Source organism: Equus caballus, chromosome 19, assembly GCF_041296265.1.
Source record: "Equus caballus isolate H_3958 breed thoroughbred chromosome 19, TB-T2T, whole genome shotgun sequence".
In the NCBI taxonomy this organism is placed as follows: Eukaryota; Metazoa; Chordata; class Mammalia; order Perissodactyla; family Equidae; genus Equus; species Equus caballus.
The window spans coordinates 3507406-3579494 of record NC_091702.1 but is presented as its reverse complement, the minus strand read 5'-3'; the positions used below and the strand labels follow the sequence as shown (position 1 = coordinate 3579494).

At 36.1% G+C, this 72089-nt stretch overlaps 1 protein-coding gene, 1 non-coding gene and 3 pseudogenes across 2 annotated transcripts; 3 read left to right on the top strand and 2 right to left on the bottom strand.

Annotated features, from left to right (window-relative positions):
• On the top strand, nucleotides 14649-15565 carry OR4C210P (olfactory receptor family 4 subfamily C member 210, pseudogene; annotated as a pseudogene).
• On the top strand, nucleotides 17749-17878 carry LOC138919298 (small nucleolar RNA SNORA18). The gene has a single exon (XR_011429359.1). It is a non-coding gene; the product is annotated as a small nucleolar RNA SNORA18 (small nucleolar RNA).
• Nucleotides 21571-22465, bottom strand: OR4C211P (olfactory receptor family 4 subfamily C member 211, pseudogene; annotated as a pseudogene).
• On the top strand, nucleotides 47522-48460 carry OR2L31P (olfactory receptor family 2 subfamily L member 31, pseudogene; annotated as a pseudogene).
• On the bottom strand, nucleotides 52317-53279 carry LOC138915040 (olfactory receptor 2T29-like). The gene has a single exon (XM_070242411.1). It carries the CDS (start codon nucleotides 53277-53279, stop codon nucleotides 52317-52319), a length of 963 nt encoding a protein of 320 aa, XP_070098512.1.
• Between the last annotated feature and the right edge of the window lie 18810 nt (nucleotides 53280-72089).

Here is a 72089-nt window from a genome sequence, read left to right as displayed (position 1 = left end):
TATCTCTCCCCAAGTTTGGAAAGTTCTCAGCCATTATTCATTTTATCAAGCCTTCTGCCCCCTTCTCCTTCTCTTCTCCATCTGGTAACCTATAATCCTTATGTTGCATCTCCTAATTGAGTCAGATAATTCTCGGAGAGTTTCTTCATTTCTTTTTAGTCTTAGTTCTCTCTCCTCCTTTGTCTGCAGCATTTCTATATTCTTATCCTCCAAACTGCTAATTCTGTCCTATATATTATCAATGCTACTATTCAGAAAGTCCAGATTTTTCTTAATCTCCTCCATTGTGTTCTTCATCTCCAGTATTTCTAGTAGCTTCTTCTTTATAGTATCAAGCTCTTTTGTGACACAGCTCCTAAACTCATTGAGTTCTCTATCTGAATTCTCTTTTAACTCATTGAGTTTTTAAATAATGACTGTTTTGAATTCATCATCATTTAGGTTATAGATTTCATTGTCTTTGGGATTGTTTTCTGGGTACTTGTCATTTTCCTTCTGTTCAGGAGACTTAATATAATTTTCATACTGCTTGATGTCGTGGATTTGTGCCTCTGCATAGGGATAGAGTTTAGTTACTCTTTCCACTTGTTTCAACTGGTGTGGGTGGGGAGCATCTGTTTAGACTGCACCAACCAGGAACCCTGTCAGCTGTTACTGACTGGACCTGGACCCCTCCTCATAGTCACAGTGGTCCTGTGGGGTCCCTCCTCATTTGTGGGGGAAATCACAAGGGGGCCTCATGCTGCTGGTGCCTACTGTTGCAGACCACCTAGACACACTCCCTCCTTTGGGTCTGCAGCAGTGTTAAGGGCTTTCCCAGCAGCTGTGAGCAAGGTCACCTATAATTGCAGCTCTGTCACTGTCAGAGCCTACAAGATCTCACCTGTCTACTCTATGTTCCAGCAGAGCTATAGGTATCTTCTGCAGTCTGTGGTTAGCTCACCTAGTGGTGCTACTTTTGCCCCAGGGCCTTGCAGCCTTGTGATTGCCAGTCGGGGCCTCTCCACTAGTGCTGTGCAGAGGCTTTTGCTGAGGCTGCTGTGGGAAACTGGACTTCCCCCCTGGGCCACAGAGCTGGGCCGCTGGAGCTCCACCTAGCACCAGACCACTCCCATGGAATCTCTGGGTGCCCCTTGCCCCATCTGGGACACAGACAGAGTCCATGAGTCCAGTGGTGGCTGGCAGGCTGCTACCCTGCCCAGGATCCTGCTCTTTGGGAGCCTCCCAGGGTTCTGATGATGGATGCTGCCAGTGCAGGACCGTGGATTTTCCCCCTGGGATGTGGAGCTGGGCCGTTGGAGCTCCACCCAGCCACTGACCATGCCCATGACATCTCTGGGAACCTCTTGCATCATCTGAGGCACAGCCAGAGTCCTGAGTCTGGTGGCAACTGGTGGGCTGCTGCATTGCTGTGAATTCTGCTCTTTGTGAGCTTCCTGGCATTCTGAATGCTGGGCGCAGCCTCTCTGCTAATGGCGAGCAGAGGCTTTCCCTGCCGGCAGTGTGGGACCCTGGAGTTTCCCCCTGGGCCACAGAGCCAGGCCCTGGAGCTCCACCCAGACCCCAAGCACACCCACAGGATCTCTGGATGCATCTTGCACTGTCTGGGGCACAGCTGGAGTCTGTGGGCCAGGCGGTGGCTGGCGGGCTGCTGCCTTGTCAGGAATTCTGCTCTTTGGGAGCTTCCCAGTGTTCTGAATTCTGGGTGGAGCCTCTCTGCTAATGGCGAGCAAATGCTTTCCCTGTTGGTGGTGCAGGATCCTGGAGTTTCCCCCTTGCCTTAGGTGTAATTTCAGGGGGCTTAGGTAGGTCTGTAGTCACCTTTTTCCACCATAGCTCCACCGGTGCATGCATACACCCACTCTTGGTGTGTGACGATGCTATGGGGGAGTCCACTGGAAGAGAGCCTCTTGCAGGTACCAGGCTATCTGTGGGTTGGGGGGGTCAGAGAGTGTTCACCTATCTCCACCTCCTCCCAGGGGGAAGTCTGTCCACCTTCCAATGTATAGCAGCAAGGGTCTCTCAGGCATCTTGAGATGCTATTTGGATATCCTTTGTTAACTGACTAATGTCCAATTAGTTGTAGATTTGAAGGGGGAGAGGCAAATAAGACTACTCACTCTGCCATCTTGGTCCTGCTCTCCATACTTGGTAATTTTGGATTGGATGATAAACATTATGAATTTTACCTTTGTTCCTGGATATTTTGCATTCATATAATTATACTTGAACTTTGTTAAGTGAGACTAGAGCAATATTTAGTTTATGGTAAGTTCACAGTTAACTTTCCTTCACTACTGAGGCAATGCATTTCTGAATAATCTAGTTGGTGTCCTGTGAATTATGAGATTTTTTATTCCAATGGGTGAGAGACCCAAACTATTCCAGGTCCTATGTGAGTCACAGCCTTGCTTCCTCTAATATCACTAATCCTACTTGATATATTAAAGATACTCAACATTTTAAAAATCGCAACTTCTCCACAAGTTGAGCTATACATTAAAGAATTCCCAAGTAAAATTACTAATAATACACTTTTTAATTAGAAAAGTTTGTTCACATTGAAAAATAAATATACAAAACATGGGAAGGTAAATTTTTACCAAAAAAAGGGGGGAAAGTGTTCCCAGATATTAAAATATAACACTCAGCTACAATAATTACAAAATTGTGGTATTAGCCATAGAATAGACGTATCAGTGAAACTGAACACAAACCTCGAAGTAGAACATAATGTGTACGACATTTTGGAATAAAGTTAAGGTGGTGTGTCAAGTTACTGGAAAAAATAAATCATTCAAAAACTTGGTGGGGAACTGTACAGCTATCTGGAAAAATATTCATTATATTATGGTAAATATATATAGACAAAAACTGAAATCGAAAATATCTGTCAATGTAGTTCAGGAAGCTATGGAAAAATTGTTTCACAACTTTGTATTTTCTAATAATGATGTAAGCACAGTTTGAATTGAGAGAGGGTTTTATAACAAAATTCAGCAGATGGAAAAATTAAGGACTGAGGATAAATGAGAGGGAAAAAAAGAAAGTAAAAGTGGTGATTTTCTTGAAATTATAGCAAGGAGGAGGACCTGTGCTTTATAATTTGGGACTCTCTTCTGGTCATATGAGTATTCGAGGAAAGACATGAATGATTGAGAAAGTCCAGCATCATGTTCTCAGAAGATCTCAGGTTCCTGTGATCCAGTATGTTTATGTTTGAAAATTTAACTGTTCACTGATTCCTTTTATGTCCAAGGGTTATCAAAACCCTAGGACATTTGCCCCATCTAGGATGGTGCAGGGTTTGTTTGGGGAAGCAGGCCTGTGTGGCAGCTGCTGCTCTGGGATGGGACTCCAATAAGTGTATTGGGCTCAGGAGGCAGAGAAAGATTTCAGTTGGGAAGTTCTGAGAATCTGAGCCTCTATATATGTTTTACATGTTGACATTCTATAATCAAGTAGAGGTATATATATTTATTTTTGCAAGAGTACAATGCTCCAATATTAACAATGGTCATAACAGCTGTAGTATTAAATAGCTCAAAGACAATTAAGAGATTTCAAATAATTAAATAGGAAAAGAGATTGACAGTTAATGAAATATTAAGAGAATATGTTGGCTACATACAAGTTTGGGAAGAATGCTATAGCCTGTTCTAGCTAAGACATATTTCCAAATATTTTTAAAAAATTAAATCAAGGAGATTAATAATAGCTAGAATATGTCAAAATTCTAATCTTCATATAAAAGTTCGATTTTTAGCATTTATAACACTAGCAAAAATTACTTTTAAGGACTTTATTTTATTCTAAAGTATTTAATTCATTTAGGTCAGAGATCTTTCAAGAAAAAGCACTCTGGAAATTCTTCACACTAGATAATGATAAATTTAGAAAAAAGAAATAGAGTGCCCACTGTGCCATCTCAAAATGTCATCAAGAGGAAAATTCCCAAAATGTACAAGTTTACAACAAAAAAATCAGACATAATAAATAATACAAAGAGTAAAAATAAAAAGATGTTAGAAAAAATGTTAGCTCAGGTCATTGGTCAAGCTTACACCTAGGCAGCTGGTTTGTTTTGACAACTTGGATGGGAGCAGAAATGGCCATTCGAGGTTTGAATGTAATTTTTTTTTCCATTCCAAGAACCTATGTGCCCTGAGGTTAGAATTTGTTAACACCAATACCAAAGATGACCAAAAGCAAACAAATGATGAGTATAAATTCCACCAAAGTGCACTCCAATCTGAGAGCACATTTCATTATGGATTCTTAGGACCTAATGTGGGGAGTTCTGATGCCATGTTCTCACTGGCTTAGGTCCCCACACTATGTGCCCCACAGAGATGATACCAGATATCACCATGATGGGTTAATTTTACTAAAGACCACTGATATCACAGAGACCTCCCTACATACTCAGGTGTGCTAGCATCTTTCTATGATGCCACACAGCAAGGAGAGAAATCTTGGCAATTGATAGTTCTCAGTCTTATTCCAGTAGCTTGGAGCCATAGGTTAATTTCTGTTGTAGTTTGCCCTTCTGAGGTGCATACTCAAGAGATAATTTTGGAAATCTTTGTGGGTACCATAAGTGGTACCTACAGCAAGCACCATCCCCATGGAGTTTCAAGAAGAGTTTATTTTCCTTCCCTCCAAAGACTGTGCATTTTTAACTTGACTCAGTGTCCTGTTTGTTAGCTTTTATTTCTCCTCTTCCTCTTTTTTCTGCCCTATCCTGGAAAATTTCTTCAACATCTCAATAGAGGAATTTCCAAGACCCTTTCCAATAGTCATCATTCTCTACAAATGTCTAAACCAAATAAAAAGTAAAAATATTTTCAAAAGATAAATTTCATATTTTAATCAACTTAAATACTACAGAATTAAATATCACAATTTAAATATTTCAGAACTGTTCGAGCCTTATCAGATAATTTTATTAATTTGAAGTGAGAAGAAAAAAATAGGATTCCATTCTTTATCAGCGAGATGTTAGATTAAGAAAAATAAAGGAAGAAAAATTTGTGCAATTTTATTTTTCTTTGTGATCCTATTTCCTTGTTGCTGAAGTGATTTACTGTTTGTTGCAGCTGTGGTTATCACGTCTATGTTCACATTTTTGAAAAGTGTATAATATTATAATTATTAATATTGTAAGAATGTCACTCTGCTTAATGTTTCATATCCAAAAGAAAATCAAAATGAAAAATAGAACAAATAAGGAGATATTGTCTCCAAGCCATATATAGAATGTTCACCAATATTTGAGAGTAAATATTCACATATTGACAATGAATCTGCATATCATGACTAGTTTGTAATAGTACCATCCTGCAGGTTGGACATGGTGGTAACCCATCAGTCGTATATCTAAAGGGCAGACATGTCAGCAATGACACTGATGTAGGCAGTTATCTCTTCAGTGTTTCAAATTCTGAAGTCTAAGCTGATGAATGATTTGGGCTGAATGCCAAGGCTGAAGTTGAACTTCAGAGCATCCTTATTTACAAGTATTCTGCAAGATACGCAAATTTGAGAAACAATCTACACAGTAAAAAAGGTACACTTAGGTACCATATATGTAAACAATGGAAATTTAGTTCTAAGGGACACACAAGTCTTGAAGTGCTGTTGTGCCCATGTTCTGAATGATGAGAAGATGGAGAAGAATGATCTCAGGAAGAGATTCTGTGTAAAGACAGAGAGTTGTCATGAACTTGTGGATTGGAGATAAAGGAAAGAGGCCTGTCACAGATATTGACTGGGCAGGGCACTGGAGACAGAGACACCTTTCAAGGTGGCTGTTGTAATATCTTCAGAGGATATTTTATTATGTTGTGTTCATTGGGACCTGCTAGTAAGAGCCATTTTCAGTAGCTCAGTAGTAGGATTCAGCTCTGAAGCCTCTTGAAAAGAAACTGTTGCTAGAAGAAGTTATCACTGGGGAGTTGATAAACGACAGTGCCTATTAGTGTGGAAGTGATTTTGGCACCAAGCACTCTGAATAATGAAAGCATTGCATCAGCCTTGGAGACCAAGAGTCCATGGTGGCAGGAGATATTGACCACAATTGGCATGTACCTCAAGGAATGCACGTTGTCCTTTCCTCCTTCATGAGCCAAAGGCAAGTACTGTGATTCCAAGGAATCTCCATAAGTAAGGCTAATCTGAAGACTACTTCCTTGTCATTGCCTCAATATAGCTTATGACCTCCAAAAATTACACTTTGGAGAAACACTTGGCCTATGTCTATAAAAGTCTATACACTAGCTAATAAATCATATTGGATTTTTTTCTTAATCACTTTTTATTTTTCAGAGCAGTTTTCAGTTTGCAGCAAAATTGAGAGGAAGATACAGAGATTTCCCATATACCCCCTGCCCTAACATTATCAACATCCCTGACCAGTGTGATACATTTGTTACAACTGATGAACTTACATTGACACACCATAAGCACCCAAACTCCCTAGTTTACTTTAGGGTTCTCTCTTGGTGTACGTTCTATGTGTTTGGACAAATGTATAATGCCAGGTATCCATCCTTATAGTATCATGCAGAGTTTCACTGCCCTAAAAATCTTCTGTGCTTCATGTATTCATCTTCCCCCCACCTCTTCATATTGGGCTTTTAAATTATGAAATAAGATGAAGATAAATCTATCTTTAATTAGGCCGTCTTACATTCTTTGCTTTTAAGAGATTTCTTATGGCTAAATTATCTGCAGACAGAGTCTGCCATTAGAAGGAACTGGGTCCACTTGGGACACAAGGTTCTGAAAGTTCATCTATTTTTGGAGCTCTTTAACAAATCAATAAGAGAACAAACATGACACATGTCATTATCATTTTTCAAACAGAAGATCTTATTCTACTTGGCTAGATTTTTGAGCCCAGGCTATATTCTAGGGAACAAAGAATTTTATAATGTCACGCAATACTCTTAACTCCTTCAGTGCCATGCCGCTCTTGACCTCTACAACTTATCTTCAATTAAGGTAGATATGTAGGTGTAGATGGAAATCTTTTTATAAATATGCTTCTCATTAATATAAGAATAATCATAAACCTCATGTCTAACTTTCTAGATCACATATGTTAATGATAATTGATAAATAAAGGGACATCTTCCTGCCTCAGAGAAACTCTCTTCCTTTCACAGGACGTGAGTCTATTTTAGCATACAAAATTTTTATTCTTAGTGTGACACAGGTAAAGTGGCTGAGAATTGACATTTTTAATTTTTGTTAAAAAAAATATAAACCCAGGTTGTTTTGTGTATTATGAATTTATTCATGTTCTTAATTAAAACAGTAACAACAGTACAGAACAGTCATCTACTTAATCCTTCACTCATCATGTATAGTTTTTTGATGTGTTTGTAAATATTCCAGTCCTCTCCTTTTTTGGTTTAGACTGCAATTCCTGGACTCCTTGCAGAAATATATTACATTATCTTGTAAAGTTGAATATTGCCACATCCTGCAACATATTAATTACATTTCTAGAGGACATGTTTAAAAATGTTCGTAATTACTATTCATGGTAATGAAATACTAATTGAGAGGATAATGGATGAAAATTTTTTGAAATTATCACGCAATACAGTATGTATAGAAGTGAAAATGAATCTACAACTATATTCAACAACTGATATAAAAGTTAGTAGCCTTAATGTGGATGAAAAAATAAAACAACTCTTAGAAGTCTGCAGATAGTATGCTAAGTTCAGAACCAGGAAAAAACTAAAAAAATACGTACGTGATAAAGATATTCTGCTTTTAGGAAGCAAGATAATTGTACAATTAAAAAATCAGGATATTGGCTATCTTTAGGGTGGGGCAGGGGGCAGGATATGGAAAAGGTTAAAAATTGATTTAATTATTGGTAATGGTAGGTAGATAACGTCTTGGGATAGTAGTAAGCTTACAGATATTCATTATATCATTTAAATAAATGTAAAAGGCAGTAATATAAAATGAATCAAATAAAAGACAGTAAAAAAGTTTGGAAATGGGTGAATTCTACAGCTGGAATTCTATTATAAAAATCGCTTTCTTCTGCTTGTCTGTTGCCTCTGCTTCGTTTTGTGTTGGTTCCATTTTCAATCAGGCTTTCTCCACTCATGGTAAGATTATGAGGAGTTCCACATCTGTACTCTCAGAAACTCTATTAGGGAAAAAAAAGACTTTTCTCAATAATTCAAGAAAAGTACTGAGATTGCATCTTATTTGCTAATAGATGCATGACCCAATCATTACAACCTGGGGAAATGCTTTCTGATTGACCACACAGGAATGATACCCATCTTTGAGAGATAGCACTGCTCATACCTTATGTAATGAAAAGGCAGAAATTGTGGTTTCTCAGAAGAAAATCAAGTTTCAGTTACTCCAAGAAGGAAAATGGACTTGTGTCCAGCAAAAACAATCAATTCAGGGCCTATAAGATAGTTTTTTATAACTCATCTTTAGTATCCTTATGATGAAGGCAGGATAAATCTACAGAAGTATTTAGACATTTTTATAGCAAAACAAATATACACCAAAGGTTGAATACATCATTCTTTGGGGGCTATATTCCACACCACAGCATGAGAAATATCATACTCTATTATAAGAACAACCTGACATTTTCAGTGTCCCAGCTGATGTCTCCCAGGGCTGTTGATTCTAAATGCTGTTGAGGCACATAAATGAAAGCGATTCCTAAAGGAGTATTTGTTGTATTCCCAAGACCTGACCTCACATCTACTTCTGCCCTAAATTAGTGGTTTTAGTGTAGTTCAGAGAGAATCTCAACCTATATTTTTCACCATTACACAGGTAATTTTTCAGAAACTGTAATTAAAACATGTTACTCAAATTATTTTCAATTAGGATTGAATTGTTTTAATCATTCATTCACCTAGTAAACAATTGATAATTTGAAGCACAATGTGAACTGTTGTTTATAAATATTTACTATTGTAGATATGCTGTAGAACAAGATAGTCATGAACCCTACCCTCGATGACTATCTACAATTTCCAGAACTCAATAAGAGTTTGAAGAATAAAATAGGATTTTTTTCCTGGTTTCTGGACTTTATGCAACATTTTCCTATTTTTAATTTTTCAATGATTGATCATTTCAATCAGGACGTTCATGTATCTGAGTTTTACACACTAGTACTCATGTGGCCTTCTTATGCAGAAGATTCACTCACTTCTTCCTGACAGACTAATCCTTTGGATTTCAAATCACTGTGCTTTCATGATTTTACTCATGATCCTTTAAGCATGCTTCTTAAGAGTCTTCAAAAATTCTTTTAAATGTTCGTGAAACTCTACATTTTGTCGTTTGCTCATTTCTACAAACTACCCATTTACTTTGGGTGACCTCACCCAATCTAATGATTTAAGCTATCATTTACCAGTAAAGATTTCCCAATCTAGTTCTACAGCCCTAACTTGAGATTCACAATTTAAAAAAAAGCCAACTGTCTACTGAACATTTTCCCTTGTATATCCTATTTCGACCTGACCCTGTCATCATTGCCCTATTATTCTAAACTCCCCAACCTGAGATACCACTGCTAGCCATTAGAAATTTTTTTCATCATCATCACTGTCTAGTACTACCTGGTTTTCAATTTGGGCTGGTGTCATGAAAATGTGTGGAAAGAAGACAAACCACGGAAAAAGAGAGTGATTAGATCTCCATATTGAACTTATTAAACATGCAATTGGGCAAGCTGCTTAACTTCTGTGAGTTTTATTTTTTTATATGAAATGTCATTGTTAATACCTACCTCATTGAATAGTTATGTAAATGAAATGATATAACTTATGTAGGGTGATAAATAGAGTCTAATATACAAAATGTATTTAGTAAATATTTGGTGAAGTAACATTGTTTCAATAAAATGTATTCCAAAATAAGTGTCTGTTTACTAACATTAATTAGCAAAATAAATAGAAATGAATTCAAAAAAATATGAGATATCTATTCAATGCTCAGTATACATGTTAATTCTCAGTATAAATTTGTGGGTCTTTCATGAAGAATGGCTATAGCACACAGAATAGAACTTCTCATTGCGGGACACCATACTGCCTTCCCTGGATTGTACTTGCAAATAAATTACGAGAGCTAGGAAAGCATCTCTCCTAATGCACAGAGGGGTAATTTAGGGAACTAGGTGGGAGCAGAGTAGTTTCCTGCTGATCTACTTCCTCTTCCACCAAAGACTCTGTTTTGTCTTCTTCCTCTTCTCTATCACCCTCTCTGCCATCCATTTATGTTTTCCTCTTCTTCCCCTGATATCTTTGCTCAGCATAACACACATCATACCTCTAAACCCTTGTTTGTATTTGGATACCGAGAATGAGGAGGGTTCACTTTCTCTTTTGTGGGCTACATAGACAAATCAAAAGTTAAATTTATTACAGCATGTGGGATGCTTCTGATTAGCAAAGAAAAGGAAACTTTAGCGCATACTACTCTCTAGGATGCTTATATTTTACATCATTATGTCAAAATATTCCCTCAGGAATTAAGACGGGGAATTTTTCTCCCAATAGTCTGTGGGATGGCTGCCTTCAAAAAGGGATGGAAAGACTTGACACTACTATAGAGTGTTCTAATAGATAAGTGACAGGTTATTTACATCTTTGTGCCCAGAAAGGCATCATTACAGAATAATGCAAATTAGTCTTTATATTTTATGTGTGTCTATATTGCTCCTACTTCCTCTGATAAAGGAACAGATAAAAGAATAAAGGAACAGATAAAAGAATAATGTTTTTAAAAAGTTTACTCAATATAGTAAATAAATAGAATCAAATATAAGCTTTAGAATAAAAAGGTCTTTTGAACTCAACAATTATGTTATGAGCACAAAGTATGTGAAAAGCCACCATTGTTGTGTGTGGATACAAGGAGGAATTCCATGCCCCAAGGTTTACTACAGATTCTTGAGATGGCAGAGTAAAAAAGTTCACAAATGCTTTTCATGTAAGGTAGCTGAGCAATATAAGTCCTCACTATGGGCATTAAAAGTTAGAAAAGACTATGCCTGATTAGAGCTTGAAGAAAAGGTTAATAGAGGTAGTGACCTTCACATAACTTCTGCAGAATGTCATCTCCAAGTGACAGCTTTAAATATAATGTTGTTTGTTACAGTATAGAATTACTAATCTCTGCATCTTTCTAAAATGATATCATAAGAATAGAATTTGCAGTTTACATGCATCTCAGATTTAGTTTGAAAAACTGAATAACCACTACTCATGGAAAATTCAGAAATGACAACATGCAGGCTAAAAACTATGTAAAGAAGAAGAAAGGTAATGTCCCATATGTGGGGGAGGGGAGCTTTTTCTCATTCTTTAATTTGGGCTATTGAGGGATAAAGAATCTTGGGTCAACCTGTTAACCTTCCCACAGAAAATGGTAAATTTTGTGTATACATAGAATGAGATTCTCCCAAAGATAGAATTCTAGTGTAACCAAATCAGGGAGGGGTGAATAGTTTAAGAGACAGTTGTTAAGGAGAGTAAATATTCTTACTGTGGCCTCTGCAATAAAACAGATAGGATAGGTTAGAAAGATCCACCTAACACTCTATTCCACTCTCATCTATTTTCCACCTTTATCTCTCTACTTCTCTTTCAGCTCTTTTCTGTTACCTCCCCATCCAACACATTGTTTGTTTATTATTGTTTTGACAAATTTAGCCATTCTAAGGTTGGCTAAACTTGTTTCAGGTAAGTACAATAGTTATTAAGTTGTGCTATTTTATTAGTGTTGTCTTCAGATCATTGTTACCCATTTTTTGTGTCAGATTCCTTTGAGAACCTAATGAAAGGTATTAACACACCTCTGGAAAAAATCTACATATGATCATCCACAAAGACATGAACAAAAACATAACCAATATCAGGAGGATATGAAAAATGTCAAGGCTCTCCTCATATTCTTTAAGGGCCAAGGATTCATGATAAAAAATGGGTAAATGCTAAGATGATCATTTTTATGGGTGTCAGGGTCTCAAATCTTGCATGGCCATGTGGTGCTGTTCAGACTACACCATCTTCTACTCCAGATTGTGGAGATGATTTACTAAGTTATTTAAAATTCATCTCAGTTTTTTTTCTGAATTTATAAATTGGGAGCATATTTGACTGCCTACCATGCATAATAGAAGGCCACAGAAGATTAATGATGTGAATGCATTTTGTAATCAGAATAGCACTAAACCCATCAGATAAATATATTAAGAAGTAATTGAGAAGGTTCAATTTAAAAACATTTACTTAGCACCTACATTGTACAAGACATTGTGTTTTGAAGTGAGGAGAATAAAATCTGAGAATACATAATTTTCAAAGATTTTTATTCCAAAAAGGAAGCTAAAGAGAGAGCACATACAAGTGAATTTAACTAATATTATGCAATATTATAAGAGAAGCTATCAAAGAAGCCCTTAGGGAACAGGAGACAGAATTTCTTTTATCATAAAGCCGTCACTGAAGGCCACCAGAGGTTTCTTAGCAGTTGGGTCCTGGAGTTTTGGGACACTTGAAGTAGTTAAGAAATGAAGTGACATTCTAAGAAGGAAGGAGAGTATTGATTGAACTGCTGACTAAATATTTATGAGAACTCATAATTATTAAGTTAATGAAAATATATGTATTTATAATTCTTAAGTTATCTTAAACAATATATGTCCAGATGTATAAATAAATTTGTTCCTACAGCCAGCCCCACGACCAAGGGATTAAAGTTCCACGTACTCCACTTCAGTGGCCCAGGTTTGTGGGTTTGGATCCTGGATCTGGACCTATTCTACTCATCAGCCATGCTGTGGAAGCATTGCATATACAAAAATAGAGGAACACTGGCACACATGTTAGCTCAATGTCAATCTTCCTCAAACAAAAAAAGATACCTGTAACATTGGCAACAGATGTTATCTCAGGGCAAATATTACTTAGCAAGACAATAAAATAAAATAAAGTTGTTCTAGAAATGAACATTATAATTGGGTTGATGGCACAAATCAAAAGTCAGACACTCAAAGGAGTGGCCACAATTATGGGACTTAATTCCAAGTACAAATATTTCATGATGGATCACTCTTTCAAATTAAGAAGGAAAGAATGAGCTTATGGTTTTGATTAAGATACTAAGGATCAGTTTCCTCATAGTTGAAGATCTTTGTCAAAAGTTTCATTGTGCAAAGAGAGTTTTTTAAAAAATCTGGTATCCTAATATAAATTACTTCATCAGACACTTTCCTGAGAGTAGTTTTTGATTTGGAGGAACATAAGGTATATTTCAAGTGGGCTCAGGAGAAGAAAGCTTACCAAGCGAGAGGAAAAGATGTATAAGGGAAATTTGCATCTGTTTACTCTATCATAGTCTGTGCTTTGGCCACTTACAACTTTCAAGACAGTGTATTGAAGGATTGAAGAGGAACACAATGAGATACGTAAACCTTCCAAACTTTTTACTTGCATATAGTCCCTTTCAAAATTATCTTGAAAAGAAAGATGTAGATAAAAAGTTTTCTTCTTAGAAGTGAAGGCAGTGATAGTATTCCTTTCTAAGTTTGAAAAAAGAGAAATATTCATTGAAATAAATTAAATTTCAAAGTTAAATCATCATTGACTTAGCCAGGACAGAAATAAATTGAATGAAGTGTTACTGACTGTCCACTACTCTTGTTGTCTAAAATTATATCTCCTTCCCTCCTATGAATCTCTAGTTTGTTACAAGAACAAAGGAGTTTTCAGGTGCTTGGATAATACAAACTCTACTGGAGATTACAACCATCATCTGATCCTACATGAACTGCGTGGTGTCCTCCCAAAATCACTTTACATCACAGATGTAAAATGTTTAGGTTAAACACTTGAATTATGAAAACAAGAACTGTTGAGTTATAACACCCCTCTTTCATGTTTATGCAACCTTAGGGACTTTGGGTCCTCTAAGGGATGTCTTTCAGAAATGGGAAAAAGGAAAAAATAGAAATAAGGATATTTGAGATATTGCCAACTATTAAAGAATATTCACTTCTCTACATTCGTATTATCAAATACTAAATATCATAGCACCACAAGGTAACATCATATTATTTAGAGGATATAAGTACTTCCTGTTTCTCTTTTCAAGCTCTAACATCTGGAAATTAGCATCCAGTGAAGGGACACATAATATATATTAAAAAGTAGACATTTCTAGAATTATGTGTAACAAATATACAATGATAAATATATGTGTAAAGAAGGTATTCTTCATGGGTTGGGGCTGGGGTTTAGTTTTCCATTTATATTATGAGCTTCCAAAAGTAGTCAGATATATCCAAAATCCCAAGAGATACACCATCCAAACATGGATGTCAATTTATTAAATATGGAAAAACAATTAATTTAATAATAAAATGGAGCCACATTACAAACTGTGGAACAAAATGTTGAGGTAAGTAAATAAGAAGCAACAGCTAAAATGCCCATGATAAGGAACACTTATTTTTCTTAAAATATTCCATAACATCATATATCACACTATATGTTACACATACAACCCTGAATTAATTCCCTTATATTTTGCAGATGAACCATTTCACACTCCTTCTTCTCATTCAAGAAATCATGCAGCTGAATAATAATGCAACTGAGTTCATTCTGCTTGGGTTAACCCAGGAGCCTGTTAGGAAGAAAATAGTGTTTGTCACTTTCTTACTTATCTATTTGGGGACTTCGCTGGGTAACTTTCTGATTATTGCTACCAACAAGACCAGCCGGGTACTTGGAAGTCCAGTGTACTTCTTCCTTTTCCACTTATCTTTATCTGATACCTTCCTCTCTACATCCATAGGCCCTAGAATGGTTGTGAATGCCCTTTTGAAGAAGACCACTATCTCTTTCAATGAGTGCATGATGCAAATCTTTTCATCACGTTTCTTTGGCTTCCTGGAGATCTTCATCCTAATTATCATGGCTGTTGACCGCTATGTGGCCATCTGTAAGCCCCTACACCACACGATCATCATGAGCCATCAAGTCTGTGGTGCATTGGTGACTGTAGCCTGGGTGGGGTCCTGTGTACATTCTTCAGCTCATATTTTTATGGCCTTGAGTTTACCCTTCTGTGGTCTCAATGTGATGGATCACTATTTCTGTGACTTGCAGCCTTTGTTGAAACTTGCCTGTACAGACACCTATGTGGTCAATCTACTGTTGGTGTCCAACAGTGGGGCCATTTGTACAGTGAGTTTTGTCATGGTGATGTTCTCCTGTGTTATCATCTTGCATTCTCTGAGAAACCACAGTGCTGAAGGGAGGAAAAAGCCCTCTCAACCTGCATTTCTCACATTATCATGGTCATCTTGTTCTTCGGTCCTTGCATATTTATATACACACGGCCTGTAACCACCTTCTCCATGGACAAGATGATAGCTGTGTTTTATACAATTGGAACACCTTTGATTTATACACTGAGAAATGTAGAAGTGAAAAATGCCTTGAGGAAAACATGGAACATGAAGTTGATCTCAGGTAACAAATGATGAATAGAAGTTTCAAATTTTCTTTATCATTAGGATTGATCTAAAAAGTCCATAGAGAATATTATCCTCTTATTGCAGAGTTAACATTATCCTAAGGTGGGGCATAGGAATTAGTTTCTTCAAGAAGATAGGAAATATGAACACATATACTGATTAGCATTGAGTCAATTTTCTATAGAAAAAGAGACGGCCCCAGGTAGGAACCGTCATGTAAGACATATGCTTTACTCTGCCTCTCTTGCCTGCCTAATAGCACTGTGTTGTGATCTAGCATTATCTCTGCCTTTCCTCATATTGATTCTTTGTGTTCTCTATTTATGCTTACACTTCTATATGCTTATATCCACAGCCTGGCAAGGTTTCCTCCAAACTGTTCATTTATTAAATACTGTGGGATCATAATGTCTATCATGAACCTTCAACTTGGTTGTTCTTCCTGACTCAAAGAAAGCACCAGATTTAAATAATTATAGAAGCTTCATGTTGTAAAGGACAAGGCATGTAATGTAGATAATCTCTCTTCTATGTCCTGTGGTTATACTTTGAATTATTATCATATGTTTACTAAGATCCTTCTAGAAGAGTGACAGAACACTGTGAGAACAGTCACCCTTCTGAAGGAGTCTTTTTTATCTTAGGAATGTTCTGATTATTTAGGTTATACTCAATATTATTCTGTTTGTAAAAATTACTTTTTGCTTCTAAAATGATCCATTCTAATTTTGGGGAAGTTTTAAGTTTTCTCTTGAGTCATCCAAATTATAATAATTTGTTCATAAGATCAGGTTCTTATGATTATGGCATAGACGGCCCAAATTAATATGGATATATTTATATGGCCTAGAAGAGTATATGCAATTGATAGTAGGGAACTTGAAAATAAGAATTGATTAAAGAAATAATATTGTAACCAGAGGAGGATTTTTAGGCTTTGGAGCAGAAGAGTTACATCACTGATATGAATTATTTTAGATTTAATATAATCCAGAAAAGAGAATAATTTGAATGAGACTGAGATATTTGAATGAAAACTATGTTTATGCAATGGAGATGGATATCACCATTTGTCACCATCCATCAACACCACAGACTAATTGTATGAACAGTAAGAATCTTCTGATTTCAAATTCTATTCTTATTTTTATTTTTATCCATAGAGAAAATTCAAGGAGTATTTTTCTTTATTTGGAACTTCTATCTCTATTTATAAATTACTTAATTATATTAAGATTACTAGTTTTATATTAATTTTATTGTACCAGGAACTTTAGAATTTCTTTTGCTTGAGAAAATGAGCATCTATTTCTCCATCTGGGAATGTAAAACTGTGAATTCCACAATAAACTATAGTGACATATATACATTACTTTTTTCAGATCCTATGAATTTCAAGCCTCCTTCATCTCAAGCATTTATTATTGGTCACAGCTGCTGGAGTTTGATTCTGCTCTTGTAAGCTTTGCAAAATAGTCAATTCCAGTTGGCATAGTTTTAGTTGATGTCTTCTATTTCAAGACAAAGTAATTATGAAAAGGGGTGTATATTGGATCCAATTTAGGTGCCTCCCGAGATACACTCTATCTAATATGTCTTGTGGACATACTTTTAACACAGAGCTTCCATGCCCACTGTCACCACGTCTCCTGCCCACAGAAATTCTGGTCTAATTTTTGTCCAGGATTTTATAATAAAGATGACAGAACTGTAAAGATGGCTGAATATGCAACCTAACTAGGAATTTTTTGTTGAAGTCAGTATTCTGATAAGAAAAGAGTGGGGCTCTGAGATCTAGACAGACATAATTGTGCACGGCAGGGTGAAAAACATGAAATCACAAATTATCTTGCATCCTCCTTATTATTGTAAGTAGCTTCCTCTCCCTTGAAAGAGAGGAAAGAACAGTCTTCCTTAGCCTAGACACCATGCCATTATCTTGTTTGAAGAAGTTGTCATGCAATGGTATTTGCTTTCCTCGTGGGCTTCCTCCTACACCCCTTATTGCTTCCAACCAGCTAACCAGGGGAAAGCTGCAAGAAAGTCTAAGCAAGAATGTACATTCTTGCTCTAGGATAAAATGAAATGCATGAGAAATTGCAGGACTTTGCTGCTAAGTACAAATGTGAACCATGGGAGCACTTCATTATGGGAGACGTTAACGCGGACTGGCAAAATATAAATCTTGAATTGAGGTCTATCCAATGGGGCTTTTTCTGTAGACTCACATTATTGGAAATGGCTTGTCAAGTAAATATGTGGTTTGCTTTACTCACAGAACTATTTGTTATATCTGTGGGAAAGAACTACAATACGGAGTTCCTAAAAGTATAAAAGACCCAATAGTTGACTTTTTTTAATCTTAGGTATTGACAGCATCTTAAATATCTGTACTATTCTTTGGTGTGGAAGCTTAGGAGTGAATATGATTTGAACTTAATTCATATTTAGAAGACCCTAAAGTAAATTTCTTGAAGAAATTAATTCCCAAAGTTTCTAGGTGGGACATTTTTGAAGTGTGTCATCAGTATATCCATATTCAAGTGGAGATAAAACAAACTCAACTAAAAAATTGTGGGCTGACTAACATGACAATTCTGGATTAAACGTGGGTTATATTTATTTGTTTATTTATTTTTATCTTTTTTATCATTCTTAGAAATGTTTATTACAAGTCTTCTTAAAGACTTCTCTACATTCATTACAGAATGGTAAAACTTCCATTCACTGATATAGCAGTGTTCTCACTGCATTTTTTAAATTCTTCCTTTCCTAAAGGAATCATATTATAATATATAAATGTACCAACTTAACATATGCACCTTAAATTTACACCACGTTATATATTAGATATACTTCATCTTAAAAAAAAAAGCATAGGGTCTTTGTAAAAGGACTGTTGCGTAGATGAATCTTGACTCAAATTTTGGTGGAACTAAAGTAAGCTTGATGGGCAGTGGAAGGAATTATATGTAAAATTCCCTAAATAAAAATTTATTGACTTTAATCAGCCATAAGAAATGATGAAATTCAGCCATTTGTGACAACGTGGATGGACCTTGAAGGTATTATGCTGAGTGAAATATGTCAGAGGGAGAATGTCAAATTCCACATGCTCACATTAATAAGTAGAAGATAAAAACAATGACAAACAATCGCATAGCATTGGAGATTGGATTGGTGGTTACCATGGGGGACGAGAGGGAGGGCACAAGGGGTAATTAGGCTCACATTTGAGGGGATGGAATATAATTAGTTTTCTGGTGGTGAACATGATGTAATCTACACAGAATTCAAAATATATTATGATGTACATCCACAAATAAATAAATAAGAAAAAATTTAGGTGTTAATCACTATAAACTTCCCTCTTACCAATACTTTTGGGACATCCTATAATTGCTGGTATGTTATGTTTTCACTTTAATTTGTCTTAGACATTTTCCAATTTCCCTTTGATTTCCTGTTTTGCTCAACGCTTATTCAAGAGTGTTTTATTTTAATTTCAATGAATTTGTGAATTCTTCTCTTTTCTCTTGCTATTGATTTCTTGTTTCACTCCACTGTGCTCAGAAAGGATATTTGGAATGATTTCAATCTTCTTAAGTTTGTTAAGACTTATTTCGTGCCCTAACATATGGTCTATCCTGAAGAAAATTCCGTGTGCTCTTTAAAAGAATATGACTATTGCTACTGTTGGTGGAATATTCTGGATGAGTCTAGTGGTACATCTCATCAATAGTGTTATTCTAGTCTGTTCTTTCCTTATTGATTTTCTGTTTAAGTGTTCTGTCCATTTTTGTAAGTGGGATATCAATATCTTCTATTGTTGTTGTATTCCTGTGTATTTATCCCTTCAGATCCATCAATATACATTTTATGTATTTTGATGCTCTGATTTTGGATGCATATATATTTATGTTTGTTATAATTTCCTATGGAAATGACTCTTTGTCATTTGTAATGACTTTCTTTGCCTCTTTTGCCTATTTTATATATGATAATAGTTTAGTCATCCTGCCATCTACTGGTTACCAATTACGTGGAATATCTTACTCTATCATTTCATTTTCAGTCTATGTGTGTTTTTAAATTTAAAATAGGTCTCCTGTAGATAGCATATAGTTAGATTTTTAAAAAATTTTTTAACAGTGTGGAGCTTCCTCAAACATTAAAAGTAGTACTACCATTTGATCCAGCAATTCCACTTCTTGATCTGTATCCCAAAAAATCAAAAATACTAATGTGAAAAGATATATGCACCTGCATGTTCATTGCAGCATTATTTACAATAGCCAAGTTATGGAAACTACCTAAGTGGTTGAATGGATAAAGAAGATATGGCATATATATACACACATGCAAATATACGCATATATATGCAAATTATCCATGATCAGTAACATCATTTAAGTTACTGCTTGCAATTATATAATAATATCTCAATTAAGGATTGTTTTCATACAGAAAACACAATCTTATGTATATTCATTAATGGTATTTATATACCATAGAAGAGTAAACTAAAAAACTTGGGGATATAAATATGTGGCTTAATAATATATACTTCTATTACATAATAAATTACATAAATAATTCACATAAAATATTTTAAATCATGGTGATATGGCAAATTTTACCTTGTGAATGTAACTTTTTAAAATAGACTTTATTTTTTGTGCAGTTTTAGGCTCACAGAAAAGTTTCACAAAAAATACAGAGAGTTCCCACATATCTTGTCTGTCCCCCTCAGTTTCCCCATTTACTGACATATAGCATCAGTTTGGTACATTTGTTACATTGGTAAACCAATATTGTTACACTTGTACTAAAGCTCATAGTTTACATTAGGGCTAACACTTTGTATTGTACAGTTTTATGGGGTTTGGGTTATGCAATATGTCATGTTTCCATCATTCCAGTATCATAAATATTTGTTCTCCTTCACTAAAAATGACTTGTGCTCCATCTATTCATCTCTTCTCCTCTCTCATTGAATCCCTAGCAATGACTGGTTTTTACAGTTCCCACAGTTTTGCCTTTTTCAGAAAGGAAATTTATAATTCATAACTGTCATGTAAATATTGCCATTTTGAAACATAAATATCCTTCTTAAGTTTATCTCATTCATTGTTTTTTTCCATTAATATTTTAAAATTCAGTAACATCAATTGATTACTCTCTCTACTTGTAGACCACGTTAATATTTGGGCCAGCTATGCTACAATTAATTCTCATGATTCAAAAGAAAACTTAATACCACCCCCAGCCCCGAAGAAAGAATCAAGTTGGGAGTATAAAGTAGATTTTACCAAAAGAATGCTATTCTGAGTACAAAACCAACAGTCACAGCCTTCCTAAGATCCAAGACCTACCTCAGGACGGTGCATAGTCTCACAGTTCGAGAAAGAGCTAAGTAAACGCAAGCTTAGAATCTGCAGTAAATGCTCAAGAACTGGAAAGAGGATTACTAGATTTTATCTTGTTCCTTGCAACATGGACTTTTTACAGTTACTTGAATCTGATACTTTCTGCTGAATCAGGAAGAACAATTAAGTTGAAAGTTGATGATCAAATGCGTCAAGACAGAAGTGTCTAATAAATGAAACCCTTTGGAAGAGGTAAAAGTAGCTAGGCTGTAGAGGTAAGCATGGGGTAGAGGTTAATCTAGAAGCAGAAAGCATCAGTACTCACCATTATGAAGAACAGCTAAAACACTAGATAAAAACCATAGGTGACACTGGGAAGGCAAAAGTCAGAGAAACAGCAGTGAACCACTAAAGCAATGGGCCTTCCATACCAGACTATACCTGGTGCTGTCACTTCCCCTTCATAAATTTGACTCGATACTAACTAGCTTATGGGCTCACATTTTTTATTTTCCTGAAGGAAGTAACTCTCGTGCCTCAAATTAGGATTGTAAAACTCCACAATAAGAATATCATATTCTCTATGAACTTTCAGGTCAATCCAAACTATTAAGAAAAATTTAAAACTCCCATTCTTCTTTTGGCATCTGAGATGGACTTCATGTTCCACAACTTTCTCATTGCATTTTTCACTTCTCCATTTCTCAGTGTACAAATCAGAAGCTTGAACAAAGGTTTTCCAATTGACAGGTGTCATCATGTCCATGCGGAAGGTGGTTGCAGGGTATGATTATATAAATATATAAGGACCAAAGAACACGATGACCACTATGATGTGGGAGACACAGGTGGAGAAAGCTTTTCTTATTCCTTCAGCACTGTTGTTTCTCAGAGAACACAAGATGATAACATAGGGGAACATCATCATGACAAAACTCACCATACAGATGGCCTCACTATTGGACACTAAGAGTAGATTTACCACGTAGGTGTCCATATAGGTAAGTTTCAACAAAGGCTGCAAGTTACAGAAATAGTGATCAATCACATTGGGACCACAAAAAGGTAAACTCAAGGTCATAAAAATCTGAGCTGAAGAACGTACACAGGACCCCACCCAGGCCACAGCCAGCAGTGAACCACAGACTTGATAACTCATCTTAGTTGTGTAGCACAGGGACTTACAGGTGGCTAAAGAGCAGTAAAAAGCCATGAGAATTAGGATAAATATCTCTAGGCTACCAAAGTAATTCATTAAAAACACATGGATCATGCACTCACTGAAACAGATAGTGGTCTTCTTCAAAAGGTCAGCCACAATCATTCTAGAGGATATGGACGTAGAGAAGCAGGTGTCAGATAAGGATAAGTGGAAAAGGAAGAAGTACGTTGGACTTCCATGTGCCTAGCTGGTCTAATAATCAGCAAGTTTTCTAACAATGTACCCAAATAGAAAATCAAGAAAATGACAAACTCTTTTCTTCCTTACAGGATCCTTAGTTTACCCAAGCAGAATGAACTCAATCACATTATTGTTCAGCTGAATGATTTCATGAATGAGAAGAAGGGATGAACGTGAACTAAATTGTGTGAAAAAAATAAAGGAATTAACGTAAGTTGTGCCATGAGATATTATGGGATAGTTAAAGCAAGTTAATTCTTGGTACTATGGGAAATCATGGAATATTTTAAGCAAAATTAAATACTCTTCATGAAGTACATTCTGACAGATTTCTCAACGTCACTTCCATACTTTGTTCCTAAATTTTTAATGACCAGTTCAGTGGGCACATTGAGTCTCAAATAAACTTGTGGATGTGATACTTTTCCTACAGTACTCTTCAAATACAACCCTTTTTTTTAACTTTGACATTATGTTGACTAATTTTGCCAATTTAATACATACAGAATTAAGAGCTAACCCTCATTTTATTATTTTCTTCAGTTTTCTCTCTCTCTTTTTTTTTTAACTGCTGCCAATCCTCCTCTATTTGCTGAGGAAGACTGGCCTTGAGCTAACATTTGTGCCAATATTCCTCTACTTAACATGTGGAATGCCTAGCACAGCATAGCTTGCCAAGTAGTGCCATGTGTGCACCCAGGATCCAAACTGGCAAATGCCAGGCCACCAAAGTGGAACATGTGCACTTAACTGCTGTGCCACTGGGCCGGACCCTTCAATTTTCTATTTTAGTCAGTCTTGGAGCCCATGTTTTGCATGGTGCATCACTTGGCATTTAGGATATACATGACTGCCCTTGTAGGTTCAAGAATAATAATAAACAATGCAGATATCACTCCCAACAAGATAAAGAATGTGTCCTTTATATAGTCCTTTACAACATTGTTACAAACATTTATACAAATAATATATTTTATAGAAATACATAATGTTCTCCACTTCTCTACACATTATATCCCAGATATTCCACTTGAAAGGAGAAACAGGAAACACTTATAGTCTTTGAATAATCTACTGCAAACTTTAAGCACTATTATGATATTAGTTCTTGGCAAATCCTAATAGACAGAAGTGAACGCTCTTTAATTGTTAATATATCAAATATCCCCATTTTTATCTGTCTTTTATCAGTTTCTGAAAAGCGCCCCTTAGAGCTCCTGAAGTGACACTCCTAAATTAAAGAAGGGATATTAGTTAATAGTTTGTTGTCACAATTCAAGTTTTTAGCTTAAGCATCATAGACCTAGAGTGGTTGTGTGTTTGGGTGTATCCAAGCAAATGGTTTAGGACCAAATCTTGACTGTAACCACCCAAACCCCAACTTCATGAAACAATGAAACGGAGTAGAGAAGAAGAAATGGCAGGGAGATGTGGCTTTAGAAAGAGGGATATTAGATCGTCAGTAACTGATTTATTCATTTTTTTATTTCTGTCTAAGCAAAGTCAACGGTTATTAAATGTTGAAGTGTCACTTCTTTCAATGAAGTTTCCTTTTTTTTCCCAAATTTGAAAACAAATATTATCATTGCCCTTATTTCCAAGACCGAAGTCTTTCTCCAGATATTCCCTGCCAAGTTGATATTGGATGAGACACTGTATGAAAGTAAAAATATAAACTGAAATAAAGTATATTTAAATCTAATCTGGAAGACTTATTTATCCTATTGTCTCTCTCCCCAATCTCACCCAAAACTTTAATATATTTTCTTGGAAGTTGTGAGTTGACAAATGCTCAGCCTGTGATAGACTAACACAATCATAGTTATATATTTTTTCCCTCTTTTAGTACATTTTCTTCTCAATAGACTTGAAATTTCTCTCATCTTCCTCCAAATCAAAAACAACTCTTGGGAAAAGGCCTGATGAGTTTATTCACTTAGGAGTGTCAACGATAAAAAAAAAAAAAAAAAAAGAAAAGTCTTTTTGGACTTTGTGATCCAGAACAAACATCTGAAAGTATAAGAGAAATGCGTCTTGGCATCATAACCATTACAATGAGTTTATCATTTCCTTTATTCATTTAAATGAGTGATGTGTCCTATAATATTAGCATTTGAAACTGTGGTAGGCATTGGAAGCAAGATGATGTCAAATTCTCTCATGCTCTATTCAGTCAGTGATTTTGGCCACACACTAGAGAGTGTAGTTTTTGGTAGGGATAGTATCAATTCTATTAAACTGTCTGTTTCCAGGATAAATTTAATTCTTTCTTACATTTGGACATATATACTTAAAATGACTTTTATAATATTTTTGTAATATTTTATTCATTTATAATTTATATTTATATATAATTATATTTAATATATATAATATATACAATAATTATAAATTACTTTATTCATTTATAATATAGTTATAAATAATAAGTATATTTAATTTGTTTAATAATAATCATGGATCATTATCAAATATTTAATCAATAGTTTCTTGATGACAGGAAAAGTCTAGACCCAAATCTGCATCCACAGTGCTCAATTCTATCCTTTCATGTTCCAAACAATTTAGACTACTTTAGTTATATATTTATTAATTTCTCTGAGAAATATTCTCTGTGGCCTCAGCATACTTCAGGGAATCTCCTCCTGTGTTAAACAAAGGAATTTTAAACTATTTTGTAATTTATAATACCCTCTGATCTAGAAAAAGGACAATATAGTTCTCAAACCAACAAATATTTATTGAATTATGTGTATAAACAGGGTATGTTCACCATGTAATGGGGCTATACTAAGATTAGTAAATATAACAGGTGTGATCTCTGTAATAGAAGTAATGTACTAGCCAAGGATTTAAAATAACTAGTTGTAGCAGCAACTCGCATATAATATATAGGAAAATTGGCAAAGCTGTTAGCTCAGGGCAAATCTTCCTAAGGAAAAAACATAAATAAAAATAAAAAAATAAATAGTTGTACAGTATGCAAACTCCTCTTGCCCCCTCTTTTCTCGCTGTAATATCTTTCTATTTCTAGCTGCGTCAACCTTCTGTGAACTTTAGGATCAAAATGCTGAGGAACATCCTTTAAATGGCTTTCGGTGATTGCCTGTGAGAAGGAAAATTCATTCTCCTGTTCTCTAAATGCTTGCTTTATAACTTTTCTTACAATAGTAGATACCATTGCCTTAAAGCAAAAAAATGAATGTGCTTATTTTAGTTCCCTTCCTGGAGTTAGAATGTTGAAAACTATGTGTTCTCAGGATTTTATTCTGCATTGTTCCACCTCAATGCCTTGCACTTTGGGGGTGCTCAGTAAGAGCTTTTAAATTGAATATTTTCTACTACCCCTTAAAATATGATCATATTTACCTTATTTTTGTTGCACCATACTGATTATAAAACACATCCACAACATAAATTTTCTGCGGTTTTCTGTCTAATGTGTAGGTTAGAGAGACAAATATGCTTCCAATGTATAAATCCAGGAAAAGGAAAACACCCTGAGAACAATTTTAAATAACTTTTGAATAATTGTACAACTGGAGTAGAGGATGTCATACTCTGAACAGTACCACTTGGCATGTAAGACATTGAAACTCTGAAACCCATAAAATGATCATCTTAAAGCATTTTTTTAATGAATCCTAAGTCCTTAGGGGTGCAAGAAGATCAATTTTTCATATATTCCTAATATTTATTCTTGTTTTTATGTGTGATATATGTATAATCACGTCAATTTTTTTCAAAGGTGTTTTAACACCTTTCATCAGGTTCTCAATGGAATCTGATACAACAGGTTACCATGATCCAAAGACAAAACGGCATCAGTAACCTAGCATATCTTCCAATAAATACTGTAGTCACCTCAACTCTTCAAACAAGATAAGGCAACTTTTAAGTGGCTAAATTTGTCAAAACAAGGATAAAAGAATGTGTTGGTTTAGGAATGGGTGAATGACAAACAAGTATTAAAATAAAAAGCAGGTGGGAAAACGTGGAGAATTGATTACGGTGAAATACAAGTTGTTAGGTGGCTCCTTCTGTGTTTCTGTTTTACTGCAGATGCTACAGTGAGAAGCACTTAGGCACTGTCTCTTCAACCATCCACTCCTCCCTAGTTGAGCTCTACTAGCTTCCTATCTTTGGGAGACTCCCTATACTTACTTTATTTCTACACAGAATTTACCATATTCTGTGAGAATGTTAGCAATTTGCCCTGAGATTCTTTACCCATTAAATGCCCAAAGAAAAGAGTAACGTAATTTATTCTTCTGAGCTCCTCACTCTGGGTACTGGCTCACATAATTTCTGCTTATCTGTTCAGGAGATGGCCTGGAAACAGCTTTAACTGAGAACCAAAATTTCATCATGAATCTCAATACCCACTACTTCTGTTTTCTATATCTGTTTGCCACAAATTACATGAAATTAATATTTATTTGTTCCTCTTTTCAAATATTCTAAAGAGAGCAGGAGTCTTGGGGAGAGGGAAGTAGATAATATCACATGTGGAAGAACATTGGACAGGGACAAATGTTGATGAAAATGGAAGATTTTTACTCAAAATATCTTCAGTAACGCCCCTCTCACATATTGGCAAGTTATCTTTCAGTTTTCAGCCTCCTCATTGTCATAATTTCTGAGCTTTCTCTGAGAAGTAGTCAGCCTTTAAATTAAATCTCAGAAATGTGTAAATTGCAAATTATATTCTTATGGTATCATATTGGAAGCATATAGGGAGTAATAATCTTATATCCTGATACAGAAACTCTATTAAAAGTTGTCTTTGGAGATGGAAAAGTTGGCGTTCTCCAGAATTTACCTGTAGCTGACTACCTCCATTAACCTTTCCTAGAGTTTGTAACCAGGCACGTCATTTCTAACTTTCTAGAATCCAAAGTTCTTAGTGACGATTCATCTTGTCACACTACCTTACATCAAAATCACGTGTTAAATTTTCTGCATTCTGCCATCTCTAGAAACTATAATAAACCTTAACTCAGGAAATACATTCTTCTATCCCTATACTGCTTTTCACATGATACCTTTTCACAGACATGGTGTTCATACAAGATTTATTGAGTTCAAATGATCATTTTTCCTCAACAATTATATTTATTCTATTTATTTCTTATATTAGCAGCAAACCTCAAAAAAACTAAGTTCTTTTTTTCTGTTTCTTTCTCTCTGTATTTGGAAACAGTATAGTAAAAATAAATATAAAAATATATTAGAAAATTATTTTAGATTATTTTATAATGATGCGTCTGTGTGTAAAAAGATGGAAATATCTGTAAATTATCTGTTAGAAGACTCTCTGAATTAGTGTCAAGTATGACCATTCTTTTTTGATAGTGGTATTCTCATAGAACACTGAAAAAATGTTGCCTGCATTCCAGGGGGAATATTTAAAAAAATAATGATATAAGTTGTTAGCCACCTGGAAAGTATTATTCTCTAAAGTTTTCCTTACATTGTTAGCCATAAACATCCCACATGTAATAAACTTAACTTTTGATTTGTCTGTTCAGCCTACAAGAATAGCAAATTAATATGCCTCATGCTTGTTAACCACATACAAAGATTCAGAATTGTTAGATTCTTCAAACTGACCAAAACTACCATGGAAAAAAAAGAATAGAACAAATAAGTGGTGGAGAGGATGACAAAGAACAGAAAGAAGAAAAATAGTGTCACTTACAAAAAAGGAAGTAGGTCACCCAGAAACAAATCTGCTCCAAACCAGAGCCCTAAATTACCCCTTGCATTTCTCAGTGGAAACTTTGCAGAACAGAAGGGTGTGAGATGATATATTCAAAATGCTGAATGAAAAAAATCACAAATGAAGAATTCAATACCCATAAAAAGTATCTTTTTAAAACAAAGATGATATAAACACATTTCTACACAAATAAAACCTGGGAGAGTTTGTCACCACCTGACCTGACTTATAATAAATGCTAAAGGGGCTTCACATTTAAAGGAAAAGACAATAAATAACAACATGAACACATATGAAATTATAAAACACTTTATGTAGTTACATATGAATACAAATGCAGAATAGTTTACTAAAGTAGTAAATCACGATGCATAAATTAATTTAATCATGGTACATAAATTTCTCTTAATTATAGTCTAAACATTAAAAGACAAAAATTTTAAGAATAACTATAACTATGAAAGTTGCTTAATAGAGATAGCATAAATATATGTAAATTGTGACATCAATAGCATACAATTATTATAAAATGTGAGAGGTGAAGTAAAAATGTAAAGTTTTCCTTACATTGTTAGCCATAAACATCCCACATGTAATAAACTTAACTTTTGATTTGTCTGTTCAGCCTACAAGAATAGCAAATTAATCTGCCTCATGCCTCAGGCAGACCACCTGAAGGACTGGTCCTGCTCACCAGAAGGCCTGCAGGGAACTTATGGGCCCATGTAGGTGGGGCGTATGATGTTAAGATGTCACCACTAAAATATACTATTCTAATATTAACATACTTTATGTAAGTCTCACAGTAACCACACATAAAAACACCTACAGATGATACAAAAGAGAAAAATGGAAAGGAATCAAAGAATATGAGTACAAAAATCAACAAGATGACAAGGAAAACAGCAAGAGAGGAATAGAGTAACAATTGCAAGACACTTTCAATAAATAACAAAATGGCAATAATAAGTCATTGCCTATCAATGATTTTTTGTGTATTTGGATTAAAATCTCCAATCAAAAGATATAAAGCAGCTGAATGGACTTTTTAAAAGAGTAAGACTTGGGGCTGGCCCCGTGGCCGAGTGGTTAAGTTCACACGCTCCGCTGCAGGTGGCCCAGTGTTTCGTTGGTTCGAATCCTGGGCGCGGACATGGCACTGCTCATCAGACCACGCTGAGGCAGCGTCCCACATGCCACATCTAGAAGAACCCACAACGAACAATACACAACTATGTACTGGGGGGCGTTGGGGAGAAAAAGGAAAAAATAAAATCTTTAAAAAAAAATTATAAAATAAAAAAAAAGAGTAAGACTCTACTATATGCTTTCTATAAGAAAACCAACTTCAGATTTAAGGAAGTGAAAAGTCTGAAAATGAAGGCACAAAAAAAATATCCAATGCTAATAATAAATGAGAGGGAAGAGCTGTGGCTATACTTTATATTTGACAAAAGAGTCTTTATGTCAGAAATGGTTAAAGGAGAAAAAGAAGAACATGATATAATGATAAAAGGATCAATTCATCAAGTAAACATAACAATTATAAATATATATGCATCCAACAGCAAAGCTCATAAAAATAAAAAAAAATAATGTGACTGAGGGAAAAAGCGAGCAAAATATAATAATATTACAATACTTCAATACGCCCATTTCAATATTGGATAGAACATCCAGGCAGAAAAACAATAAAGAAACAGCTGAATTAGACAACCCAAAGGATGAAATTGAACTAACAGACATATACAGAACTTTTCACTCAACAGTAGTGGAATACACATTAACTAAATAAACCCAAAAAATAGCAGAATAAAGGAAATAGTAAAGACTAGAGAAAAATAACTAAAATAGAGAAAAGAAAAACAATAGAAGAATCAATGAAAATAAGATTTTTTTAAAGTTAAACAAAATCAATAAAGCCTTAGCTAGAGTAAGAATAAAAGTAGGCTCAAATAAATGAAAACAGAAATGAAGGAGGAAAAATTTCATGGGATGACAGAAATATAAAGAATCATTAGAGACTATTTTAAACAATTACGCACCAGGAAATTAGATCACCAAAAGAAATAGATAAATTCCTAGAAGCCTCTAACCTACGATGATTAAATCAATAAGAAATAGAAACCCTGAACAGACCAATAACAAACAAGAAGATTGAATAAAAAATTTTCTAACAAATAGGAGATTGTTGGAAACATAGTGGCATAGGAGGCCTCTGAATTCACCTCATCCTGGGGACATAAAAAATCTACAACTACCAATGGAACAATTACCTTTCAGAGAGAACCGGAAACTGGATAAAAAGAACCTTCACAACAAGGGGCAATACTGACAGACGTGCAAGAGACAGAAATATCCCTCTACTGAGGAATAAACCACATTCTAGCAGCAGTACTCATGACCAGGAGCAAACCTAAGATACAAAGCCTTTCCTGGAGGAGTGGTGGAACTGAGCAGGAGCGCTCTGCCACAATAAGCAGCCTTTGACTTAAGCACAACTGAGATGAATGCCACAATACGTGGCTTTGCTGGCTATTAAAACCAATCAGGATACCCCCAGAAAAGCTATTGAACATAAGAAAAAGAAAAGTCTGCTCTTAGAGGGGCTATGCACAGGTTGACCCATTCCTGAAACCAACACAAATCACCAGAAGGAAAGGTGCATAGTCTTTTGGTAAAAGAGACTTAGTTGATAAACTCTGAGCACATCTCCAAGAGTCAGGCTACAGCTGGGCCTACCTACACAGGGACTGAGACATTGGCAGCAGCTATTATTGTGACTTAATACAAGCTTGCTGACACAGACACTGGCAGATGCCATTGGATTTCTTCCTCTCCTGTTTGTGCAGGGATTTGCTGCAGCCATTAGAGCACTGATTTAATCCAGCTCAGCCAGGGCAGGCAGACCACCTGAAGGACTGGTCCTGCTCACCAGAAGGCCTGCAGGGAACTTATGGGCCCATGTAGGTGGGGCGTATGGGACTTCTGCAGTGAGTTGAGTTAGTCAGTATTGCCATGGCAGGAAATGCACGTAAGACAGGACTGCATTGGTTGGATGTGTGGACCCATACATGGTGGGGATTGTTGGTGGCAGCAGACTTGTGCCATTGGCCATCTCAAACAGCCACACAGGGTATCTGCCCCACACTCCAACACCTGAAATGATATTTTGATGCCATGCCTAGGAACAGCTCCACCCAGCTGAACACCTGACAAACCTGACAACAGCCTCTGTGACCAAAGGCCTACAGCAATTATGAGCCCCTGAGTCTAGCAACCAAGCATGCTGAGTGTCTGACTCACTTAACAGCAAAACAGCAGTTATGTGCTATTAGACCTTGAAGGCAGCTGTGCTGGGGCTTTCCCCACCCAATGATGTGAATAAAGTGACCATAGGAGCTGCACACAGCTTAGAATTACAACCAGCCAGCCTGGGGGCCATAATCCACAGCAAGAGTAACCCTGCCACAACAGAAGGACACAGGTAGCCTTTACAGGGGAAACTCCTGCAACATTAGGAACTGGTGACAAGATGGAATCAAATTACTGGGCTCCATAATGTATCTCTTATATAAGGACACATTGGGAACTGATCCATCTAATACATAGATATAAGCACAGAGAAGTAGGAAAAGTGAGAAGACAAAGGAATATATTCCAAAAAAGAAACAGGAAAATCCTCAGGAAAAGAACTAAATGAAACAGAGATAAACAACTTACCTGATAAAGAGTACAAACTAATACTCATAAGGATGCTAAATGATCTTGGGAGAAGAATGGGTGAAAAAAGTGAGAACTTCAACAAAGGACTGGAAAATATAAAAGCAACAAATCAGAACTGAAGAATATCATAATTGAAAAAATTCATTAGAAGAAGTCAACAGCAGAGTAGATGACAAAAAAGAATAGATCAGTGAGCTGACTAAAGAGTGGAGGAAATCACCCAAGCTGAAAAGAAAGTAAAAAAATAATTAAAAACAATGAAAAACAGTCTAAGGGACCTCTGGGACAGCATCAAGCACACTAACATCTGTATTATAGGTGTCCCAGAAGGAGAAGAGAGAGACAAAGGGGCAGAAAACCTACATGAAGAAATAATAGCTGAAAAATTCCCTAACCTAAGGAAGGAAACAGATATCCAGGAACAGGAAGTGCAGAAAACATCAAAAAAGATGAATCCAGAAAGGTCCACATCAAGACAAATTACAATTAAAATGTCCAGAATTGAAGATAGAGACTCCTAAAACCTTCAAGAGAAAGTAAAAAAGATACATACAAAGGAATCCCCATAAGTCTATAATCTGACTTCTCAGTAGTAAATTTAGAGGCTAGAAGGGAGCAGTCCAGTATTTTGAAAGTGCTGAAAGGAGAAAACGTACAACCAAGAACACCATACCCCATAAATTTATCTTTCAAAACTGAAGGAGACATAAAGAGTTTCCAGAGAAGCAAAACCTACAGGAGTTTGTCACCACTAAACCACCCTTAGACGAAATGCTAAAGGAATTTATTCAAGTGAAAAACAAAAGATGACAAATAGGAATAAGAAAATTATCAAAGGAAAAAAATCACTAGTAAAGGCAAATACACACTAAAGGTAGTAGTTCAACCACCTGTACAGCTAATATGAAGATCAAAAGACAAAAAGTACTAAAATTATCTATTTCCATGATAAGAGTGTAAGGGATAAATACACAAACAAAAGAGGTTAAATATGACATCAAAAACATAAAATGTTGCAGAGGGTGAGGCGACCCCCCAGGTGCCCTTGCCCACCCCGTGGGGCTAGGGATTGCCGGAGATCTCGGAGAGGACTGGGGCTCGGTGAAGCTGCAGAGGCCGGCTCCGCGCCCCGGAGGGGAAGCTCCAGAGTTCTGCCCAGGCAGCAGGCAAAACTCTCTGTCTGCCATTAGCGGAGGGGTCACGCCCAGCATTCACAACTCCTGGAAAGTCCCGGAGAGAATCCCGGAGGGCGAGGTGACCCCCAGCTGCCATTGCCTGCCCTGTGGGGCTAGGGATTGCCGGAGATCTCGGAGAGGACTGGGGCTGGTGGGAGCTCCAGAGGCCGGCCCTGCAGCCCGGAGGGGAAGCTCCAGAGTTCTGCCCGGGCAGCAGGCAAAACTCTCTGTCTGCTATTAGCGGAGGGGCCTCTCCCAGCATCCACAACACTGGGAGGGTCCCAGAGAGGAGAATATCAGGCAGGGCAGCAGCTGACCAGCTACCACTGAAATCGGGATCTCCGGCTATCCTCCAGACAGGGCAAAGGGCTCCCCGAGTTCCTGGGGAACAGGACTGGGGCTGGGTGGAGTTCCAGCGACCCAGCTCCATAGCCTAGGGGGAAATCCTACAGGCTCACAGCAGCCTCAGGGAAAGCCTCTGCACAGCACTACTAGAGAGCACCCAACTGGCAGCCACAAGGCTGGAAGACCCCGGGAAAAAAATAGCATAGCTAGGTGAGCTAACCACAGACTGTAGAAGATGCCAATAGCTCTGCTGCCACCCATAGTGGACAAGTGAGATTTTGTGGGTGCTGACAGTGATGGAGTGACAGATATAAGTGATCCCACCCCTGGCCGCTGGAAAAGCCCATAACACCGTTGCAGACCCCAAGGAGGGAGCACGTCTAGGTGGGCTGCAACAGTAGGCACCAGCAGCCTGAAGCCCCCCCTGTGATGGCCCCCACAGCGGAAGAGGGAATCCAAAGGACCACTGTGACTACAAGGAGGGGCCCAGGCCTGGTTAGCAACTGTGGATAGAGTTCCTGGTTGGTGCAGTATAAACAGCTGCTCCCCCACCACAGCAGCAGAAACAAGTGGAAGGAGCAACTAAACTCTATCTCTATGCGGAGGCACAAGTCAACAACATCAAGCAATATGAAAAAATACATTAAATCTCCAGAACAGAAGGAAAATAACAAATACACAGAAAACAATCCCAAAGAAAATGAGATATATAACATAAATGATGATGACTTCAAAACAGCCATCATTAAAATACTCAATGAATTAAGAGAGAATTCAGATAGACAACTCAACGAATTCAGGAGCTATGTCACAAAAGAGTTTGATACAATAAAGAAGAACCAAACAGAAATACTGGAAATGAAGAACACAATAGAGGAGATTAAGAAAAATCTAGATGCACTGAACAGTAGGGCCGATAATATGGAGGAAAGAATTAGCAATTTGGAAGATGGGAATATAGAAATGCTGCAGGCAGAGGAGGAGAGAGAAGTAAGACTAAAAAGAAATGAAGAAACTCTCTGAGAATTATCAGACACAATTAGGAGATGCAACGTAAGGATTATAGGTATACCAGAGGGAGAAGAGAAGGAGATGGGGCAGAAAGCCTATTCAAAGAAATAATGGCTGAGAACTTCCCAAATCTGGTGAGAGAGATGGATCTTCAGGTGACAGAAGCCAATAGATCTCCAAACTTTATCAATGCAAGAAGACCAACCCCATGGCATATAGGAGTGAAGCTAGCAAAAGTCAACGACAAGGAGAAAATACTAAGGACAGCCAGGCAAAAGAAACTAACCTACAAAGGAACCCCCATCAGGCTATCAGCAGATTTCTCAGCAGAAACTTTACAGGCTAGAAGAGAGTGGAATGATATATTCAAAAATCTGAAGGACAAAAACCTACAGCCAAGAATTCTCTACCCAGTGGAAATATCCTTCAAATACGATGGAGAAATAAAAACTTTCCAGATAAACAAAAGTTAAGGGAGTTCATTGCCACAAAACCTCCTCTTCAGGAAATCCTCAGGAAAACCCTCATTCCTGAAAAATCAAAAAAAGGAAAGGGGCTACAAAACCAAGAGCAGAGGAGATAAGTAGAAGGACAACAACAAAGAGTAGCAGCTCTACATCAGAACAGATTAAACCATGGGACGAGAAACAAAGGAAATTGAAGAAAACCGGAAAACAAGATATAAAATGGTAGTGGTAGGTCCCCACATCTCAATAATCACTCTAAATGTAAATGGATTGAACTCCCCAATCAAAAGACACAGAGTGGCAGGATGGATCAAAGAACAAGACCCAACAATATGCTGCCTCCAGGAAACACACCTCAGCCCCAAAGACAAACACAGACTCAGAGTGAAGGGATGGAGAACAATACTCCAAGCTAATAATGAACAAAAGAAAGCAGGTGTCGCTATACTAATATCAGACAAGGTAGACTTCAAAGCAAAACAGATGAAGAAAGACAAAGAGGGAAGGTATATAATGATAAAAGGGACTCTCCACCAAGAAGACATAACGCTTATAAATATATATGCACCCAACACAGGAGCACCAAAATTTGTAAAGCAACTCTTAATAGAACTAAATGAAGACATCAACAACAATACAATAATAGTAGGGGACCTCAACACACCATTAACACGAATGGACAGAACATGCAGACAGAAAATCAACAAGGAAATAATAGAATTAAATGAAAAATTAGACCACATGGACTTAATAGATATATATAGAACACTTCATCCAAAAACAGCAGGTTACACATTCTTCTCAAATGCACATGGAACATTCTCAAGGATTGACCATATTTTGGGAAATAAAGCAAACATCAATAAATACAAGAGAGTTGAAATAATATCAAGCATCTTTTCTGATCATAACGCTATGAAACTAGAAATCAACTACAAGAAAAAAGCAGAGAAAGGTGCAAAAATGTGGAGACTAAACAACACGCTTCTCAACAAACAATGGATCATTGAAGAAATCAAAGAAGAAATCAAATATTATCTGGAGACAAATGAAAATGAGAACACGACATACCAAATCATCTGGGATGCAGCAAAGGCAGTCCTAAGAGGGAAATTCATCACAATACAGGCTCACCTCACTAAACAAGAAAAAGCTCACATAAGCAACCTCAAATGACACCTAACAGAACTAGAAAAAGAAGAACAAACAAAGCCCAGAGTCAGTAGAAGGAGGGAAATAATAAAAATAAGAGCAGAAATAAACGATATTGAAACAAAAAAGACAATAGAAAGGATCAATGAAACAAAGAGTTGGTTCTTCGAAAAAATTAACAAAATCGACCAACCTTTAGCCAGACTCACCAAGAAAAGAAGAGAGAAATCGCAAATAAATACAATTAGGAATGAGAGAGGAGAAATCACAACAGATACCAATGAAATACAAGGGATCATAAGAGAATACTATGAAAAACTATATGTCAACAAATTGAACAACCTGGAAGAAATGGACAACTTCCTAGACTCCTACAATCTCCCCAAACTGAATCAGGAAGAAATAGAGAATCTGAATAGGCCAATCACAAGTAAGGAAATAGAAATGGTAATCAAAAACCTCCCCCAAAATAAGAGTCCAGGACCAGACAGCTTCTCTGGAGAATTCTACCAAACATTCAAAGAAGAGTTAATACCTATTCTTCTCAAACTGTTCCAGAAAATTGAGAAAGATGGAGTACTCCCTAACACATTCTATGAAGCCAACATCACTCTGATCCCCAAACCTGACAAGGACAACACAAAGAAGGAAAACTACAGGCCGATATCACTGATGAACATAGATGCAAAAACCCTCAACAAAATTTTGGCAAAGCGATTACAGCAATACATCAAAAAGATTATACACCATGCTCAAGTGGGATTTATACCAGGGACACAGGGATGGTTCAACATCTGCAAGTCAATCAACGTGATACACTACATCAACAAAATGAAAAACAAAAACCACATGATCATCTCAATAGATGCAGAGAAAGCATTCGACAAGATCCAACACCCATTTATGATAAAAACCCTCAATAAAATGGGTATAGAAGGAAAGTACCTCAACATAATAAAGGCCATATATGACAGACCCACAGCCAACATCATACTCAATGGACAAAAAATGAAAGCCATCCCTCTGAGGACAGGAACAAGACAAGGGTACCCACTTTCACCACTCATATTCAACATAGTACTGGAGGTGTTGGCCAGAGCAATTTGGCAGGAAAAAGAAATAAAAGGAATCCAAATAGGTAATGAAGAAGTAAAACTCTCGCTGTTTGCAGACCACATGATCTTATATATAGAAAACCCCAAAGAATCCATAGAAAAACTATTAGAAATAATCAACAACTACAGCAAAGTAGCAGGGTATAAAATCAACATACATAAATCAGTAGCATTTCTATACACTAACAATGGACTAACAGAAAAAGAACTCAAGAATTCAATCCCATTCACAATCTCAACAAAAAGAATAAAATACCTTGGGATAAACTTAACCAAGGAAGTGAAGGATCTATACAATGAAAACTACACGACTTTCTTGAAAGAAATTGACGACGACATAAAGAGATGGAAAGACATTCCATGCACATGGATTGGAAGAATAAACATAGCTAAAATGTCCATACTACCTAAAGCAATCTACAGATTCAATGCTATCCCAATCAGAATCCCAAGAACATTCTTCACAGAAATTGAACAAAGAATCCTACAATTCATATGGGGCAACAAAAGACCGCGAATTGCTAAAGCTATCCTGAGCAAGAAAAACAAAGCCGGCGGAATCACAATCCCCGATTTCAAAACATACTACAAAGCTACAGTGATCAAAACAGCATGGTACTGGTACAAAAACAGGTCCACAGATCAATGGAACAGAATTGAAAGCCCAGAGATAAAACCACACATCTATGAACAGCTAATCTTCGACAAAGGAGCAGAGGGCCTACAATGGAGAAAAGAAAGTTTCTTTAACAAATGGTGCTGGGAAAACTGGACAGCCACATGTAAAAGATTGAAAATTGACCATTCTTTTTCACCACACACCAAAATAAACTCAAAATGGATCAAAGACCTAAAGATTAGGCCTGAAACAATAAGTCTTCTGGAAGAGAATATAGGCAGTACACTCTTTGACATCAGTTACAAAAGAATCTTTTCAGACACTATAACTCCTCAGTTGAGGGAAACAATAGAAAGAATAAACAAATTAGACTTCATCAGACTATAGAGCTTCTTCAAGTCAAGGGAAAACAGGACTGAACCAAGAAAACAGCCCACTAATTGGGAAAAAATATTTACAAGCCACTTATCCGACAAAGGGTTAATCTCCATAATATGCAAAGAACTCACATGGCTCAACAACAAAAAAACAAACAACCCGATCAAAAAATGGGCAGAGGACATGAACAGACATTTCTCAAAACAAGATATGAATATGGCCAATAGACACATGAAAAGATGTTCATCATCGCTAATCATCAGGGAAATGCAAATCAAAACTACACTAAGATATCACCTTACACCCGTTAGATTGGCAAAAACATCCAAAACCAGGAGCGACAAATGTTGGAGAGGTTGTGGAAAAAAAGGAACCCTCATACACTGTTGGTGGGAATGCAAACTGGTACAGCCACTATGGAAAACAGTATGGAGATTTCTCAAAAAGTTAAAAATTGAAATACCCTATGACCCAGCCATCCCATTACTAGGTATCTATCCTAAGAACCTGAAATCATAAATCCCAAGAGTCCCTTGCACCCCTATGTTCATCGCAGCATTATTTCCAATAGCCAAGACGTGGAACCAACCTACAGGTCCAGAAACTGATGATTGGATAAAGAAGATGTGGTATACATACACAATGGAATACTACTCAGCCGTAAAAAAAGACAAAATTGGCCCATTCACAGCAACGTGGATGGACCTCGAGAGTATTATGTTTAGCGAAATAAGCCAGTCAGAGAAAGATGAACTCTATATGACTCCACTCATAGGTGGAATTTAGTATATTGACAAGGAGATCTGATCGGTGGTTACCAGGGAAAAGGGGTGTGGGGGGAGGGCACAAAGGGGTAAGTGGTGTACCCACAACATGACTAACAAAAATGTACAACTGAAATCTCACAAGGTTGTAATCTATCATAACATTAATAAAAAAAAAGTAAAATCTTGGGGGAGGGGCGTAAGAATGAAGAGTTTTTCATAATAGGCCTATCTTAAAAGACCATCAATATAGATTGCTATTTTCATAGGTTTTTATGTGTGAACCTCATCATAATCACAAACCAGAAACTTAAAATAAATACTAAAACATTGAGAAAGAACCCAAATGTAATATGAAAGACATCCATCAAATCACAAGGGAAGAGAGCAAGAGGAGAAGAAAGGAACAGAGAACTACTACAACAGTCAGAAAATAATGTAATAAAATGGCAAGACTTATACACTTAACAATATCTATTTTAAATGGAAATGGGATAAATACTCGAAAAAGGACATAAGGTGACTGAATGGATAAAAAATCAAGACCCATGTATATGAAACATATAAAAGACACACTTCAAACCTAAAAACACTCTCAAACTGAAAGTGAAGAGATGGCAAAAGAAACACCATGAAAATGCTAATGAAAAGAAAACTGAGGTGGCAATATTTATAGCAGACAAAAGAGACTTTAAAACAAAAAATATAACAACAGACAAAGAAGGGCAATACATAATGATAAAGGAAAAAATCCAACAAGAAGATATAATACTTATAAACTTATATGCACACAATATAGCAGCACTTAAATATATAAAGCAATTATTAACAGACATAAAAGGAGAAATAGTAACAATAATAGTGAGGGACTTTAATACTCTACTTCAATTAATGGATAGGTCATCTGAACAGAAGATCTATAAGGAAACATTGGGCATAAGCAACACATTAGATAGATGGACTTAGTAGATATATACACAACATTCCATCCCAAAACCACAGAATGCACATTCTTTTCAAATGCAATGGGCACATTCTCCAGGATGGATCACATATTAACATGAAAGTAATGCCAATAAATTTAATATTTTAATAATACCAAGCATCTTTTTAAAAATTAATTTATTTTCGGATGTACATCATAATATATTTTGAATTCTGTGTAGATTACATCATGTTCACCACCCAATAACTAATTATAGTTCATCCCTTCACATGTGAGCCTAATCACCCCTTTTTCCCTCCTCCCCCTCGCCCTATAGTAACCACCAATCCAACCTCCAATGCTATGTGTTTGTTTGTAGTTGTTTTCATCTTCTACTTATGATCGAGATCATACGGTATTTGACTTTCTCCCTCTGACTTATTTCATTCAGTATAATACCCTCAAGGGCCATCCATGTTGTCACAAATGGTTGCATTTCGTTATTTCTTATGGGTGAGTAGTATTCTATCGTGTATAAATACCACATCTTCTTTATCCATTCGACCCTTGATGGGCACCTAGGTTGCTTCTATGTCTTGGCTATTGTGTATAATGCTGCAATGAACATAGGGGTGCGAGTATCTTTAGGCCTTTGCATGTTCAAGTTCTCTGGATAAATACCCAGCAGTGGGATAGCTGGATCGTATGGTAGATCTATTCTTAATTTTCTGAGGATACTCCATACTGCTTCCCATAGTGGATGCACCAGTTGTATTCAAAGAGACTCTGCTGAGACCAATGTCATGGGCCAGTCCTGTGGTGTAGTGGCTAACTTCACATTCTCCACTTCAGCAGCCTGGGGGTTCGCAGATTTGGATCCTGGGTGTAGACCTAGCACCACTCATCAAGCCATGCTCTGGGGGCATCCCACATAAAGTAAAGGAAGATTGGCAACAGATGTTAGCTCAGGGCCACTCTTCCTTACACACACAAAAAGACCAATGTCAAACAGTATATTGCCTATGTTTTCTTCCAGGGGTTTTATGGTCTCGTGTCTTACATTAAAAAGGCTTTAATCCATTTTGAGATAATTTTCATGTATATTCTAAGATAATAGTGTACATTCATTCTTTTTCATGTGGCTGTCCAACTTTCCTAACACCATTTATTGAAGAGACTGTCTGTTATCCATGGTATGTTCTTGGCTCCTTTGTCAAAGATTAGTTGTTCATAGTTGTTTGGTTTTATTTCTGAGTTTTGAATTCTGTTCGATTGATCTATGTGCTTGTTTCTCCCCCAAAATCGTGCTGTTTTGATGACTATAGCTTGGCAGTATATTTTGAATTCAGTGAGTGTGCTACCTCAAGCTTGGTTCTTTTCCCTCAGGATTGTTTCGGATATTCAAGATTTTTTGCTGTTTCATATGAATTTTAGGATTCTTTGTTCTACTGTGAAAAACGTCTTTGGGCTCTGATTGGGATTGCACTCAATATGTAGATTGCTTTAAGAAATATGGGCATTTTAACCTTGTTGATTGTTCCAATCCAAGAGCAGGGAATATCTTTCCATTTCTATATATCTTCTTTGATTTCTTTCCATAACGTGTTATGGTTTTCAGTGCATAGGTCTTTCATCTCCTTGGGTGAATTTATTCTGAGTTATTTTATTCATTTTTTATGAATGTAAATGGGATTGCATTCTTGATCTCTCTTTCTGCTAGTTTCTTATCAGTGTATAGAAACACAACTGATTTTTACATGTTGATTTTGTACCTTGCAACTTTACTTTATTTGTTAATTATTTCTAATCGTTTTTTGTATATTCCTTATGATTTTCTATATAGAATCATGTTATCTTAAATATGGACTGTTTCATTTCTTTCTTTCCAAGTTTGATCCATTTTATTTGCTTTTCTTGTTTAATGGCTATGGCTAGGACTTCAAATTCTATATTGAATAAGCCTGACAAGGGAGGGCATCCTTGACTTTTTACTGTTCTTAAAAGGATGGCTTTCATTTTTTCACCATTGAGTATATGGGCTGTGGGTTTGTTATATACGGCCTTTATTATGTTAAATTACTTTCCTTGTATAGCCATGCCATTCAGAGTTTTTATCTTAAGTGAATGCTGAATTCTGTCAAATGTTTTCTTTCTGTCTATTGAGATGATCATGTGATTTCTATTCTCATTTTATTAATGCGATGTATGACATCGATTAACTTGTAGATGTTGAACTATCCCTGTGTCCCTGGAATAAATCCTACTTGATTGTGGTGTAAGATCCTTTTAATGTATGGTAGTATTGGCTTTGCTAATATTTTGTTAAGGATTTTTGCATCCATGTTCATCAGTGATATTGGCCTGTAATTTTCCTGTTTTGTGTTATCCTTGTCTGGTTTTGGTATCAGGATAATGTTGGTCTCATAAAATGAGTTTGAAAGTGTTCCATCCTGTTCAATTTTTGCAATATTTTGAGGAGGATGACTATTAAATCTTCTTTGAATATATGGTAGAATTCACCTCATCCTGGAGTTTGATACTTTGGGAAGTCTTTGATTATAGTTTCAATATATTCACTTGTGATTGGCCTATTCATATTCTCTATTTCTTCTTGATTCAGTTTTGGGAGTTTGTATGATTCTAAGTATTTACCTACTTCTTATAGGTTATTCACTATGTTGGTGCATAGCTTTTCATAGTATTCTCTTATATTCCTTTGCATTTCTGTGGTATTTATGGTAATTTCTCCTCTTTTATTTCAGATTTTATTTCAGCCTTCTTTCTCTTTTACTTTGTGAGTGTAGATAAAGGTTTGTCAGTTTTGTTTCCCTTTTCAAAGAATGAGCTTTTAGTTTGATTAATCATTTCTATTGTCATTTTAGTGTATATTTCATTAATTTCTGATCTGATTTTTATTATTTTCTTCCTTCTACTGACTTTGGGCTTCGTTTGTTCTTCTTTTCTAGTTATTTTAGGTAATTAGTAATGTTAGATGGTTTATTTGAGATTTTTCTTGTTTCTTCAGGCAGCCCTGCATTTCTATGTACTTCCCTTTTAGTACTGCTTTTGCTGCATCCCGTAAGTGTTGATATGCTATATATTTTTTTTTGTCTCCAAGTGTTTTATAACTTCTCCTCTGATTTCCTCATTCATCCAATGGTTGTTCAGTATTGTATTTTTAATCTCCACATATTTGTAAATTTTGTAGCTTTCTTCTTGTACTTGATTTCTATTTTCATATCATTGTGATCAGTAAACAATCTTATGATATCAATCTTCTTGAATTTATTGAGGCTTGTTTTTTTTCCCAACATAGAATGTATCTTTGAGAATGTTCCATGTGCGCTTGAGAATAATATGTATCTGCTGCTTTTGGATGGAATAGTCCATATGTGTTTATTACGTCGATGTGGTCTAGTGTTTCATTTAAGGCCAGTGTTTTCTCGCTGACTTTCTATCTAGACAATCTATCCATTGATGTAACTGGGATGCTAATGTCCCCTACTATTATAGTGTTGCTGTGAATTTCTCCCTTTAGTTCTGTTTAGTTGCTTCATATATTTTGCAGCTCCTATGTTAGGTGAACATATATTAATAAATGTTATGTCATTTTTGTGGAATGTCTTTTTTATCATTGTTTAATGCCCTTTTTTGTTTCTTTCTTCTATCTTTTGTCTTGAAGTCTATTTTGTCTGATACAAGTATGGCTACACTTGCTTTCTTTTGGTTGCCATTTCCTGGGGTATCATCTTCTATCCCTTCACTCTGAGCTTGTGTTTGCCTGTATAGCTGAGATACGTTTCCTGGACGTGGCATATTGTTGGCTCTTATATTTTACTCCATCTAATCCTCTCTGTCTTTTGATTGGTAAATTTAATCCATTTACATTTAGAGAGATTATGGATATATGTGGGCTTAGTAGTGTCATTTATCTTTTATTTTCTGGCTTTTCTGTATTTCTATTCATTCATTTTCCTTGTATTTCTGTCTGCCACTTCGCTTTGGTGGTTTTGTGTGATGTGTTTCTCAGGTTCCTCTTTTTTATGTTTTGTGACTCTGTTCTAATTTTTTATTTTATAGTTACCATAAAGTTTGCATAAAAGACGTTATAAATGAGACAGTTTTTTCATGCTTATAGCATTTTTTCTCCATTGACCTTTGTAGGTTCTGTCCTTTTATGTTCTCCTTCTATTTTTATTGTCACAAGTTATCTCTTTTTGTATTGTAGGTTTCTTACAAAGTTAAGATGGTTACAGTTATATTTGATGCCGTCTTTCTCTCCAGACTTGATGTTATAATTGTTTACAAATCTCTTCTGATATAGAGTATAATTTTGATGAAGTCCAATTAATCCTTATTTTTATCGTTACACATGTTTTTGTGTCATATCTAGTAAAACATAACTAAACCCAATGTCATGAAATGTGTCCCCTTGGTTTTATTTTAAAATTTTATTGACTTTAACTCTACATTTTGCTCTTGGAACCATTTAAGTGAATTTATGTGTATGATGTCAAGTAATGGTATAATTTCATTATTTGCATGTAGATATTCAGTTCTCTCACCAATGTTTGTTGAAAAGACAACCCCATTGGATGGTTTTCAGACCCTTGTCAAAAGTTATTTGACCACATAGGTGAAAGTGTTTCTTCTGGTGTCTCTATTTTATTGGTTTATTTGTATTTATGCCAATACTACACTCTTTTTGTTAATGTAGTTTTGTAGTAAGTTTTGAATTGGAAAGAATGAGTTTTCCAATTCTTTTATAAGACTGGCTATTTGGGTACCTTGAGCTTCCATATGTATTTTAGGATGTATTTGTCTATTTCTGCAAAAAACCTGATTGGGATTATGATAGGCAATTCATTGAATCTGAAGTTTGTTTATGGTAGTATTGTCATCTTAATAATATTAAGTTTTCCATTCCATTAACAAAGGATGTTTTTCTATTTATTTATCTCTTCTTCAATTTCTTTCAGCAATGTTTTTTGAGTTTCAGTGCACAAATTTTTTTGCCTTCCTTGTTAAGTTTATTCCTAAGTATTTTGTTGTTTTTGATGACATTGTAAATGTAATTGTTTTCTTAAATTCTTCTTAAGATCTTACATTATTAGTGTATAGAAACAGAACTGATTTCATACCTTGCAACTTTGCTGAATTTATTGTTTCAACAGACTTTTTTGTGGACTTTTTAGAATTTTCTCCATATAAGATTCTGTTGTTTTTGAACCAAGATAGTTTTACTTCTTCCCACCAATTTGCATGTCTTTTTGTTTGTTTTTCTTGCCTAATTGTTCTATTTAATCCATCAGTACTATGTTGACTAGAAGTGACAAAAGTGGGCATCCTTACTTGTTCTTGATCTTAGAGGAAAAGCTTTCAGTCTTTCACAATTGAGTATAATGTTAGTTGTGAGGTAAATTTGTAACTGTGACATCAATTTTACATCACTTTAGTATCTTTTTCAAGTAATGCAAGAATATGATTTCAGCAGCCACAGAGTAAAACTATGTTCCCGTAACCCCCCCTTCCAGATCCCCAAGGCAAATAATTCATATTGCTTTACCACCTTTATCCTCTATTTCCATATATTTTCTGCCAATATACTTATCTTCTAATAATTAATAAACATCATATATCGTCTTTTGACTCATCACCTCAACCACTGTGGATGGAGACTTTCCTTCTCCACATACCACCACCTCCAGTTCTTTTTCCCTTTTCTCATCCTTTCAACATAGTTACATCTCACTTTGTACCTGGGGTGGCAAAGTTGAGAGCATTGTCCCATGTTCTAGTATATATTTCTAAAATATAAAAGTATAAATTATTTTAAAAACTTATAGTATTTTGGTTAATACTCCATATATAGTTCGTTTCATTATTATTGCTATTTTCTCTGTCAAGGTGCTTTTAGGGCCATAAATGTATTGACAATGTTGATAATTTTTAGAAAATGTTTCCACAAAGATATTTATAATTTTCAAGAAAATATATTTTAATAAAATATTTCTTATTTACTTTTCTATATTATGTACATGCTGTTGAATATGACAGATCATATATATATATATCAATTCCAAAAAATGTTTTCCATTGATAATATTAACTCCATTATTATTTTGTTACATGCATTTCTAGGAATGACGAAAAGCATAGATTGTTTCCCTATATTAATTCTCTACTTCTCTTAAACTTTCAAAATGGCAATATTTTGATGCTGCTGTTGTTTTTTTCTTTTACTTCTGGTAGATTTTTTTCACTTTGCCTTTGAAAGGTTCACTTAATTTTTAAAATCAATTATTATGTTTTTTAATTAGCAAAAGACTTTCTTGTTCCATGGTACTCCTTTTTATATATCTAATAATATTTATGTTGTGGATTAATAATGTCTCATATTTCTTTGAATATAGCAATCTTATTTCCTAAAAATGCACTCTCTTTCTGCATCTTCCCAACCACATATAACTCACTTTATATTTGTGCAGATTGTGTGTGAATAGGTATGTGGGTTTGTGTGTATGTATGCATATTTGTGAATCTTCCTCCTTCATGTTGGGAACTTCCTTAAAAGTCTGGTAACATTGGGCTTTAAAATGATATTTAAGACTAAAACACCACATACTGTGTGGATCTTCTTAACTTATAATGTCTCTTGATAATTCCTCCTCCTAATTCCATGAAGAAGACTCTCAAGGTGCCACTTCCTGTTTTCCATTTAAGTAACTGACCATTTCTCTATCCAAATTCATTATTTCAAACGTCCTGAACTATTTCATCTATCACTGTGTCTTTTGCTCACTTACTGTCTTTTAATTTATAAAATATCTATTTCTTTATTATCATAAGAATTGAGTTTTAAGAGGGAGAGATGACAAATATATGGACTTAAATTCACACACTTTTCTAGACTTGGAAACAATATTAAATACAAGTAAACAAAAGGGAAAAATGAATAAGACAAAGTTTCATAAAGAAATGTATAATAATATACACATGTTAGAGAAGCAGAGAAACAGAGACTATGCTATTTGGAAGAGCTTGAGCAGAGTCGCGAGAGCTACAATGAATGTGTGTTTAGATGTTCCAGTAAAGGGTCTTCTTTAACTGCAGCATTTAGAACCTAAATGAGGAGGCAGAAGAGGATGACTTTGTGTAAGTGGAACTGGACAATAAGGATTCATGCTACATTTCAGAACAAATGAAACAAATGATAATACCTGACTTCAGGAAAATTTGATTTGACTTTACTTTGCCAAGTAGACTTAAGAAAGAAATATAACGCCTCAACATGAGCTGATAGGCTACTGTAGTTTTATAGGTAAGTTTTAGGGCTTAAATATGATAGAAAAATCATACTTAAAGGGTCATAAAATTTATTGATACTAGAACTCTACAATGTATAAATTTAGATAGATTTTCTATGCTTATGTTTTGAATACATCTGATTTTGCTGAAATGTGAGTCTGTGTAGGGCAGTAAAACATACTTATCCTAATAAAGTAATAATTGAAATGTTTTTGAAATAATTTTAAAGATTTCTTGGAAAACTCTTTGGCAACAAATGTTTGCATATTCAAATTTTAATCTCTGGGTTGGAAAACAAGGTTTCTTTCTTCCAAAATCAGTTCTGTTCTTCATTTAAGAGATGTAAAACTTTAAATAATACACTGTCTGACTATAATAACAAGTTAAAAATTATAGTTTTTTAAGGTTAGAAAGTCAATAGCTTATAGTTTTACACTTAACTTACTCTTGTGTTTCCCTCTAGTAAAAAACATGTCAATGCCCCATGGAAAATTATAATCAAACATCCACTGATTTCATTCATTGGGGTTGTTTCCACCATCAAGAATTGGCCTGGTCCTCTTCATTCTCATTGTTCTCATTTTCCTAATGGTTCTGCTTAGAAACTTGTCTGTGATCCTTCTCATCCTCCTTGACAGTCATCTCCACAATCCTATGTATTTCCTAATTAGTCAGCTCTCCCTCATTGACCTGAACTAGATCTCCACCATTGTCCCCAAAGTGGCTTCCAATTTTCTGTTTGGAAACAAGTCTATCTCCTTCATTGGATGTGGGATTCATAGCTTCCTCTTCTTGACTTTAGCAATTGCAGAAGCACTGCTCTTGACATCTATGGCCTATAATCGTTATGTGGCTATTTGCTTTCCTCTCCACTATTCCATTCATACAAGCAAAAGAGTGTGTGTGATGATGATAATAGAATCTTGGATGATGGGTTCTATCAACTCCTGTGCCCACACCACATATGTCTTCCATATCCCCTATTGTCTATTCAGAGCCATCGACCATTTCTTCTGTGATGTCCCAGCCATGTTGACTCTGGGCTGCCATGGATAACTGGGTTTAAGAGTACACAGTGTTTATGAGCACCACCCTCTTTCTGGTGTTTCCTTTTATTGGAATTACATGTTCCTATGGCTGCGTTCTCCTTGCTGTCCACCTCATGCACTCAGCAGAAGGGAGGAAGAAGATCTATTCCACCTGAAACACCCACCTGACTGTGGTGACTTTCTATTATGCTCCCTTTGTTTACAATTATCTATGCCCAAGGTCCCTCCAATCTCCAATGGAGGACAAGATTCTGGCTGTCTTCTATACCATCCTGACCCCAATGCTCAAGCCCATCATCTACAGCCTGAGAAACAAAGAGGTGATGGGGGTCCTAGGAAGAGTGATTCAAAGAATATGCACTGTGAAAATGTAGACAGAGTTTTTTGCTTATGTACCCAGAACCTGGTTATAAGTTCACTAATCATATATAGTAAGTAAAAATATTTTATGCATAGGGTTCAAGTAGTAAAATTAATCTAGACCAGAAGAAAATCACTCATATCTGGACAAAACTAGCTTGTAAATACATGTAAAACTGATAACTCAAATTTTTTTCTGAAAAGATTTCTATTATAAGTAGATTTCAACCCATCAATTTCAATATAAATCAATTTCTTGATTTAAAGTTTAATTTTAAGTGTAAATTTAATCTATGGCATTTTAATGATTCCTCTCAAATTTATGGTAATCTGTGGACTTTGTATAAGACACAGGAAATGGTTTTATATTTCAAATGCTTGTTTATTCATTTTATCATTGTATTTCAATTACATGTTAAAATAATTTTATTTTTCTCTTTGGTTAATGATTTATTTTTTAAACTTCATATGAAAAGAGTGTTCTTTTCCATCAATTGTCTTTCGTATTAATTTTTAAATTATCTGTACATCTTATTTAAAGTTCTAGGCCTGTGGACATTTTCTTTGCAATGTTGCTGGTGAATTCTAATGACTTCCAATGCTGTATTGCAATGACTATGTGTGTACTTTTATTTAAAACAATTTAGGACATAGTTTACATCCTAATTTCCCTAGGATTCCCTGTCCTGGAACTCTGGTGAGATAGTTAATAATTTTGCTAATGACACAAGGATGGTCTCTGGGATGGATGGATAAGTCAGACCTTGCTCCCATCATGGGTCATTTTTCCTGGCAGACGGAGATACTCCTCCCTTCTGTGCAGTGGTCACTTCTACGATTGATGCTCCATCTGCAGCTGCTGTTGACATCACTACCACCCATTTAGTTCCAGGTCCCAACCCAGACAGTCCTTTTGCATCCTGTCATTCTTTGAACACAGATGTGTGTGTGCACATGGGGAGGCCAGGTCAATTGCTCCATGTACAGGCTTCCTGAGCCCACAAGTGCAGGTGCTATTGCTGGACCAAAATTGCATTCTAATGCTGCCATCTAGCCTAGTTCCCCTGCTCACATGCATACTCAGAGATAAAATTATTGAGAATTTTGAGATTTCAACAACAGAGTATTAAACCAAGCAAAGTGTCTTTCTGAGTGTGAGACCCGATGCAAGCACACAGGCCACATTCCCATGAGGTCAGCCCTGAGAAGAGTAAAGTAAATGAGTGGGAAAGGAATAGTGTCATGCAAACCAGGAAAATGATGACAATATCTGCTGTTTGTGTCAGTAGTTGTCAATGTAAATATTCTGAGGGAGTATAGAAAGAAGGAAAACATCAATAAAAATTATGTTAAATGTGATTTTATATGCATCCAATTTTATTAAGCCCAATTTCCTGAGTCATCCATAGAAAAATTAATTTGTCTCCTATTTTTTCAAACTTTTGAAGAAATTTTAAAAAGCAGAATGTTTTTGAAAAACATTGCAAGTTTCTCTACCTAATCTTTACTGCTTTACTTGTAAAATTGGCAAGAAGTCCAATCATAGTTTTTAATGTCCTTTAGAGAATGTAAAAACCCTGAGAGCCTCTTTTTATGAGGTGTAAGTGATCTCTGGCCAAATACTGGTGGCATCATGAGCAGAAACATGAACACATTCTGAAATGTGAAAACTGTAAACTACTTCAGTGCACAGCTCCTTGTTTGGCACTGTCAGCAAGTACACTTAAGTGCCAGAAACACTTTCTCTTATTCTTTTCTGTCTGGAACTGGGAAATTGTTCTATGTCTAGGAATTCTGAATATTATATACTATATATAATTTCGATAAGAATTTCCAAGCTGCCCAGTTTTTTAAATCCTTATTAGTAGAGGCTATGGAAGATACACTGTAGGTTGGGAAAAAAAGTAAGTCTCAATAAATTGTATTTTGAACAATTTATTTAAAAAAGTCATCCTTCTGAAAACATTTTTATCTTTTTTTCCTCTTTGCTTGAGACAGCAAAAATGTCATTTTGGAAGAATATGGTTCCAGATCACATTTTGTTGTTTTGTTCCCCATGTCTAGGGTGTTGTAAGTGTGTATCATCATAGCTCAGAAAATTGAGGGGTACTTCTCATTTCTTTTAAACGTTAGAGAGTGCAAATTTTATTCATTCTGACTGCAACAAAATTAATGTAAACTGGTCTTCCAAAATTGTTTCCCCAAATACTGAAACATCCTCATTTTACGGTCATGAAGTAATTGAGTATGTCAAGAGGTAAAGGGAATTTGTACTGTTGAAACCACCTGATAATTCATAAGTTGACACAGCCAATCGGGAATTTGTAGACTTGCAACGGTGTGCAGTTTTATGTAACAGGTTCAACAAGGCACCGCTGACCCCAAATACTGCCACATGTCCCTCCTGGTGTTAAGCCATGGTCCTTTCCACTTAGATCAACACCCTTCAGTTTATTGTTCTCACTCACATGGTCTCCTTATCTCCAGTATTGGACTTTTCCAATTGATTACCACAATTTAACATTTCTCAAATGCAAGTCTGAACATTTTACTATTGTTTGTAAAACCTTGGGTCACAAAAGGACAGGAAACTAGGCTATACGTTGAAGCAGGAAAGAAGTGCTATTGGAACACTTACATCTGTTGCTTGTCAAACATCTCACCTTTGCTCATACCCTACCTTTTCCATGGCATCATTTCCCTGAGCACAACCCCCCTGTCCAGCTTAGTGTACTCATCTGACAACAATATTTGTCACCATTCAACACTGATCTCCAGGGTCTTCTCTCAGCCCCCTTGCTTGGCTTAATTTGCATCTCAAAGCTAGAGCTGATGTGTCCTAATGAGCTGTGCCCTTTCCACATGAGCATCAAAAGAATCTATTTATTTTACTACAACAATTTGTACAAACTATGCCTACAATTCAAGTTCCTTGGCTACAGTAGCCATGCTTTATTATGAGTTTAAACTCATTTGTCTAGGAACTGTTATTTTTATTATAACATAGCATAAGAAACGTTGGCTGAAGAAATAAAGAATTGAATGTTTGATGTTCTTCCTCTGCTTATTTAATAAGTTACGTGTTTGAAATATCATCTCAGATACCACCTCATGCAGGGAAACTTCCCTAAATCCATCTTACACATGGGGTTAATATTTTTCCCACAGTAACTTATATGATCTTGGATACTCAGTCTACCACAAGTTACTATCTCAGAGAGGTAAAACACTCACTAGATGCCTTCAAGATTTGACCATGAAGAACAACCCAGCCTTCAGTAAATGTGGGCAGATGACAGGATTGTCACAGTAATGATCAACCACATTAAAATGAGCATAATTTCTATGATCCATCATTTAAATTGCCACCAAGCAGAAAGTAGGAACTCAAAGAAACTGAGAAAGTCTGATACTTTACTCTTTATTTTTCATTAATTTCAAATTTACAGAAAACATGAATAATAATGATGCAATTAACACTCATATACCCTTTAGCTATATTCATCTATTAACATTATAACCCTTTGACTTCATCACTTTTTCTCTCTTTACCTCATCAGCTGCACACCTTATGATTTTTCTCTAAATATTTTCATTATATATTTCCTAAGAATATGAATATTCTCCCATAGAGTCACAGTGCAGTTATCAACTTCAGAAAATGTAATATTGATGTGATTGTATAAATATTTTCAATGCAGAAGGAGTATAAAATGAAGAGCTTTCCAGTACAAGAAATCAATACCTTCAAAAGGGATGAATATAGGACAACACATCATTGTGTGAGAATCTGAGGAACAACATTGGCATAAGGTCCTAAACTTCTGATGTGTAGAGAGAAGGAAAATAAACCATTAGTACCAAAATTTCCTACTTGATAGTTTCTTGAAAGACAGTTCCCACATTCAACATTTTCTTTAGAGCTCCCGTGACATCCTTATTTCTAATACTATAGATTAAAGGGTTTAGAACAGTAGTGATTATGGTGTAAAATACAGATACAACCATATCCTTCTCAGGTGTGTGGTAGGAGCTGGGGAACATGTAGGTGTAGACCGAAGCCCCATAAAAGAGGGTGACCACCATCATATGGGAAGAACAAGTGGTTAAGGCCTTCTTCCACCCCTCTGCTGAGTTCATCCTGTGGATGGTGAGGAGGATAAAAGTATATGAGCTTGAAATGACTATCACTGGTATGAGGAGCATGAGTGCACAGCACCGGTACATGAGCATCTCGTAGAGAGAGGTATCTGAGCAGGAGAGCTTCATTAAAGCAGGGACCTCACAGAAGAAATGATGGATCTCCTGGGACCTGCAGAAGGGGAAGGTCATGGTGACAGGTGTGAGCATGAAGCCATCCACTGACCCTAGGAACCAGCAGCCAGACACCAAAAGGAGACATACCCTATGGTTCATGAGAATAGGATAATGGAGTGGATGACAGATGGCCACATAGCGATCATAGGCCATGGCAGCTAGAAGGAAACATTCTGACCCTAATAGTGACAGATACAGAAACATTTGCATCTCACATTCAGGGGCTGAGATCTCATTCACACCCATGACCTGGTCCATCAGCATCTTGGGCACGGTAACAGAAATGTACATCATGTCCATGAGAGACAGCTGACTGATGAAAAAGTACATGGGGGTGTGGAGGTGGGTTTGAGAGTATACCACAAGGATCAGGATGGTGTTTCCAAACAAGGTCATCAGGAAAACCACAAAAATGACCACAGAAAGCAGGACTGGGTGCTTGGATTGACTGAAGAATCCCATCAGAATGAAATTTGACCATTTGATGTTGTTGGCCACCAACATGGTGTTGTCCATGAGATTTCACCTAGATCACCAAGGAGAGCTTTGGGATTAATAGATTGTTCATGGGATACGATCAACAGAAATTAATGATTTGTGAGTTTGTGTTTGTGTGTCTGTGTGTGTGGGTGAGTGCACATGCCAACCCAATTGTGCTAACAGGAGGTGGTTCCAGGGATCTGTAGATTTGGCAATTGTAAGTTACCTGTAACTCAACAGTATTACTAGAAAATTAAGAATTTGCAACTGTAGGTGAAAAGAATCCTTCACTCGTAGCAAGATTGCCGTAGTTCAAGGTCATGAGATTTTCTGATGATAGATAACGTTGTTTATTATCAAGTGTGGAAATTTGCAAAATCACTTCCCCATGCAAAAACAAAAAGTAAATCATTAAAAAAAAGATAAATCACACCTCTTATTTCTAGAAAATTTTGTTGTAGAAGTCAGAGTAGAATCAACATCTCTGGTTTAAGGATCCAACTGGGATCCTAAAACTTGGGAAGGTATATTCCATATAAGAAAGATTTAGAAAGTAACTGAAACTTAATGTGGGTAAATACCATTCTGAAAGTTTGAACACCCTTTGCCTGTAGGATCAAACTATGCTGTGAGGGACTGTGGTTGTGTGAAATAACAGGAACAAGTCTGGCTTCTCACCAATAGCCAACCTCTTAGATATTCTAGGGGCACCAAGTAAGGAGCCCAAACTCTGAGGCTGGACTGTGGCTGTGGGTCCACTTCATCCTCTATGCACCATCTCTCTGTCTACTCAATGAAAAAAGAGGATAATAATGTTTGACCTCAGATATTGTGAGGGTTAAATGAGGTAAAATGATCAAAGTGCTAGGAACATTACTAGTTGCAGATAAATAAGTGTATATACTGTAAGCTTAAAGAATTGATATCTACAGTACTTACTGAGCAGAATCTATGTAAGAGATGGCTGTTACTATTACTGACTTATGAGATTGTTACTCTGGTTCACCAATCTTAGTATCTATTTATACATACAAGAATTTGGAAAATGAAAAAGCAATCAACTGAATAGGAGAAAATATCTGCACATCATATATCTGATAAGGCATTAATAGTCAAAATATAAAAATAAGACATACAACTCAATATCAAAAAAGTAACTAATCTTATTAAAAGATGGGCAAAGGATATGAATAGATATTTTTCTAAAGAAGACATACTGATGGCCAACAGGTAGGTGAAAAGATGCTCAACATCACTAATCATCAAGGAAATGCAAATAAAACACACAATGAGATATCACTTCACACCTTTTAGAATGGCTATCACCAAAAAGACAAGAGATAACAAATGCTGGTGAGGATGTTGAGAAAAGAGAACCCCTGTGCACTATTGGTGATGAAGAAAATTGGTTCAGCCATTATTGAAAAGAGTATGGAGGTTTCTCAAGAAAATCCAAAGTAGAACTACCACAGATTTCAGCAATTCTACTTTTAGGTAATTTATCAGAAGAAAACAGAAACGCTAACTTGAAAAGATGCATATGCAACCCGTTGTTCATTGAAGCACTATTTTCAATAGTCAATATATGAAAACAACTTAAATGTCCATGGATGGATGAATGCATGAAGAAAATGTGGTATACATATATATTTATGTGTGTGTATATATGCATATAACACACACCTATATATACAATAAAATATTATTCAACCATAAAAATAATGAAATCTTTATATTTGTGACAACATGGATGGAACCTAAGGGCATTATGTAAGTGAAATAAGTAGGATAGAAAAAGACAAATACCACATGATCTCATTTATGTGTGGAATCTTAAAAAAGAAAAGTAAGCCCATAGATACAGAGAATAGATTGCTGGTTACTAGAGGCAAAGGGTGGAGGTGGGCAAACTGGGTGAAGAGAGTCAAAAAAGTACAAACACAGTTATAAAATAAATAAGCCATGGGGATGTACTATACAGCATCACCACTATTGTAAATAATAGTTAATAACACTATATTGTATATTTGGAAGTTGCAAATTAGATGTGAAATTTCCTCAGTTTAAGGCTAGCTGTTTCAGGTACACTAAGAAAAATATATATGTTCATTTTAAAAAATTCTTTGTTAGTCATATTTGCAGCCCCAATACTATCACTGAGCTTGAATGTGTTAAATGAGTGTTAAACAAATTTTTAGAATAAAGCATAAAAAAAGAAAACCTAACTCAAAAAGTGAATTTAATTTTAATAATTTCTGTAGTCCCAGACTATATACATGCATAGAAGACTTTATATAAATATATATAAACTCTACATAAATATGTATATCTGTATAAATATATATAAATATGAAATACAAATAAATATGTAATACGTGTTTCTTATTTTAACCCTGATTAAGGAGAAGTTTATGAAGAATCTCATCTCAGTTCTGTCTAGTACACTCTTCTCCAACTTCATCTCCTTAAAGCTTGTACCATTTGTTCTAAATTTCAGGGAGAAGGACTAGTGTTTAGAAGGTCATTGCCACTTACAGAAGAGGGCGTCAGCTGGTTTTGCAAATATAATCTGTTATATTGTCTATAGAAATCAACTGTTCATGGAAAATGAGATGTAGAAAGGAAAATTGAATGAGACTGAGATGTCTCTGACTCCATTTCACTGTTTCCTCTTCTATTTGGCTGCTCACAGCCTATGTATGTGTTAGATGCTGGAGATGAATCAAAGAAAAGAATTAAACCTAGTTACAGATAAGGAGGTCACATCAGTCTTTTCAGGGAGAAATATTACATAAATATGATTTAAAGTAGTCTTAAAAGAGCTACAAAAATAAATAAGAAAGAACAATAGAAGCAAAATACGTTTGGCCTTTCTGAAGAAAATCAGTAATAGCTTTTTCTAACTTTTCTCTTACGGAGATTAAATGTTTGCAATTTTTCAATTTATGACATGTTAAGTGCTACACTGTAAAAGTCCTTACGAACCAGAAGAATATTTGACACTTCTTTCTGAGAAGAGTTTAGAAGTGGTTAAGATACAGGCATATTTCAATTTCCAAGTTTCAAATACATTTTGTATTCTTGCAATAATTCCAAAGACCAATTACAGTATTCAACTTAGTAACAGTCCCATGTTCTGGGGTGCTGAAACATTAGACAGCAGTAAAAATGAATTTGATGTCAATATACATATCCAACAAATCTGGGACACATAGCATTAAAAAAATATAAGCTTGTCAAATTCCACCCCATATGGCAGATGAAAGCTGAGCTCTGTGCAAATTTTAAAAACAGTCTAATAAACACAAAACACACTTGCTGACTGGGTCTATGTTTGTTGTCATAGTGAAGCAAGGGCCAGCAAAGTGACTAGCACATGTGTAGACCTCAAAGGTGTTTTGTGAGTGAATGGAGGGAGAGCGGGAGGGCTGACGGGGGTTCTGGGCAAACCTTTGTTGCATTTTTGTAAATGGCGGTGACTGTGATCAAGTCACCCAGCAGCCCACCTAGGACACCAGACAGACAGAGGAATACTGTCTACAAGGCAACTGGCCTCCCTGCTCATTCTTAATCTGCTCTATCCAATTCCTTGAGTTTAATGTAAACAGCTTAGTGCATACTTAACTTGAGGAATTATTAATAGTGATGGTAGAAGAATATTGAATCTTAATTTGAAGCTGGCAGCATCTCAGCAATTGTGCTATTGCTTTAGCACATTTTATCTTCCCCGAGAGCCTATGAGGTACTTACGCAACTTATTATGTGCCTTTACAGATAAAAACAAAAAAATTGGGTTTCCAGGACATCTGCCTACTATCACACAACTCGGCCGATGGAGAACCCATGTCTCAGCTGAAGTGTGGGTCCCAGAGCCTGGATTGCTGCCTTAGCTCTCCAGGAACACAGTCCTCCCTGCACAGTCTACACTGTGGGTATTAGCCACTTACTCTCTGTTTCATCTGGAAAAGACAAATATGATTGAGACATTTATTTCAGTGTTCTGACTAGCAGAAATAATCCCCACTCAAAATAAAATAAGACCCTCTTTTCCTGTAAAATTTCAGTCTCAATAAAACAAAGTTATTGCCCAATAATCTAGGAGCAATGTATATTCTTTTGCTCACAGATAATCAGAAATTAAAAACTGATTTATGAGTAAGTTGCAGAAAACAAGTGATATATAAAAGTTTAAAAAATGCACATTTGTTTTTCTCCGTAAAAATAGATGATACGAAAAGGATCAGGGAAATATGGTCAAGAATTAACAGAATGTGTCAGAAGCAGAACAGGTGAAAAACAATCGTTACCCTTTTGCTCCTGCGGTTCTGTCATCCTACCTGATTGAACTCAGCATCAGGTGATGCCACAATCCTCAACTAGATGAGCTGTTGGAGTGTGGCTGTTGTTAACTCTATAAAGAGAGAGAGTAGAGTGACATCATCTCTGGCTTTATTATGTCCATTAAAGGAGTGGATGAAAGTTTTCTGTTGATAAATCCCATATGGGACTTCAAAAAAGAGTGCTATTAAGACAGCTTAAAAAGCTAATAAAAATGTCTGTTGCACTTTTGTGGTTTTCTTCTCATGTCTTTTTTCTTATCTCCTTTTATTGTACACTAGAAATCTTAACCAATATTAGCAATAATCTCAAATCACACCTCACCAATAAAATCTTATCTATGAATTGTGTCTTATTTTATATATAGCCTTCGCCTTTTTCACTTTACCACACAGTTTTCTTGTATGCATGTATATGTCCTCATTTAATCTTCAAAATTATTCTGTGAAGTATTGACATTGCTCTTCTCATCTTTCACAGATGCAGACTCTAAAACTCTTAGTCTAATTGGTGTATCAAAGACAGCACCACTAATCAGTACAATGACTGAGACTAAAACTGAGGTGGTCTCCTTTACACCTTTGTCTGGATCACTCTTCATTAGGTTACTTATTGTCCTCTTTCTTCTGTCACTCATTTGAAATCTATGTTGTCCCAACATTGCATTGCATTTTTAGGGCACTTGTTTTTAATTTAAATGTTGAATGCTAATTATAGAAAAATATAAAAGCACAAAAGATTATCCCCTTAAAATTAAACCATAATGCAATTACCCAGACAAAAATCATGCCTTAAATGTTATATCTTGCATTCAAACTACAAATATTTATGGAGTATATACCATGCACCAGGCAGTAGAGATAAAACAGGTAACAAGATAGAAGCAAACCCACCCTCATGGAACTTGTAGTCAAATTTCAGAGCCTGTTTTGCATGTGTGTTGTGGAACTATGTTGATCATTTTCCCATGCCATCCTTTGTTCATGACACCCTTTGTCCAGATTGTGACTTCTGTTTGTAAGGCCCACACTTGCAGTCTGGAGCCAGCTGTGACCTCCTGGGTTTCAGCTGCAGATGGTTCATCCAGACCCCTTTATCACTTGGTTTCCTATAAGTCTCTGAATGTTCAGTCCCTTGGGAGCACTGAAGAGTGGGAGGAAGAAAGAAATTGCATCTCTTTTCCTGCTTCTGGTGATGGTCTCTGGCTGCTGCAACAGCTGTAGGCAGCTGAGGACTGTGCAGCAGCTGTGGGATCCAGCACCCCAAAGGCAGTTTCAGTGGCATTGCTGGGATGCAGTCATCTGGGTTGCAGCAGGGGAGGGTCCCAGAAGTAGCCCAAAGAGGGAGGGTCTCATCAGCTCAGCAGTGAGGGGGATGTGGGGCTCCAAGGTTGCTGAGAACTCCTGGTCCTTGGGTGACAACACTCCCCTTCCTGATTCCCCAGCCTTCTCTCCAGCCTTTTGCCACCTCTGCAACCAAAAGCCTGCATTAAACCTCTTCAATTTGAAATGCATAAAGTGTTTGCATATGATTGGACACTAAATAATGATGTTAATGTTCTATGAAATTAATTATACCTCAGTTACAATCCCCTCTAATATTGAATAGTGACATTGCATTCAGATTTCTAAATTATAAGTTTTGACAAATAAAAGTGCTTATACAGAAAGCATTCTCTGAATGTAACTTTTCCTAAGACAATTTACTGGGGGGTATATAAAGTTTCAAGTTTTTTCATGCACGAAACTGAATTGCTTTTCCAAAAGCTTCTTCAAATTATGCTTTGACCTCAAAATTCACCTGCACTAGCATTAAATTGTATGTGCCTTTTCATCTCAGTCAATAGGAAAAGAAAATCCTTCTTTAACCTACCTTTCTAGATTATTAATGTTTATATGATTTTGGTATGTTTACCCTTGTAACTACTTATGTGAAATATGTTTATATCTTTTGTACATTTTTTGTATTGAAAGCTTTTCTTTATAAATATAAAAGTGTTTACATATTATTAATAGTGACTCTGTGAGTTGTATGGACCATAATATTTTTATTTCATTTAATTTTGATATTTTATTCCATAAGAATTTAAAAAAATATTTAGTTCAATATATTAACTTTAATGATTTCTTTCAGGAACTTTGTGTTTAGAAAGTCCTCACAGATTTTTGGATCATTAATATTTTCACCTTTACATATTTTTAAGAATGAGCTTGAGCAGATTTTTGGAAATTTAACTTCTAATGTAGCAATAACTTATTGGGGGTGTGATATGAAATGGATTTCTAACATGATTGTTTGCAAGCAGAGACTAACTTAAAGTGCTAAATGATCCGTTTTTCATTCATTCATTCCAAAAGTATTTGTTAGTACCAGTTATGTTCCAACCACTCTTCTAGGTTCATGATGGTGAAAACAATGATTCTGTCCTCATACATCTCATATTCCTGTGGTAAATGAAGACAATAAACTACTGTATGCACAATATTATGTCAGGTATTAATAACTACAATGAATAAAGTTAAAAGTGGGGTGAGAATCATGATGGAATTTGTTTTATGCAGAATGTGAAATTTCATCAGATCCATCAATGAAACAATGGAGTCAGCCATTAAACATATGGGCAGGGATGTTTAAGCAGAGGGAACAGGAAGGGTAAAGACCATGAGACAGACTCTCACTTGCCATGTGTGATTAGCGACAAGAAGATCCATTACCACAGGTTATGGTGAGAAAGTTAGAGAAACATAGAAAATCAGGTTACACATGGAGCCAAGAGGCAGGTCCTCCAGGATTGTGAGGAGCCTCAGAAGGACCAGAGATGATCGAGATTTGTTTAGCGAAATGGTTAAAAAAGACATGTATAAAACTCAAAGAGTAAATGTGCATTTAGAAAAGGAAAGAAAATCACAAACAATCAATGGTCTCTTTCTTCTATTATCTCTTAGGACAGTTTACTAGACATGCTCACACTCTCTTTTGTCCTGACTGCAGCCTGGCTTGTCCTCCCCACCATAACATGCTACAACTCCCAGAAACTGCCAGCACTCACAAAGCCTCACAGAGTGAAGGCCTTCAGAGCTTTTACTCTCCTGCCTCTTGGTAAATCCCACTCTGAGATGTCACTGGAGGATTGAGAGAGAGGAAGGACATCATAGGACTTAGGTGCAGAAGCATCACTGGAGGCTTGATGGAGAAAAAGTCCAGGAAGCAAGAATGCAGAGAGTGGTTTGAGTGAGTCCTGGTGAGAGACGTGGTGGCTGAGTGAAGGGGTGGTGATGTTAGGTTGAAGTGCTATCGATGCACTCAGGACACTGGGGCTGGGCACGCTGGAGAGGAAACTTAGAACTGAGTTTGAGACTCAAATTTCCCAATAGACATGTGCATGGAGATGAGGCAAGGCCACTGGGTGCCTGAGTCAGGAGTTCAAAGGAGAGGACAGAGCTGAGGTCATGGTTTAGGGGATGAGCAATGTGTGTAAGAAGCCATGGGATTGCACGAGAAGGGATCGTGGGTGTATTACACCAGAAACCGGTGTAGATGAGGTTAAATTTCCATCTCACCTCTTCTTTTCCAATCACCTCATGCCAAATGCCTTTAAAATATCGTGTTTTATTGATGTTGTTCATGAGAATTTTAACATCTAGTGGGACAATTCTCCTTGTTATCCCTATATTCACATTCAAAATTGGCAATTTCTTGCCTGTTTGTTTCTTTAAGTTGATCTTTTAAATCTCTCAGTCAAGTTCAGAAGATGTAATAGAATATATTTTTTTCCTATTTTTTTTTTGAGGATGACTAGCCCTGAGCTAACATTTGCCACCTATCCTCCTCTTTTCTGCTGAGGAAGGTTGGCCCTGAGCTAACTTCTGTGGTCATCTGCCTCCATCTTATATTTGGGCTTCCTGCCACAGAATGCTCTGATAAGCAGTGCATTGGTCTACACCTGGGATCTGAACAGGCAAACCCCAGGACACCAAAGAGGGACATGCAAACTTAATCACTGCACCACTGGGCTGGCCCCAAAGATCTAATAGAATTTTTATTAGAATGCAATTAAAATAAATACTTAAGAAGGATTAATATTGTTAAACTGTTGAGGATTTTCATCTAGAAATATGGTTGTCTTTACAGTTTATTCAAATGGTTAGAAGCTAAACCTGATTTTTTAAAAGTTTTTTCCTAAAATTCTTCCATAGTAATAGTTGAGATTATTCCAGAATATTTCAAGATGTTTGTTTTATGAGCAGTTTGAAAAGAATATTTTCCCATTTGTAAATAATAAGCATTAATAGTGACAGAATAGCTATTGATCTTTATGTAACTGCATGGCTCTGCATTTTTAAAATCTGCTACTGATTCCAATATTTCATTTGAATATTTTCATTACATATTCTAGTTCAGTCTCATGTATTAATGAAATGTACTATACTGTAAAATCTGTATTTAACTTTGACAATAAAGAACAACCCTCTGTGCCAATTTTTAGTGTTTTTCATCATTTTATGTTTCACTTTCTAGAAAGATACAGGGTATTGATTTACCATGTTTCATCTTTAAAAATGTATAACAACAAAAAATATAATAAGGTAACAGGATATAAAATAAATATACTAAAATCACTATCTTCACATACAGAAGAAATAGTGCAGTAGAACATGTAATGGAGAGAAAATTTCATTTATAAAAGGAACAAAAATGATAAGACATTTAGGAACTAAACTCAATAAGAAATGTGTAAGACTTATATGAGGAAAATTTGAAAATAATCCTGAAAGATACAAGCACAGATATAAAGGAATGGAAACTTACCTGCCCAGGGCTCAGGAGTGGAGCCATCATATCGGTGGACAAAAAATTGAGTCAAACAGTATTGTTCTTGTCTGAAAACCTAATGGAATTTACATGGTGAGGTTTCTGACTATCTTCAGTCTCATGACTCCTGTTTTATTTCTGATTTATCACTTTTAGAATGGGACTGTCTGTCCTAAATCTGTCTCATTATTATGTTTTAGATGTAGATAATGTGTTATCTGGTTTCAGAGGTTCATAGAGAGAGAGGAATTTTTCCCCAGGATGAATTATACCTGGAAACTCTCTCAGAGCTGGATACTTGGATGACACTATGAACTTAGGGTTGATCCTAGAATGGGTTAAGATTTTCAGGGGTATTGAGAAGAGAATAACATATTATTAGAAGGGCATGAATTTGGGGGGACCAGAGAGAAAATTTTATGGGCCAAACTACATCACCCCCAAATTGCTGTGTTAAAATCCTATCCCTCAGTGCTTCAGAAGTGATCTTATTTGGAAGTAGGTTTGTTGCAGATGAAATTAGGTAAGATAAAGTCACACTGGAGTAGGCTGGGCTTCTAATCCAATATGGCTTTTGTCCCTACAAAGAGGGGAAACTTGGGCACAGACACACACAGAGAGAACACCATGCGAATATTGGAGTGTTGCTCCATAAGCCAAGTAAATACCACAACTGGGAGAGGGGCCTGGAATGGAAGTATGTCTGGCTCCTTCACAGGGAGCATGGTCCTATTGGCACCTTGATCTCAGACTTGCAGCTTCCAGAATTGTGAGACAGGAAATTTATGTTGTTCTAAGTCACCCAGTTAGTGGTACTTGGTTATGGAATCCATAGCAAGTTAGTATAATTTATTTTATTCTCAGGAAGGATAATTCAACATCAGGAAGATGTAAGTTCTCCGTAAGTTAATATTAACTTGTGGTTATTAACTGACTCCACACCCAAATCTATTTTATCTCAGCAGTGGTCACTTAACTCATTGGAAAAGGGAGCTTTAGATAATCATATGCCCCTTGATTATCTACTTGCTGAGCAAAGAGGCATCCCTGTGGTAGCAAACACCTCCTGTTGCACATGGGTAAATGCCTTCAGGGACATAGAAACACAATTACATAATATTAGAGAGCAAGAACATTTGCTACAACAAATTTCACCACATAACCAATTGTCTTTTGATTTATTCAGCTGGTTACACTTAAGTCTGAGCCCCTGATTTAGAACCGTCTTGTAAATTGGGTTTACAGTATTGCTCTTAGTCTTACTATGTATACTTATTGTAAAGTTCTTTACTTATTGCCTGTTGAACCTCTGTAAAAATGACATGTCCAATAAGGTGATGCTGGCTCAGCACTTCGAGATGATCTCCAAAGCCTACCACCTTGGAGAAATGTAGACTTTAGATAGGAAATGCCAGAGAGTTCTCCCTCTCCTTTGTTACTCAGACATAAACTAAATATTTTCTGAATACTATGCACTTTCCCTCCGGTGTTGGACATGACAACCAGGAAAGGTCCCTCTTGGCACTGAGGGACAAGATCACTACCTGCAGAGAACCTGACTATTGATCAGCAATGTTTTTGGAGAAAGATCTTGATCAAAAGAGGAAAATGTGCCAACTAATGAAAGAAACCTTAACGAAATTAGAGTTGGGAAGGCCTGCAGGGGGAGCTCTCATGCCCTATCATACGTTGTCAATTAAACTAAACAGGAAGAGATATTATCAGCATCTTTGACAGGAAATAAAACTACATTATTCTTGAAGGAAGATTTCTCTCCCCATCAGGCAACAGCCCAGCCAATGAGAAATGCTGCAGCTCAGTCAATGAGAAGCCATTGCTGCCCTGAACTGTTACTTTCCCCCAATGGACTTTTGTTTAGAACAGCCCTCCCTGATCCCCATTTTTCTCTATAAAAGTAAGTGCCTCTCTTTTGTTTTCTGGATTTGCCTGTGGCTAACCATAGCATGCACATTCTGAATTTCAGTTCTTTTAGCTATTCCTGAATAAACTCATTTTGAGGGTAAAATAATAAGTGAATTTGCTTTTGCTTTTTAAATTGATATGCCTTGCCTCCAAGTCCATGGAAAAATGGGAACCCAAATCCACCAGTCTCTCTCAAACTCTGAGTTCGAAAATTCTACCAGTCCGCTTCTCATATGAGTGGCGCCTTATTTCTGCATGTTGTTAAAATGCACCCAGTCTTTTCAGAGTGGAGATCACTCAGGACATTGCCTTCTCCATCCTCACTGTCCCACACATGAAGGCAGAAGCCAGCCAGACACTGTGCCCCCATCATTGATGATTTGATTTACTGTGTCACTCAGGGAGAAAGTGGAAATGGAGGGGCAGCAGTTTAGGTTAGATTTGAGAAGTATCGTGGCTTCCTGGCCCAAAAGGAACAATTGCAGCTGAGGTGGCTGGAGGAGGGCGAGTGAACCACTGGGCAGAGCCTGCTGGAGATGAGGGTATTCCAGCAGAGCAGGGCCCTAAAGGAGCTGGCCTTCGGACTGAAGGGGAGGTGCCAATGCCTAGCCCTGGGTCTTCTGGAGGCAAGGCTGGGTGCCTGGTGGGGAAGGGAGTGGTGAATATGCGACCAAGGGGACAGACAGTGGCTTTCAGAAAAAAAACACTTTGGTATTTATGCTCTTTAGGAAAAAGGGTGCCCTAGAACTTACATGGGAAGCCTGTTAATTTTAAATCCTACCATTAGAATCAGAAGGGACACCAGAGAATCATAAAAAAATAGGTCACAATAACGACAAAAAGTTAAATATTTTTTTAAAAATTAAAGTTAACTTGATGGCTTACATAAATTTAAACAGAAAAAGAACACCATACTCTATGCTGGCTGAAAAACACTTAAAGCCTCACAGTCAATTTTGAAATGACTAGATTGATGTATTCAGTGACAGCCAATCAAATTAATCATTAGTAACTCATTTGACTCAATAACCAAGCATATAAATAATGCTTTCAATTGTTCAGCTTAGAATTTTCATGTTAAATTTTAAGGCAAATGCTAATTTCCTTCTCCATGTCACTTGCCTATTCCAGACACAGGGGCAAGGAATTACAAGGGCTCCATGCAGCATGCTCACAATCCACTTGAGACTACAGAGCAAGAAAATAACAGGGAAAAGGAAATATTTGTTTTTAATCCTCCAAGAATATAGTAAATCCCAAGTGAATTGGGAAAGTCATTATCGATGGGCTTAGGTTGTCACAATAGAACCCATTGCAATAGAAATTTTCTGGGCACACTTGAATCTATCTCATTCCTAATGAATTATTCAGGGATTTCTGAACAAAATAATTCACAGCTTCATACAAGTAGAGTGACTAAACAGCCCTGGACACATAGTGGGGGTCTCTAAGTGAAGGAATTTACAAAGTATTTGTGTTTAATCTGTCCCATTTTGTCCTTATTATATCTATTTCAAAATAAACTATGTATTATTATTATCATTATCATCATCATTATTATTATTGCTATGCTCATTTCCTTGTGAACAAACTAAGGGTCAGAAAGAAACGAATTTTCTAAATTTCACACAGTAAATACACAAAACCTTTGCACTTTCCATAATAAGTGTCATCGTCTTATCCTACCATAACTCAAAGTATATTTAAATTGGGCATTTAGGGGCTGGCTCAGCGGCATGGTGGTTAAGTACGTGCACCCTACCTCAGCAGCCCGGGGTTCACCAGTTTGAATTGCCAGTGTGGACCTACACCACTTATCAAGCCATGCTGTGGTGGTGACCCACATAGAAAAAATAGAGGAAGATTGGCACAGATGTTAGCTCAGAGTCAATCTTCCTCACCAAAATCAATAATAATAATAATGATGAGCATTTATTAGCACAAAAGCAATTTTAAAATGAGTTATAATACAAATATTTTGGAGAATATATTCTCAAATAATTTATTTTAATTTTTATGCCCACTTTTTCCTTTTTTCCCCAGTAACAATAGGACGCATTTTACCCACAATGACCAAGACTAAGGACTGCAATTTCTATAAAAACTGAAATTAATCATTTATCTACTTTTTAAAAAATATTTTGACAGGTGGCTATTTTTAGAGTGATAGGGAAATATAATACAGATGATTGATTTAATAATCTACTCTGAGATAAAATGTTGCCATATATTAATACCTTTCATTTTTATCCACTTATGTAACCTACTCATATATGTGTCCAGAGCTGTGGCCTGTTGGCTCAAAGAATGAAGAATTTGGGGTTTCCTTAGGGTCATTTAGAGTAATATTTTATGTCTGTATGTTCCACTGTGTTTCAAATAAATTTCTCAGATTATTTTTATTTTCCTTTTTTAAAAATTATTTTATTGAAGTCATATTGGCTTAGAACAATGTGTAAATTTCAGGTGTACATTATCATATTTCAGTTTCTGTATTGACTACATCATGTTCATCACCAATAGTCTAGTTTTTATATGTCACCATACATATGTGCCCCCTTACCACTTTTGCCCTCCTCCACTACCTTCTCCTCTGATAAGCGCTAATCTCTTCTCCTTATCTATGTGCTTGTTTATCTTCCACACGAGTGAAATCATATAGTATTTGACTTTCTCTGTCTGACATTTCACTTAGCATAAGACCCTCAAGGTTCATCCATGTTGTTGCAAATGGCGCAATTATATCTTTTTTTATGGCTGACTAATATTCTATTGTATATATATACTACATCTCCTTTATTCATTCATCTTTTCTGGGCATTTGCGTCGTTTCCATGTCTTGGCTGTTGTAAATAATGCTGCAATAAACATAGTGCTGCAGAAGTCTTTTTGAATTATTGACTTTATGTTCTTTGGATAAATAACTGGTAGTGAAATAGCTGGATCATATGGCACTTAGATTTTTAATTTTTGAGAAATCTCCATACTGTTTTCCATAGTGGCCGCTCCATTTTGTACTGTCATCAACAGTATATGACGGTTTACTTATCTCCACGTACTCTCCAACATTTATTTCTTTTCATTAATTATAGCCATTATGACAGATGTGAGGTGATATCTCATGGCAGTTTTGATTTGCATTTCCCTAATAATTAGGAATGTTTAACATCTTTTCATGTACCTGTTGTCTATGTGTATATGTTCTTTGGAAAAATGTCTGTTTATATCCTCTGCCCATTATTGATTGAGTTGTTCATTTTTTTGTTATTGAGTTGTATGAGTTATTTATATATTTTGGAAATTAACCTCTTCTTGGGTATATGATTTGCAAATATTTTCTCTCAGTTGGTGGCTTGTCCTTTTTTTTAAATTTAATTTTTATTGAGTTAATGATAGGTGACAATCTTGTGAAATTTCAGTTGAACATATCGTTTGTCAGTTGTGTTGTTGGTACACCCCTTTACCCTTTGTGCCCAGCCCCCACCCCACCTTTCCCCTGGTAGAGACTAATCTGTTCTCTTTGACTGCATTTTTAAATTCCTGAAATGAGTGGAGTCATACAGAGATTGTCCTTCTATATCTGGCTTATTTCACTTAACATAATTCCCTCAAGGTCCATCCATGTTGTTGCAAATGGGACAATTTTGTTATTTTTTATGGCTGAGTAGTATTCCATTGTGTATATATACACCACATCTTCTTTACCCAATCACCAGTTGATGGGCATTAGGTTGCTTCCACATCTTGGCTATTGTAAATAATGGTGAAATGAACATTGTGGTGCATGGGGCTTTTGGAATTGCTGATTTCATGCTCTTTGGATAGATACCCAGTAGTGGGATAGCTGGATCATATGGTAGTTCTAGTTTTAATTTTTTGAGGAATCTCAATAATGTTTTCTGTAGTGGCTGCACCAGTTTGCATTCCCACCAACAGTGTATGAGGGTTCCTTTTTCTCCATAACCTTTCTAAAATTTGTTACTATTTGTTTTGGTTATTTTTGTCATTCTTATGGGTGTAAGGAGATATCTTTGTGGGGTTTTGATTTGCATTTCCCTGATGATCAGTGATGATGAACATCTATTCATGTGCCTATTGGCCATCCATATATCTTCTTTGGAGAAATGCCTGTTCATATCTCCTACCAATTTTTTAAACCCGGTGTTTGGAGTTTTTGCTGTTGAGTTGTATGAGTTCTTTATATATTATTGATATTAACCCTTTGTTGGATGTATGACTTGCAAATACATTTTCCAAGTTAGTTGGTTGTTTTTTTGTTTCAATCTTGTTTTCCTTTGCCTTGAAGAAGCACTTTAGTCTGATGAAGTCCCATTTGATTATTCTTTCTATTGGTCCCCTTGTCTGAGAAGACGTGGTGTCCAAAAAGATCCTTTTAATACTGACGTCAACGAGTGTACTGCCTACATTTTCCTCTAGAAGCTCTGTGGTTTCAGGTCTTACCTTTAGGTCTTTGATCCATTTAGAATTTATTGTTGTGAATGGTGAAAAAGTATGGTCAATTTTCATTCTTTTACATGTGCCTGTCCAGTATTCCAAGCACCATTTGTTGAAAAGACTTTCTTTTCTCCATTGTATGTCCTCAGCTCCTTTGTCAAAGATTAGCTGTCTGTAGATGTGCGGTTTTATTTCTTGGCTTTCACTTCTGTTCCATTGATCTGTGCACCTGTTTTTGTACCAGTACCATGCTGTCTTGATTACTGTAGCTTTGTAGTATGTTTTGACATCAGGGATTGTGATGCCTCCAGCTTTGTTCTTTTTTCTCAGGATGGCTTTAGCAATTTGGGGTCTTTTGTTGCCCCATATGAATTTTAGGATTCTTTGTTCTATTTCTGTAAAGAATGTCATTGGGATTCTGATTGGGATTGCCTTGAATCTGTAGATTGCTTTAGGTAGAATGGACATTTTAACTATGTTTATTCTTCCAGTCCATGTACATGGAATGTCTTTCCATCTCTTTATGTTGTCATCCATTTGTTTCAGAAAAGCCTCATAGTTTTTGTTGTATAGGTCTTTAACTTCCTTAGTTAAATTCAACCCGTGGTATTTTATACCTTTTGTTGAGATTGTGAATGGTATTGTGTTCTTGAGTTCTTTTTCTGGTAGTTTCTTATTAGAGTATAGAAATGCTACTGATTTATGTAAATTGATCCTATACCCTGCAACTTTGCTGTAGTTGTTGATTATATTTAAAAGTTTTCCAATCAATTCTTTGGGGTTTTCTATATATAAGATCATGTTATCTGCAAACAGTGAGAGTTTCACTTCTTCCCTCCCTATTTGGATTCCTTTTATTCCTTTTTCTTGCCTGATTGCTCTGGCCAAAACCTCCAGTACTATGTAAAGTAAGAGTGGTGATAGAAGGCACCCTTTTCTCATCTCTCATTTCAGTGGGATGGTGCTCAGTTTTTGCCCATTGAATATGATTTTGGCTGTGACTTTGTCATATATGGCCTTTATTATGTTGAGGTAGTTCCCTTCTATCTCCATTTTCTTCAGAGTTTTTATCATAAATGGCTGTGGGATCTTGTCAAATGCTTTCTCTGCATCTATTGAGATGATTTTGTGGGTTTTATTCCTCAATATTTGATGTGGTGTATCACGTTGATTGATTTGCGGATGTTGAACCATCCCTGTGTCCCTGGTATGAATCCAACTTGATCATGATGTATGCTCCTTTTGAGGAATTGCTGAACTCGGGTTGCCAAAATTTTGTTGAGAATTTTTGCATCTACATTCATCAGTGATAATGGCCTGTAGATCTCTTTTTTCATGCTGTCCTTGTCAGGCTTTGCTATCAGAGTGATCTTGGCCTCATAGAATGTGTTAGGAAGTGTTCCATCCTCCCTAAATTTTTGGAATAGCTTGAAAAGGATAAGTATTAAACCCTCTCTGAAAGTTTGTAGAATTCCCCAGGAAAGCAATCTGGTCCCGGCATTTTATTCTTTGGGATGCTTTTGATTGTTGTTTCAATCTCTTTGCTTGTGATTGGTCTGTTCAAATTGTCTGCTTCTTGACTAAGCTTTGGGAGATTATAGGAATCCAAGAATTTATCCATTTCCTCTAGGTTATCCATTTTGTTGGCATATAGTTTTTCATAGTATTCTCTTATAATCCATTGTATTTCTGTGCAGTCTGTTCTTATTTCTCCTTTCATTTCTGCTTTTGTTTATTTGAGCTTTCTCTCCTTTTTCTTTGTAATTCTGGCTAGAGGTTTGTCAATTTTATTTATCTTCTCAAAGAACCAGCACTTTGTTTCATTGATCCTTTCTACTGCCTTTTTTGTTTCAATCTCATTTATTTCTGCTCTGATTTTTATTTCTCTCCTTCTGTTCACCTTGGGCTTTGTTTGTTCTTCTATCTCTAATACAGTTAGGTGTGGTTTAAGATTGCTTATTTGGGATTTTTCCTTTTTGTTAAGATGTGCCTGTATTGCAATGAATTTCCCTCTTAATTTAGCTTTTGCTGTATCCCATATGAGCTGGTAAGGTGTGTTATCATTTTTATTTGTCTCCAGATATTTTTTGATGTCTTATTTAATTTCTACAATGAGCCATTGCTAGTTCAATAGCATATTGTTTAGTCTCCACATCTTTGTGCCTTTCTCAGCTTTTTTCTTGTGCTTAATTTCTAGCTTTGTAGCATTATGATCAGAGAATAGGATTGTTATTATTTCAAGTTTTTTAAAATTTGTAGAGGCTTGCCTTGTTTCCCAACGTATGATCTATCCTTGAGAATGTTCCATGTGCACTTGAGAAGAATGTGTATTCTGCTGTTTTGGGGTGAAGCGTTCTATATATGTGTATTAAGTCCAACTGTTTTAGCTTTTTGTCTAGCTCCACTATTTCCTTGTTGATTTTCTATCTGTATGGTCCATCCATTGATCTGAGTGGGAAGTTGAGGTCTCCTATTATTATTGTGCTATTTTTAATATCTACTTTGAGGTTTGTTAATAGTTGCTTTATGAACTTTGGTGCTCCTGTGTTGAGTGCATAGATATTTATAAGCATTATTTCTACTTGATGAAGTGTCCCTTTGATCATTATGTATTGGTCTTCTATGTCTCTCTTTACCTGCCTTATATTGAAATCTGTTTTGTCTGATATAAGAATTGCAACACCTGCTTTTACTTGTTTGCTATTGGCTTGGAGTATTTTCTTCCACCCCTTCACTGTGAGCTTGTATTTGTCCTTAGAACTGAGGTCTGTTTCCTGGAGGCAACAAACTATTCGATCTTGTTCGTTAATCCATCTTGCCACTCTGTGTCTTTTCATTGCAGAGTTCAATCCATTTACATTGAGGGTGATTATTGATGCATGAGGCCTTACTGCTGTCATTCTGTCACTCATTTTCTGGTTTTCTTGTGGTTCCTTTGTTTCTCTTCCTTTGCGTTTTGACCTCTGCAATTTCTTATGCTTGGTTTTTATCTTTTTCCTTATTTATGTTTTGTGTCTCTGTTCTTTCTTTTAGTTTAGTGGCTACCCTGCAGTTTGTGTTCAGAATATCATGCGTAACATAGTCCATTTTATGGTGGCCTGTTACTTTCTTAGCCTAAACTGATTCAGTCCCTTTCCTCCTCCCCTCCTAAATTATTATTTTCATCTCTTATTCCAACTTGTGTTGTAAGGTTGTGGTTAGAGTGATAAGATTGTCTTTGCTTTGGTGATTTCCTACCCTTTAGCCTAATGCTATAGTTGAATATTTGCTATCCTATTCTGGTTCTATCTATTTGTCTCCCTACTCTGTATTTTGTGA

Bases quoted from the DNA above. Each gene is read 5' to 3' on its own strand.
- LOC138915040 (XM_070242411.1), bottom strand. From the start codon at position 53,279: ATGGACAACACCATGTTGGTGGCCAACAACATCAAATGGTCAAATTTC.